This window comes from Solanum lycopersicum, chromosome 5 (genome assembly GCF_036512215.1).
Source record: "Solanum lycopersicum chromosome 5, SLM_r2.1".
NCBI classification, from domain to species: domain Eukaryota; kingdom Viridiplantae; phylum Streptophyta; class Magnoliopsida; order Solanales; family Solanaceae; genus Solanum; species Solanum lycopersicum.
The window spans coordinates 34760265-34832353 of record NC_090804.1 but is presented as its reverse complement, the minus strand read 5'-3'; the positions used below and the strand labels follow the sequence as shown (position 1 = coordinate 34832353).

General features: G+C 35.6%; 1 protein-coding gene across 1 annotated transcript; it reads left to right on the top strand.

The window, feature by feature from the left end:
• Nucleotides 1-18614: 18614 nt before the first annotated feature.
• On the top strand, nt 18615-39917 carry LOC138348779 (uncharacterized). Its single transcript, XM_069298356.1, has 5 exons — nt 18615-19361; nt 38524-38706; nt 38839-38929; nt 38971-39200; nt 39744-39917. Exons 1-5 carry the CDS (start codon nt 18615-18617, stop codon nt 39915-39917), a joined length of 1425 nt encoding a protein of 474 aa, XP_069154457.1.
• Nucleotides 39918-72089: the final 32172 nt, after the last annotated feature.

Genomic DNA, 72089 nt, shown 5'->3' with positions numbered 1-72089 from the left:
GCACGAACGTAATTATCCGACCCATGATTTGGAATTGGCTGCGGTAGTGTTTGCCTTAAAGCAATGGAGACACTATCTATATGGGGTTAAGTGTGAAGTATACACGGATCATCGTAGCCTACAGTATGTCTTTACTCAAAAAATTTGAATTTGAGACAGAGGAGATGGATGGAACTACTGAAGGACTACGATATCACTATCTGGTATCATCCGGGAAAGGCTAATGTTGTGGCAGGCGCCTTAAGTAGAAAGGCAGGGAGCATGGGAAGTCTAGCTCACTTGCAAGTTTCTAGACGTCCATTGGCTAGAGAGGTTCAGACTCTGGCTAACGACTTGATGAGGTTAGAAGTAAATGAGAAGGGAGGATTGTTGGCTTGTGTGGAGGCAAGATCTTCTTTTCTTGACAAGATTAAGGGAAAACAGTTTGACGATGAGAAACTAAGCAGAATCCAAGATAAAGTATTGCGAGGAGAGGCTAAGGAAGCACAAATCTATGAGGAAGGTATTTTGAGAATCAAGGAAAGGGTATGTGTACCCCGCATCGATGATTTGATCAACACTATTCTGACAAAGGCTCATAGTTCAAGGTATTCTATACATCCTTGTGCAACCAAGATGTATCGTGACCTAAAGCAACACTTTTGGTGGAGTAGAATGAAGCGTGATATTGCTGATTTTATTGCCAAATGTCCAAACTGTCAGCAAGTAAAGTATGATCACCAGAGGCCCGGAGGAACACTTCAGAGAATGCCCATTCCTGAATGGAAGTGGGAAAGGATTGCAATGGATTTCGTGGTTGGTCTTCCAAAGACAATGGGTAAGTATGACTCTATTTGGGTGATTGTTGATAGGTTAACTAAGTCTGCTCATTTCATTTCGGTCAAGGTGACTTACAATGTAGAGAAGTTAGCCAAAATCTATATCTCAGAAATTGTTCGGTTGCATGGGGTTCCACTCTCCATCATATCAGATAGAGGTACGCAGTTTACTTCTAAGTTTTGGAAAACATTGCATGCAGAATTGGGTACTAGGTTGGACCTTAGTACTGCGTTCCATCCTCAGACCGATGGTCAGTCTGAGCGAACGATTCAAGTGTTGGAGGATATGATTCGTGCATGTGTGATAGAATTTGACGGTCATTGGGATAACTTCTTACCCTTAGCAGAGTTCTCATACAACAATAGTTATCACTCAAGTATTGATATGGCTCCATTCGAAGCATTGTATGGGAGGAGATGTAGGTCTCCCATTGGTTGGTTTGATGCATTTGAGGTTAGACCTTGGGGTACTGACCTTCTGAGAGAATCGTTAGATAAAGTGAAATCTATACAAGAAAAGTTGTTGGCGGCGCAAAGTAGGCAAAAGGAATATGCATATCGAAAGGTTAGAGACTTGGAGTTCATGGAGGGTGAACAAGTCTTGCTGAAGGTTTCACCCATGAAAGGGGTGATGCGGTTTGGTAAGCGAGGTAAACTTAGTCCGAGGTATATTGGACAATTTGAAGTACTTAGGCGAGTAGGGGAGGTGACTTATGAATTAGCCTTGCCTCCAGGGCTGTCCGGAGTACATCCGGTATTTCATGTGTCTATGTTGAAAAGATACCATGGGGATGGAAACTACATCATTCGTTGGGATTCAGTTCTGCTTGATGAGAATTTGTCTTATGAGGAAGAGCCTGTTGCTGTTTTAGATAGAGAAGTTCGCAAGTTGAGGTCAAGGGAGATTGCATCCATCAAAGTTCAATGGAAGAATCGACCCGTTGAAGAAGCCACTTGGGAGAAAGAGGCTGACATGCAAGACAGATACCCATACCTGTTTACAGATTCAGGTACTCCTTTTCGCCCTTGTTTTTCCTCTTGTGATCGTTCGGGGATGAACAATGGGTAAACTGGTATCTATTGTAACGACCTGTTTCGTCATTTTGAGCAACAGACGTTATTTCTTGAAAACTGGCTGAGATGACGGATCCCACGACGGACCGTCATGGGCACGACGGACCGTCGAGGGGGTCTCGTTTCAAAACACTTAGAAATTCTGAAAAATGAGTACTGAAATCGACTCTCTAAACTTCGTAACGGAATGGCAGGACGGACCGTCACAGGCGTAACGGACCGTCACAGACTCTTCAGAGAATTGAGTCTCTGAACTCTGTGACAGAGCAGCAGGACGGACCGTCGCAGGCACGACGGCCCATCACAGGCTGCGTAATCCCAGGCGAGGTCGGATTTCTGTAAAAAATTTTAAGGGACGTTTTGGACTATTCTTGCTATAATTATAAATTTAGTGGGTTAATGTTAATAATTTAACTACTTGAGGGTTGAAAGAGATAACCTTGAATTGATTAATGGGTTAATTCACCATCTTTTATACTTAATTATATGCTAATTAGGGTAAAAGAAAGAGGGTTTGAATAAGAAAAAGAGAAAAGAACAGAGAGAGGGAGAAACGTACGATCAAGAGAGAGAGAAACAAAGAGGATAGCAAAGCTTTAGGGAAATTGCTTGCTTGCTCATGAGTCTTCGGTGGAGGTAGGTTATGGTTTTTATACTATACGTAGTAAACTCTTAATAGCGAATGATATGTATGGGTAGTATTGTAAACCCTTCTATATGCTTAATTGTATGCTTGCATGAATGTGATTATATAATTGTGATAAAATAAGCATGATGAAGCTATTGAATCCTAAATCTTGAAAAAGAAACCCTAATCTACTTTGTTAATGATGATGCCTTGGTATAAAAGAAGGCTTGATTTACGAAAGTAGTGAGATTAGGGGATCGAGTGCCACGTTCCGGTACCAGGATAGTATATGAGGATCGGAGTGTCACGTTCTGACACCAGGATAGTATATGGATCGGGTGCCACGTTCTGGTACCAGGATAGTATATGGATCGGGTGTCACGTTCCGACACCAGGATAGTATATGGATCGGGTGCCACGTTCCGGTACCAGGATAGAATATGGATCGGGTGTCACGTTCCGACACCAGGATAGTATATGAAGAGCGGAGTATCACGTACCGACACGAGAGGAATAAAGATAATGAATCTTGAAAGATGTCAATATATTCAATCTAATGAAACTAATTCGCAAATGAGTATGATGAGGAGGCGTGAGTCCTCATTGATGTGCTTGGTGTTGTAACCAAGGGTTATGGTAATTGTAAATGCTGCATGCTAAGGATATTAGTTGATTTTATGATGTTATCTGATATATACTGTATTCTATTTTGAGTTAGCCGATGATACCTACTCAGTACTTGTGTTTGTACTGACCCCTACTTGTATTTGTTTTCTTTGTAAATTGTGGAGTGCAGCAAACGTACCGTCGTCTTCAACTCAACCGCAACTCTAGTCTGTCTTCATTACTCCGGATATCAGGGTGAGCTAATGCTTCTAGCTTGGACTGGATCCTCCTCTTCATGTCTTGATGCCTTGAAGTTCCGGCATGGACTAGCTTTTTATGTATTTTAGCTTCTTAGATACTCTTACATTAGTAATTTGAGGATAGATGTTCTTGTGATGATGACTTCCAGATTTTGGGGATAATAAATGTTGTTGAGTTTTTTAGAAGTTATTTAATTGATTTTCATTAATGAGTTTAAGTCTTCCGCATTATTTTTTGTTAAAATTGGTAAACGATTGGGGTTAGATTGGTTGGTTCGCTCACATAGTAGGATAAGTGTGGGTGGCAGTCGCGGCCCGATTTTGGTCGTGACAACCTTCTCAATGTACAACTCCTGAGATAGATTTAAAGTGCTAGCAAATCTATCCCGAGAAATCTTCATCCCCAAAATCAGCTTCGCTGGACCTAAATCTTTCATCTCAAATGTTACAGACAACCTTTTCTTCAGATTGTTAATCTCCCTTATACTAGATCCTGCAATCAACATATCATTCACATACAAGAGTAGAAAGACATATGAATCAGTGAGCTTTGAAGAATCAACTCTTGGTCATGAAGGAGTCAAACTTCTTGTACCACTTTAGTCCATACAAGCTCCTGGTGAGCTTGCACACCATGTGTTCCTTGCCTGGAACCACAAATCCTTCCGGTTGCTGCATATAGATCTCTTTATCCAAATCTCCATGTAAAAATGCTTTTTTTACATCCATCTTCTCTAGATGCATTTTTCCGATGCAACAATACTCAACAGAATTCGAATAGAGGTTAACTTCACAACAGGAGAGAATATTTCAGCATAATCAATACTTTTCCCTTGTGAATATCGTTTAACCACTAAACGAGCCTTGAACTTTCTTTTTCTATCTGGTTAGGTCTTGATTCTGAACACCCACTTGTTCAGCAAAGATCTCTTTCCTGCAGGTAACTCAGTCAACACCCATGTGTCATTCTTCTCAAGTGACTCCATCTCATCATCCATGGCTTGCTTCCACTTAATCGGATCCTCCACCTATAGGGCTTCATCAAAAGACTCTGGTTTCCCCTCATCAGTCATCAATAGATAGTGTAATGAAGGTGAATACCTATCTGGTGCCCTGATGGATCTGGATGATCTCCTTAACACCTGCTCAGGTGTAACTTCCTCCACTTCAGATTCTTCAGTAGGAGTTGGTTGAGTATCTGCTTCGACATCTCTTGGGTTACTCTTCTCCATCTCAACCTCAACTCCCACTTGCTTTGTAATCTCTAGAACCTTCTGCTCTCTGTGCTTGTACAGTACAGACTCATCAAATGTCACGTCACAGTATCTCAGGATCTTTCTGTTCTTGTCATCTCAAAATCTGTAACCAAACAAATCAGAACCATAGCTTTTGAAGTAACACTTCACAGCCTTGGCATTAAGCTTGTCTCTCTTTTCTGGATCAACGTGAACATAAGAAGTGAACCAAAAGTCTTCAAGTGTGAGTACTTGAGTTCTTTTCCTGTCCGCACCTCCTCTGGAATCTTGAACCCTAAAGGAACTGATGGTCCCCTGTTGATCAAGTATGCAGCTGTGCTCACAGCATCCGCCCAAAGTGTTTTGGGAAGCCTACAATGTATCATCATACTCCTTGCACGCTTATTCAATATTCTGTTCATCCTCTCAGCAATTCCATTCTGCCTTGCCTTAACAGGAACTGTTCTCATCAATCTGATTCCCTCAGCTGCACAGAATTCCTTGAACTCTGATTTGTCATACTCTCCTCCATTGTCAGACCTTAGGCTTTTGACTTTCATACCGGTCTGATTCTCAACTTCAGCTTTCCACTTCTTGAAAGTTGCAAACACATCTGACTTATGCTTCAAGAAGTAAACACATACCTTCCTGCTGAAATCATCAATGAAGGTAACATAGAATCTGGATCCTCCAAGTGATGATACTGGAGATGCCCCCAAACATCTGTATGGACCATTTCCAACCACACTCTCTTTGGCTCTCTAGGAGTCTTTGTGAAGCTTACTCTTTTCTGTTTGCCCATAACACAACTCTCGCAAAGACCCATATCAACAGACTTCAGACCCTCTAATGCTCCTTTTGCAACCTACATCTTCATTCCTTTAGTACTCATGTTTCCAAGTCTGTTGTGCCACAGACATAAACCGAAAGCACCTTCAGCAACAGAGGCCATGTTTATACACCCTGCAGTGGTGTACAAGGTTCCAGGTTTGGTGCCATGAGCTACTACCATAGCACCTTTTCACGAACCTTTCCCAAACTCTGATGTATATCCCGTGCTATCCAACTGACCAACAGAGATCAGATTTTTCTTGATCCCAGAAATATATCTGACATCCTCCAATGTCCACTGGTTTCCCGAGGTGGTCTTTATGCAAACATCCCCCCTTCCTTCAATCTCTAAGGCTTTATTGTCAGCAAGATATATTGTTCCAAAATTTCAAGATTTGAAATTTTGGACAAATCCTTGCCTGGAGACGAATGAAAAGATGCACCAGAATCCAAAATCCATGATTCAACCTGGCAGTTCACACTAAGGATTAGAGCATCCCTAATGTCCTTTCCGAATTTATAGAATCATTGTCGTCTCCAAGTTTCTAATTTTGTTTCTTCTTTGGCTTTGTACAGTTCGTCGGAAAGTGCCCTTTTTCTCCACAGTTCCAACAAGTCACATTTGATCTGCTCAGGGATTTTCCTTGATTCTTTGATTTTGATCGACCATGTTGATTTTGGCCTTTCATCTTACTTCTCCCTCTTTGATCAACGCTGAGAACACTGCCCGATGAATCTCCCACTTCTCGTTTGCGAATACTTTCGCTAAGAACAACATCACGGATTTCATCAAACTTCAGTTTCTCAGATCCGCGAGAACTGCTAATCGTAGCAACAACAGTATCCCAAGACTCGGCAGAGATGACATCAAAATCAACGCCTTAACTTCATCTTCGAAATTAATATCTACAGAATTTAGTTGACTCACAATCATATTGAACTCGTTTATATGATCAGAAACGGATCCATTCTCAGACATCTGTAAATTGAACAATCTACGCATCAAATATACCTTGTTCATAGCCGATGGCTTTTTATACATGTTTGACAGTGCCTTCAACAGTCTGGACGTAGTCTTCTCCTTCACGATGTTGAACGCCACGTTTCTTGACAAAGTCAACCGGATCAACCCTAGAGCCTGACGATCCTTGAGTTTCCACTTCTCCTCCGTCATGGATTCCGGCTTCACCCCGGTCAACGGTTCTTGAAGATCTTTCTGGTACAGATAATCTTCAATCTGCATCTTCCAAAAACTGAAATCGGATCCATCAAACTTCTCGATTCCAAGCTTCGAACTATCCATCTTCTGTGATCGTATTGAATCTCCTTAGCTCTGATAACAGTTGTTAGGATCGAATTCACGCACACACACTAGATGAATGAAGAACACAAGAGCTTTCAAGAGAAAAGAGATGAGAGATCTAGAGAGAGAAAGAGAAAACCCAATATTTCGTGGTAACACCCCGTAAGTAAACTTCGACGGCGGTGAGGTATAATTATATTAATAAATCAGAATATTTTTTGTTACAGAGAATAAATAGATAATAACTAGGAAAGCCTAAAATTTAAATATTAATCAGAGAATAAACCGCGTAAATAGTTATATATATTAATTAGGCTCCACTACCTAACAATACTTATAATTTGATTCTTGAAAAAAATAGGAAAGATATATATAAGTTGCTAATAAAAGGATAAGAGCCATAAAAATAATCAGATTAATACAGTTCATTCGTGTAAGAATGAAGAGAAATATCAAGGTCATAGTAATTACTTGTCCGCAAATTTGTTTATTAGAAGATATCTACAGCTTATAACAATAACATAGTTAGGAAATTAATTGTCATTGACAAATATATATAAGAAAAATGTAGTCTTAGCATAACTAGAGTTCAAATAATTCTTGATTTGTTTGACGACTATCTTAAATGATTGAGACTATAATATTTAGACAAAAAATAACGAGACAACAATTGTTCAACATGAGAAGAAAACTGAGCGTTAGATAGTATATCAAGTTTAAATTTTCAATGCTACTTAATTGTACAGTAAAGATTGGAGTGTGGTGCGATATAAAAAAATACAAATGTTTGAATTGTTTCTTTGTTTTCCAGATTATTGGTATGTGTTTATAGTGCTTGCTTCATCAATTAAGCCTCATCTTATTTCTAAGTTCAAAAGTTGTCATGATTTGTCAATTGTTTCAATATGTCGAACAATTTGGAGAGTTAATACCTCAGATAGTCACTCAACTATGCACTCTTCTCTCAGAAAGTCAATCAACTTTCAATTTTAACCCAAAAGTCACTCAACTATGCACTTCTTTCTCAAAAAGTCAATCAACTCTGAATTTTAACTCAAAAGTCACTTAACTATCCAATTTTTCCTCAGAAAGTCACTCAATCTATTAAATTTTTTTCAATTAAAATTTATTGATATTAATTATTTATATAACAAACCAAAAATTTTAAAAAATAAATTGAATTATTTAGTGATCCACCCACCTAACCCGACCCATTAAAAAATATGATATGACCCATTTTATTTTATCTTTAATCATAAATTAATCCCTGTCTTTAAACCTTGAATTAGGATTAAAGACAAAATAAAATGGGTCATATCATGTTTTTTAATGGGTCGGGTTACGTGGGTGGATCACTAAATTGTTTAAATGGTATTTTTATTTTTAAAATTTTTTGATTTGTTATATAAATAATTAATATCAACAAATTTTAGTTAAACAAAAGAATTTAATAGATTCAGTGACTTTCTGAGGAAAGAGTGGATAATTGAGTGACTTTTGAGTTAAAATTCAAAGTTGAGTGACTTTCTGAGGAAAAAAAGTGCATAGTCGAGTGACTTTTGAGTGAAAATTGAAAGTTGAGTGACTTTCTGAGAGAAAAGTGCATAATTGATTGACCATATGGGGTATTAACTCACAATTTGGACAAATAATTTGATTACTTCTAGTAGATAAAAAAAAGTGTTGTATGTCATTCCTTATCAATAGCTTATAAGGAATTAAAATTCATAAAATCTCATGTTTCAAAACTTTCTTCCGCATTAATTGCTAGAAGCGTTTTATCCAAAAGATATTTTACTCTTACAATTAAATTCAAGTAAAGATTTAAAAGAATCAACCCTTTTTTCTTCTCCTAAGAAATAGAGTTGACATTCCAGTGAACATACATACTAACGAACTAAATCAAGTTATTCTGATGACATGCTCGAAAATACAAAAATTACTTTGTCTAAGCTATCAACATTTATACTCTACACCTAATTTCTAAATTAAACAATGAAATTAGATTAGTATTATTTGAACAAACACTTATCATCTATTATGATGTTACTTTCACTAATATTCTTTTCAATGTGCATTACATCCAAATTATGTCTCAATAACACACTCTTCCATTATGGAAGCTCAAAGAATATACTTTTCTTCTTCCAATTGTCAGATCTTCCAGCATCTTGTTTTCCTTCCATAAGAATGATCTTTCTCCAACCTACGATGACCCATGTAGCAAAACTTTCGACCATGTTTTAAGTAAGTGGAACAAGTATGTACATGAAAAACCAGACGAGCAAATTTAACATCAGTGCTCCAACCAGACAACATACCATAAGCTGAAAAGTCATCAATTGTCCCAACAAAGAAGCATGCAATTTAAAATTTTGTTTCTTAAAAGCATCATAAGTGTCAATCCCACTCTCCCATAAGATTTTCAAATCATCAATCAGAGAATGGAGATACACATTGATATTCATACCCGGGACCTTTTGGGTCGGAATAAGCAAGGACAACACTACTTCATGCATAGCCATGGAGGAAGATTATATGGAATCAAGACTACAGGCCAAATGTGATAAGAATTTCTCATAGAACCAAATGGATTAAGAACATCTGAAGCAACCCCAAGTCTTACATTACGTGGATCTAAGGAAAATGTTGTATGCTCTTCATCAAAAGTTTTCCACGCTAATGAGTCAGTTTGATGACTTAATAGTCCATCATCAACTCGCTTATTTTTATACTATTTCATATCTTCTGCATCTTGTTTTGTCCAAAAAAATCTTTGTAATGTTGGTACCGAAGGAAAGTATCTAAGAATCTTTCTAGGAATTCCTTTATTTTTCTTATTCAAATTTCTGGTATGTCAATTATAACCTATAAATTCAACTTGCTCAAGTCATTGATATCAAGTCATTGATATGTTTGGTGATGGATAACTACAAATATATATCAAAAGAAAAAAAATTGACTTATAAGTGACTATTATAGGTTAAAATAAGTGGGCTTTTGCCATAATTCATTAAGAATTTTTTTTTAGAAAATAGTTTTTGTTATTAAAGAAATAAATAATTTTTAAATATTGAACAAAAATTAGAGTAATTTGACATTTTATGAGTAATTTTTTGTTTTTTAAATTCTTAAAAATTTTGAAGTGAAGTTGAGTTCTGGAGTTTTATGGAGCAAACCTATTTTACGGAGTAAAGTGAAATTTCATTGTCAAACGTCTCCTTGAATGGTTAAGGCAACTCGTTTAAATGATTTAACCAATAATAATTTGTTAAATATTTTATGATTCACAATCAAGTAATAGAAGGCTAAATGTGTTTGATCATGTTATCACAAGGGTAAATATTAGAATATGGCTTATGTATGTTGGTATGTCAATTATAACCTATAAATTCAACTTGCTCAAATCATAAATATGTTTGGTGATGGATAACTACAAATATATATCAAAAGAAAAAAAATTGACTTATAAGTGACTATTATAGGTTAAAATAAGTGGGCTTTTGCCATATTTCATTAAGAATTTTTTTTTAGAAAATAGTTTTTGTTATTAAAGCAAAAAATAATTTTTAAATATTGAACAAAAATTAGAGTAATTTGACATTTTATGAGTAATTTTTTGTTTTTTAAATTCTTAAAAATTTTGAAGTGAAGTTGAGTTCTGGAGTTTTATGCAGCAAACCTATTTTACGGAGTAAAGTGAAATTTCATCGTCAAACGTCTCCTTGAATGTTTAAGGCAACTCGTTTAAATGATTTAACCAATAATAATTTGTTAAATATTTTATGATTCATAATCAAGTAATAGAAGGCTAAATGTGTTTGATCATGTTATCACAAGGGTAAATATTAGAATATGGCTTATGTATGTTGGTATGTCAATTATAACCTATAAATTCAACTTGCTTAAGTCATTGATATGTTTGGTGATGGATAACTACAAATATATATCAAAAGAAAAAAAATTGACTTATAAATGACTATTATAGGTTAAAATAAGTGGGCTTTTGCCATATTTCATTAAGAATTTTTTTTTAGAAAATAGTTTTTGTTATTAAAGCAAAAAATAATTTTTAAATATTGAACAAAAATTAGAGTAATTTGACATTTTATGAGTAATTTTTTGTTTTTTAAATTCTTAAAAATTTTGAAGTGAAGTTGAGTTCTGGAGTTTTATGCAGCAAACCTATTTTACGGAGTAAAGTGAAATTTCATCGTCAAACGTCTCCTTGAATGTTTAAGGCAACTCGTTTAAATGATTTAACCAATAATAATTTGTTAAATATTTTATGATTCACAATCAAGTAATAGAAGGCTAAATGTGTTTGATCATGTTATCACAAGGGTAAATATTAGAATATGGCTTATGTATGTTGGTATGTCAATTATAACCTATAAATTCAACTTGCTCAAGTCATTGATATGTTTGGTGATGGATAGCTACAAATATATATCAAAAGAAAAAAAAATTGACTTATAAGTGACTATTATAGGTTAAAATAAGTGGGCTTTTGCCATATTTCATTAAGAATTTTTTTTAGAAAATAGTTTTTGTTATTAAAGCGAAAAATAAATTTTAAATATTGAACAAAAATTAGAGTAATTTGACATTTTATGAGTAATTTTTTGTTTTTTAAATTCTTAAAAATTTTGAAGTGAAGTTGAGTTCTGGAGTTTTATGCAGCAAACCTATTTTACGGAGTAAAGTGAAATTTCATCGTCAAACGTCTCCTTGAATGTTTAAGGCAACTCGTTTAAATGATTTAACCAATAATAATTTGTTAAATATTTTATAATTCACAATCAAGTAATAGAAGGCTAAATGTGTTTGATCATGTTATCACAAGGGTAAATATTAGAATATGTCGATATTTCACTAACAAGGAAAGTATCATCACTATCTTTTTCTTTCTTAAAGTCCATTGTTTTTGACCGCATTTAGGACATTGCTCAAGATCAACATATTCCTTTCTATATAAGATGTAATTATTAATACATGCATCTATATTCACATAATTTAGACCCAAATTTTTATAATCTTTTTAACTTCATAGATTGAATTAGGAAGCACATTTTCCTTTGGAAAAGCATCACTTAATAATTTCAACAAAGAGAGAATGTAGTATTACTCCAAACATGTCGACACTTCAGTTAAAACTAAGGCTGGCAGTGGTACCGGTATCAGGAGAACCCGACCGGTAATTATCGAAACTGGTACTGTGCGAATAAGTAACGTTCCGGAACCGGTACCGAACCGGTCCGGGAAACCGGTAAAAATAGTACTGTTCCGTCCCGGTTCGGAAGAGAACCGGTAGTATACCGGATCGGTAACCGGGACGGACCGGTTATTAAAAAAAATTAATTTTTTTAATTGAATATAATTTTTATTATAATAATTAAGCAATTAAAAATTTAATTTTCAAACTTTAAAGTTATAAAATTTAAATTTCAAACTCTTAAATTTTGAAAATTTTAAATTCAAACTTTAAAGTTTTAATTTAAAATTTTCAAATTTTAAAGTTTAAAATTTAAATTTTCAAACTTTAAATTCAAACTCTTAAAGTTTGAAAATATTGAATTCAAGTTTTAAAGTTATAAAATTTAAATTTCAAACTCTTAAAGTTTGAAATTTTTGAATTTAATCGTTAAAGTTATAAAATTAAAAATTGACTATATTAAAAATTAAATTTAATACAACAATATTAAAAAACAAATTAAGGCGAATAGCCTATATTTTTATTAATATTTATTTTATATAACAATTACATTTACAAAAATATTAGTTTGAATTAAATCTCGAATTATCATACGTTTACTAATAGTTGGTGCCACCATATAAATTCCTTCGTAAATCATTCAACATTTCTTTAGTAATATGTTCAGGAATAGGTTGAATAGAAAGATCTTCCATTGCTTCAATCCCCTCGTCACTGTATTCCTGCATTACTTCATCAACATCATCTTGAAATTTGGTCGGTAGTGGTTCACGACTCAAATTTCTTCTCTCGGCATTAATCCAATCTCGAAATAATACCGATATCTCCAAGTTGTCGGCTGCTAGTGAATGCCTATGTTCTCCAAGTTGAAACCTTGCTGCACTAAAGACGTCTTCCGAAGCTACCGATGACGCTTGAATTGCTAATATATCTCGAACCATCGGTACTAGTTTTGGAAATCCTTTGGCGCGGCCTCTCCACCATTTGAGAATATCTTCAATAGGTTCTGTATTTTGATTAATATAGGCATCAAAATCATTTCTATTATCGTGAGAAATTTCAAGATAATCCGCTAAATAATTATCAATATTATTTTCATCAAATCTAACCCTAGAGCTTTCATGTTCATTTTCACTTGATAAATTTATATTAGCATTATATAAATCATACAATTTTCTAGCTTCAATTTTTATGCAATCTTCAACTTGTTGACAGCTAGGAATTTCTTCTAATACATCATTAATATCTAAATTAAAATATATTTTTTCAACCATTCTTGATGAATCGAAATCTTTATACTTAGGGTGTAACAAACATGCAGTTAAATAAATTTGGGGAATAGGAATATAATATTTTTTAAATTTATAATCATTTTTTAAATGATTTGTTGAAATCTTGGTTTATTTTTAAATTTATATAATTTAGAAGAAATCATACTAATTTCAGGCAAAACAGTACAAATTGATGCACTATAAAGTACAGAAATTCTTTTTGTAGTTAAGTAAAAAACTTTTAGGAAATCTATAAGTTCATTTATATCACGCCAATCATTATCATCTAGTCTGTCATATCAGAATTATGAGCATTCCAAACCATTTGTAAGGGTATTCGATATTCATAAGCGACTACAAGCATTTCATATAAAGTATTCCATCTAGTAGCCACTGTTTTTGGAATTTTTCTTTGTGAAAGATTATTTTCAAAACAGCAATTTTGAAAATCTTTACGCCTAGACTTAACTTGACATTTAAATATAAAATGACATGCATTTTCAACTTTCGTACATCCGTTATCATATATATTTACACCATCTCTAACCATCAAATTATATATATGTGCACTACACCTAATATTATAATTATCACCATAGAAAGGACAAAGTGTAGTTTTTAAATATTCAACAACAGAATTATTACTTGAAGCAGTATCTAAGGTTATACTACTTATTTTATCATATATTCCATAACTTTGTAAAATATCTAAAATAGTTTGAGCAATATAACTACCATTTTTTCGCATTTGAAAATATTTATAACCTAAAATTCTTTTTTGCATATACCAATTTTCATCAATCCAATGTGCAATAACAGTCAAATAATCGTTATCATTCCTATCTCAGAACTCAGCTATTTTACAAGTATTATAATAAAATAAACAACGAAGATATTGAAAATGTTGTGCTTGATAATCAAATACAACCTTTTTTATTGTATTTCTAGCAAAACCTTTAAATTTTGGATTATATACAATTTGAATATAATGTATAAAATCGGGATTTTCAGCAAAACTAAATGGCAAACCCATAACATTTTAGCTAGTTTTTCAAGATCTTTTTCTCTACTATATGAAGGTGGTAAACTAGAGCCAGAAACATTAGACGGATTTAATTGTGTTTGTACCATTTTAGAGCCGCCTACTCCTACATTTTCAGGAAGGGGGGTACCTTTTTTTTTAGCTTCCGCTACCGCTTTAGCATGCAAAAATTTATTTTTACAACAAGACATTAAATGACTACTCAAATGTTCTGTCCCGCCAGATTCTCCAACAATTTTATGATTTAATATATGTTTACATTTATTACAAATAGAGTGTGTTTTATCTTCCTTTTGTGTCATAAATTGTCAAACAACTGTTTTTAACATGTTCTACCGTAGGCCTAGGATGTACTGGGGGAACTAGGGCAGGACAACGAAAGGGAGCGGGACTGTGAGTATTAGTAGTCGTAGGTGGCTGAGTTTCATCATCATCATCATCATCAAAAGTAGGCGTATCAGTATAATTATCAATATCATTATCATTATAATTATCACTACGCAAATCCTCATCAAAATTACCAAAGCAACGTTGTAAATGTTCATGATAAAGATCTAATCCTGAATTACTATCAATATTAAAAACTGTATCATCAACATGTGTATAATCATCCGTATTTATTCCTAATATAGTAGATTTTTTAGTTTTTGTTTTAGAACTATCGGTTTTTGCATTATCGGAGAATGTAAAGTTACAAATATTTTTTACACGCTCTAATGCACTTTTTTCCCCTTTCCTTTTTGAACAATATTTTTGCCGAAATCCATTTAAAAAATTAAACGTATGATTAAATATAATACGAAAAATGTTATGCAATTAAACAAATAATAAATCACAAAATAAATAAATAATTATTTAAATATAAATGAAACGTAAAATAAAAGTTAGAACGAATGTAATGAACGTATACTTAAAAAAGTAGACGTTTATGATCGCCGAAAGCCGAACGTGGAAAGTTGAAAATTGAATTTTGAAGCTCCAAATCTAATTTCCAAAGACCAGTAAGGCAACACCGGAATTTAAGATATTATATATTATAGAACTAGAGATTAGAGATAGAGAGTAGAGAGTTGAGAGAGTAGAAGATGAATAGATGATTTTGTGATTTAAAAGAATGAAATTTAGGGGTAATTATAAGTAAAAAAATGGGTTAAAGTGTAATTTTTTAAACTTTAGGGTATTAAAAAAGTTAGGGGTGGGGTAGGGCTCCTATTGGCTGAAATTCTACTCAAATAGGCGTTGGGAGGGCCCACTAGCCGTTACCCAATGGCTAGTAACGGATATATTTTTTTTAAAAAAATTAACCGGACCGGACTGGTAATTACCGGAACCGATAAATTCCGGTATTTACCAATTTTCGTCCCGATACCTATATCGGAACCGGAAATTAATGGTCCTTAACGGTACTAACCGATACTAAATCGGTACCGAATCGGACCGGGACGGACCGGACCGGAATCCGGTAAGTACCGGTTCCGCTACCAGGCTTAGTTGAAACATGCGCACTACAAAGGAGAGTTTAGATAACTTTTCACAATCTAGATATAAATTTTATTTTGCATCCTTTAACAAGTTATAAAATCTCTTGGTTTCTATGTTAGGCTCTTCATATCTAAGTTCAGTGGTCTCATCAAACTCATTATTGTTAATGGGGATTTACCGCGATACATGTCATTTAACATTTCAAAAGTGGAAGTATCATCGTTGTCAAAATTTATATCTGCACCAGAATTCATTTCATCGGTTGAAGATGCCTCTGACTCACCATGAAAAATCAACATATCATATGTTGGATTTATTCCCAATTTATGCAACTACTTCTTCTCTTGTTTTCCAAAGCACATTATTACACTTAGCACATGGACATTGAATTTTTTCACCAAGCACTTAACACTATATCTTAAATTTCTTTTGTTTATAGTAAAAACAAAATAGAATATATATATATATATATATATATATATATATATATATATATATATATATATATATATTCCCATTAATTGGAGGAAAAAACAACTAAAAAGAAAAGTTGAAAAGTAGATATTGACTAGAAAATTTACCTAATTGAGCAAAAGTTTCAGAAATCTTATAAATGTTGGAATTAATGCATCAATATTTAGTCTTCCGAAATTGTCTCTTAGTTTTTCAAGAAGTCTCTTTAGAATTTCGTACTACATGTATCTAGTAAATTGTGATACATGTATTTAGTTATTTGTGCAAGACTTTTTATTTTCTATTTTGAGTAGTATAAATAGTAATGTAGTTGATGATTGTAGTCATCTCAAGTGGTCTTAAGTAGCCTATAATAAACTTGAGCATTCTCTAAAGATATTTTTTTCCTTCCATATTTCCTACAAATTGGTATCAAGAGCAGGTTTTCGTTCTTAATCTGGGGTTATGTGAAGAAAAAAATATGGCATCAAAAAAGTGAAGGTGTTGATTCTTCAGTTATTCTTACTCCATATTTTTATGGAACTGATTTTGAATACTGGAAGATAAGAATGAGAACACATTTGAAAGTTGAAGGTTTGTGGACTATTATTGCAAATGGCTTTGAAGAGCCAGATAACGATGGTGATCTTACAGCGGCATAGATGAAAAATCTTGAGGCTAAGTATCTTCAAGATGTAAAAGCCTTGAGAGAAATCCAAATGGGAGTCTCAATAGCATATTTTGCAAAAAAAATTGCTACTTGTGAGACTGCAATGGAATCTTGGGATTTTCTGAATACTAAGGTGTATGGTTACTGTTGGGAAGTAGGAGAACATATAAAGTAGTTTTGATGAATGATAAAGTGAAGTCATGGTGTCGTATGTGTACAATTATGAGAGATTGCGGCAAAGAAGAAAAAGTATTGAGGCAAAGAAGAAAAAGTGTAGAATTGTAAAGAAGGAAAAAAAGGAAACAAATATGAAAATAAATAAAGAAGGAAAGAAATAAAAAAATAGCAATTCAAGTCAAAGAAGGAAAGAAATAAAAAAGTAGCAATTCAAGTCAAAGAAGGAAAGAAATAAAGAAATTTTAATTCAAGTCAAATAAGGAAAGAAGTAAATATAGACAAGTTCAAGAAGGAAAATGATTTCTAATTCCTTTCCTTGTAGAAGTTGAACGCAAATAAAATCTATAAAAGGATCCAGAAGTTGAAGGAAAAAAGAATCTTTGCATAAACACAAATCGAGAGAATTTATCTGCAAAGCCAAAACAATAGTCATTGCATATTCACGAAATATATCATCTTGAGAGCAGTATTTTCTGGAGAAAAAACGCAGGATTCGTCACAGAAACGCAAGTACTAGGTTCACCTTCATCACAGCAATATAAGGACCAGGTTCACGAAACCTGTTCTACTCAGAACTATTGGATATTGAAGTTTGATCAATTAAAGTCTAGGGTTATTAGTCTTTGTTCATTTGTTCTATGTTTATTATTGAGTTGTAATAATTCCTAGATTTGTAACAAGAAGTGGATTTGATTTCTTTGGAGTTGAGTCCTGAGAGAATTGTAACAAGAAGTGGGTTTGACTTCTTGGGAGAGAGGTTGTGAGTATTGTAAACAATAAGTGGGTTTGACTTCTTGGGTGATTAGAGTTAAGAAGAGTTGAGAGATTTTGTAAACAAGAAGCAAGTTTGACTTCTTGTTGAGTAGAGAGTTTTTGGTTATAGTTTACTGGAAAGGGTAGAAGTTTAGAGTTAGATTTATTGATTAACTGAGTTGTAAATCTTGAATTAATATAAAACTTCGGTGTGATTTTTTCCTTCCTTGAGTTAGGAAGGTTTCCACGATAAATCTTTGTTTTATTGTGTTACGACAAAATTACAAGAACCTGATTCTTGTTCTAGGGGTAAGGTTTCTTGAATTGGTATCAGAGCAGGTCTTTTCATTAAAAGACAAACACTTGAAAAGGATCAATGGCTGCATCACCTCCACCACAAGAAGGAGCTTCTCAAAATCGACCACTACTGTTTAATGGAAAGTATTATGGATGGTGGAAGAATCGCATGATGGATCATTTACTAGGAGAAAATCCAGACCTATGGGAAGTCGTGTTGGACGATCCAACCATACCCATAAAGAATGAAATTGATGGAACCACTCAAGTACCAAAAGATAGGAAAGAATGGAATGCTGCAAATAAACTTGCAATTCAGAACAATTCTAAAGCAAAAAAGATCTTGATATGCGGAATAGGTCCAGATGAATACAATCGAATATCATCATGTCAAGATGCAAAAGCAATATGAGAAACTTTGCAAACTGCACATGAAGGAACAACTCAGGTAAACAAGTCTAAAATAAATAACTTGAACAAATAATACGAACTGTTTCGAATGACAGAAGGTGAAATAATCCAAGAGTTGCATACCAGGTTCACTACTATGATTAATGAAATCTACTCACTAGGTAAAATAATTCCTAATGAAAAAGCAGTCAGAAAACATTTGAGTGTCCTTCCAGAATCTTGGGAAAGCAAAGTAGAAGTCATTACTGAAGCCCATGATCAAGATAAGTTAGCTATGGATGAAATCATTGGAAATCTCATGACCTATGAACTCAAGAAAAAACAAGAAAAGGAAATTGGAGGCAAAAGAAAAGAGAACAACCTGGTTCCTACAGGCACAACACCAGAAAATTTTGAGGACGAAAGCATTGCGTTAATGACCAAAAGGTTCTCAAGAATGTTAAAAAAGGGACAAGTATTCCATCGAAGGAACTCTCAAAAAATCACTGAAAATCCAATAGATCAAGTATGTCACAAGTGTGGAAATCTGGATCACTTTGTCAAGTTTTGTCCATTGAAAGCTCTAGAGAAAAAGAGGAATAGTTTGGAAAAATGGAAGGAAATCAAGAATGATAAGTACATTCCCACAAATAGCAGAATGACCAATCAAGAAGCGGATCTTTCAATGAAAAGAGCCTTTGCCTCTGTGGGGGATTTATCAGAAGAAGAATTTGAGGATGGAAGGTTCGAAAATCAGTCTCTACTTGCAATGCAAAAATCAAATAAATATGATTTTATGGCACTCACTGCTGAAACAGATTCTGAAGATGATGAAGAAGATGACAAACAAAGCAAGGTAAGTTTTCATCACATCAAAGTAAATATTGAATCATATTCTTAAAAAAAACTAGAGTTCATATTGAGTACTCTTATAGATGCATATCAGACAATCAATTCTGAAAGAGGACAAATGATGAAAAATTATGCATCTTTAAGAGAAGTCAATGACAATCTTGAAAAACACAATCACTTTCTTCAAAACAAATTAAAAGAACAGATTAAAATCTCAGAGTTAAGTCACAAGGGCAAAAACTCTGCTAGTGAACTTCAATTAGCTCTAAAAGAAAAAATAAAATTATTAACCATAAATTGTCAAGCTTTAATAGAAAGGAATAGGTTGCTACAAGAAAATCTTGATCATACCAAACTGGATCTGGAACAAAATCTTAGATGGATCAGGTTCCCTGAAATTTTAACTCAGATTCAAGAAAGGCAAACCACTAGTCGAAGTGGGATATGTTTTTAAAAAATAGAATAATCTTGTGTCACACACTATTCACATGTCTAAAAGTTTATGCACTCATTGTGGAAACTCAGGTCATTTAAAGAATCAATGTAAAGCTTTATTAGAGGCTTTTCAGAAAAATGTTAAGTTCACCAAAAAGGAAAAGACTGATACGGCTAAGAACCTGATTCGAAATAAAAATGCTCCAAATAAAAGGTTTTATTATTTTTCTTTGTGATTTAGAAGAAATCTTATTCATCTTTTTACTCACATAAAGGGGACCAAACTAATTTGGGTTCCCAAAACTAATTTGTGACTAGTGTTTCAGGTGAAGGTGAGAGGTAAAAGGCCAACTTGATACATCAATAGTGCATGCTCCAAACAGGTGCTAAAATTGGTAGAAAATTTCCTCTTTCTCTTTGATTTTCAAGGAGGTAGTTTATTCCTCGAAAGGGATGAGAAAAATGAAAGAGACAAGATAAAATTTTTTTTGAAGAAAGTGACATGATATCAAACATCTTTGATGATGCAAATTCAGGAACCACTACATATGAACCTGGTTCACATCTAACAATCATTGATGCACCTGCAACATGAATTACTACTAATATATGGTTCTGGAGATTGGGGAATAAAAGAGCAATCGGGATAGTAAGAGTATGGTACACCTTTAAGGGGAACTTCATTGTGTGAACATGGTCCTTGTTATTCATTGGAAGGTATTGAAAATTGACAAGGGTTGGTTCTCTGTGAATTAGCTTGAGATTCATTTGATCTGGGAGAATATGATGATGTGACATTCTCGTAAAGGCCTTGAATATGAAGAACTTGAGAAAAATCAGGCCAAACATGGTCTTATCGAAACAAGTTGATGCATTATCATGATTTCCTTTAATAATTGACTAGTAAAAGAATAATCTTACGCTTGAGTAATTATACAATGAATATCTTCTAACTAAACCTCGTACTATAATAGGTACACACTCAGTCACATCTCAAACAATGTTTAGAAAGTGTGCGGATATTATCTCTACTCTTTGCTAACACCATTAAGTAAATCATGGAGAAACAAAAAAAAAGGGAACCTGGTTTCTCTGTAATACCCAGGTATGTACCATCATTTTTCAATGCATGAATTTCCTGAGTTTAGGTCAAACATAAGCACTAATGAACCTGGTCGATCATCAAAAATTCAACTTTCTTAAAGGTCACCAAGAACCCTCTTTGACAATAAGCATCGTTCAATTTCAAACTGCTCTAATGATGAAAATCTCAGAATTGAAGTCACTCATGCTTTAATTTAGGGGAAACCTTGCTTTACGACCCACATCTGAACCAGGTTCACAAACTCCAAATTGATATTTCATCCATTTCAAGTGTATAACCTGTCTATCTCTCAGGAGGGAATAATTCTTACAGAAATAAATTGTTGCTTGCTTTCAGTATTGATAAACACATCTCTTTTTGCACCAAAATATGATGAATCTGTTACTGGTAGTTGGTACTCCTTCAAAGTTGTCATCAAGAAAAAGGCTAATAAAAAAATTTCATGGAGGAATGAAAAATTGATGATGTACCTCATGTTTCTCTTGATGAAATTTCACATTCTAAGAAAGCTGATCAAAACGAAGGAGCTGGTGCACAATGGGCATATTGAATTTTTTTTATCAATGGCAGTAAACATCCCTTTCTTCCTCACTTTAGTAATCTTTTTCCCAATCCTCATCCTCAAATTTTAGATTCTTTGACTCTTTGATGTGCTTATGTCTGTCTCATACTCATGATATCATATGTTTTTTATTAAAGGGCATAAACTGGTACATATTTGTTTATTTCGTTTCTCATTGAAGATCTTAATTGTGTATGAGTTTAAGATGACTAATATACTTAGATTAACTAACCATTTTGTTAGAAGAAGTGTACTTGAAAGTGTTGCCCAAGTGGCTATGAGTTAAAAATGATATTACACTCATTGAATCTTATTCGGGTTCTTTGGTTATTGGTTTTCAATGACGCCAAAAGGGGGAAATTATATAATGTGGATAGACATATGCATAGTTTGTCATCATCAAAAAGGGGAAATTGTTGGGGAATGAGAAAGCATGAAGTTTGTAGTTTAGATGGATAACAAAAAGTTGTAGTTCTGATGACTAACAAATAGTCTTGATGTGTAATAAATCATTGGTTATCATCATAAAAAGGGGGAAAATGTTGGGAAGTAGGAGAACAAATAAAGTAGTTTTGATGATTGATAAAGTGAAGGCATGGTGTCGTATCTGTACAATCATGAGAGATTGCGGTAAAGAAGAAAAAGTATTGAGGCAAAGCAGAAAAAGTGCAGAATTGTAAAGAAGGATAAGAAGGAAACAAATATGGAAATAAATAAAGAAGGAAAGAAATAAAAGAAATAGCAATTCAAGTCAAAGAAGGAAAGAAATAAAAAAGTAGCAATTCAAGTCAAAGAAGGAAAGAAACAAAGAAATTACAATTCAAGTCAAATCAGTAAAGAAATAAATATAGACAAGTTCAAGAAGGAAAAGGATTTTTAATTCCTTTCCTTGTAGAAGTTGAAGGCAAATCAAATATATAAAAGGATCAAGAAGTTGAACGAAAAAAACATCTTTGCATAAACACAAATCGAGAGAATTTATCAGCAAAGCCAAACTATAGCCATTACATATTTACGAAATATATCATCTTGAGAGCAGTATTTTATTGAAAAAAACACAGGCCTTCGTCACAAAAACGCAAGGACCAGGTTCACCTTCATCACAACAACATAAGGACCAGGTACACGAAACCTGTTCTACTCAGAACTATTGGACATTGAAGTTTGATCAATTAAAGTCTAGGGTTATTAGTCTTTGTTGATTTGTTCTATGTTTATTATTGAGTTATAATAATTCCTAGATTTGAAACAAGAAGTGGATTTGATTTCTTTGGAGTTGAGTCTTGAGAGAATTATAACAAGAAGTGGGTTTGACTTCTTGGGAGAGAGGTTGTGAGAATTGTAAACAAGAAGTGGGTTTGACGTCTTGGGTGGTTAGAGTTAAGAAGAGTTGAGAGATATTGTAAACAAGAACCGAGTTTGACTTCTTGTTGAGTTGAGAGTTTTCGATTATATTTAATCGAAAAGAGTAGAAGTTTAGAGTTAGATTCATTGATTAACTTAGTTGTATATCTTGAATCAATATAAAACTTCGCTGTGGTTTTTTCCTTCCTTGAGTTAGGAAGGTTTTCACGATAAATCTTTGTTTTATTGTGTTACGAAAAAATTACAATAACCTGGTTCTTTTTCTAGGGGTAAGGTTTCTTCAGTGACGAAAAGGTACGCACTATAAATCTTCAAACTCTTAGAAGAGAATTTCAAAATTTAAAGATGATAAAATCTGAAAAAATTGATGAATATTGCACAAGAGTCATAAATATTGTTAATAAAATGAAAAATCATAGTAATACAATTTCTGACCAACAAGTTGTGGAAAAGATTCTAATTAGTGTCGAAGAAAAGTTTGAGTACATCATTTCTATCACTGAGGAGACAAAATATCTTTCTAAGCTTTCCATCAAAGAGCTAGTTGGATCATTTCGTGCACACGAGAAGCAAAGATTTTTTGTGAAGATCAACCAAAAGAGACGACTTTCTAGTCTAAAACAAATGAGAATTCTCAAAAAAATTCAAAAAATCATCAGAAGAAGATTCCCAAGCGAAAAAAGAAGCGCGATCATGATTAAGACTGGTCAACAGACCGAAAGCGGTTCACAGGACCGAAACAAACCAGTATCGGACTGGAACTGGATGATTTGATCGGTATATTGACCGGTATCGAGATGAATCAGACCAAAATTACCGACACGAATAATCGATTCCGTCTAATTCCACTATATACCAGAATGGAAAGGGACGAGATAAACGGGACGACATTTTTTGGGATTATGAAAATATGATTATTTTTTTATTTTTCTAAGTTTAAATTAATAATTTTTACACTTATATTATAATTTTTTACTTAAATTTATTTTAAAGATATTTTTCAACTTTTTTGGTTATTAAGTTTGCAAGTAAAGTCTAATAAAATTTTCAAAATTTAAATCTTTTGAAGTTTATACTTTATAATTTATTACTTATTATTCATTAATATTTATTTTATAAGTTATATTTATAACTCTGTCTTGTAAATTATAAATAAATAAAATTTATATTTTTTTAAAAAATCAATTAAAATAAGGATAAAATAATTACAAAAATTAAAAAATATCAATTTAATTTATTTAAATTTGTAAAAACTTACAATACTATTAGTAGAGTACATAGTTTACGCAGCAACCTTCTAGGAAAGGTTGTGTTTCAACTAAGTCTCGAATATAATACTAATAGTTGTATAGTCCCGTTAATCCTCTTTCTAACTTAGTTGTAGATTGATTATAATCAACTTCTGGCCTTGGTATTCTTGTTGACGATGTTAAAGTTTGATTAATTCTAATGCTACTATTCATATGAAAAATGTAAAAACAAGCATTATCAATTTTATCACAACTATTTTCAAATAATTTCACACCGTCACTAACAACCAAATTTAATATATGCGCGACACATCTAACATGAATAGCATATTTAATAGGACAAAGTCTAGGTTGTAGCATATTAATAGCATTTAAATTAGCAGAAGCATTATCTAAAGTAGTACTAACGACTTTATCACAAAGACCGAAAAATCTAAAATCCAACACAGTAGTAGCAATATAAATTTCGGTTTTTTTTCTTTTGATAAATTTTATAACCAATAATTCTTTTTTGTAAATTTCAATTAAAATCGATCCAATGCGCAGTAACAGTTAAATAATCAAAACCATTAGGACTACGACCCATATCAGTAGTAATAGCAACTCTACAATCCATTAGTTCAAAATAGGCACGTAAATATTGACAATATTTTTCTTGAAATTCAAAAATATATCCTTCTACCATGCTTCTTGATAAACATTTATAATTAGAATTATATGTTTCACGAATATATGCAATAAAACCCGGATGTTCTCCAAAACTAATAGGTAAACCACAAACAACAATCAATTTAGCGAAGTTTTCACGATCACGATCATTGTTATATGTTAGATGCGTAAAAGGACCACTTGGGTTCGAAGTATTTAATTCACTTTGAATCATATTTGATCCTCTGTGCGATGCTTCAACACTACAATTTTCAATAACTTCAAGAGAAGACATATATGAAAGCCACTCTTTACTATGCTTTTCATCAAAAGTTTTTTTAGTCCTCCCGTTGAACCTCCAGTCCCACCAAAATATATATATTTAAAATGTTTTTTACAAATATTGCATCCTTCATTCAAATAATAAAGTTTCCACACATGTGATTTTAAAGAACGTTGTACCTTGGTCTTACCTCTAGTTGGAATAATAGGGGGACGAGTAGTTCCAACCGGAGGTGGAGCTTCAGTACCTATACTATTGAGGTCGGGGCTAGTCGGTGTATCATCTAAATATACTTATTCATCCTAATTTAATTGTTCATCCATTTCCACTTCTTCATTTTCTTGATTAATACCATAAAGTCTTTCATCGAATTCATGGGGAATCAAAGGAGTATCCGAATTAATATTTAGAGGACCGGGACGGGAAAAACTAGTTTCATTCACATGCGTAAATTCATCCGTATTCATTCTGACAAGAGGAATTTTAGATTTAGAAGAACTAGCACCTTTATTAGTTTTTTTAACTAAATATTTTATTGATTCTACTAGAACTTTTTTACTTCCACTTTTCTTTGAAGACTCCATGATATAAAATTATAAATTACAAAATATGAAACTTAACAAGAATAATAATATAATAAGAACAACTTACAAGTTACAAATGATAAATACAAAAAATAAATATAAGATTATAGAGTTGGAACGAAGTTACCAAACGTTTGTGTAAGAACAAACGATCATAATGAAAATTAAAATATTAATGTCGAAACTTGAAATTTGAAGAAGATTCCTCCTCCAAAATACACCAAATGACCAAATCACCAAATGATATTAAGAATTTAGAACTTGAATTGAATATTGAAAATCTGAATATTTATAATTTATAATCCGTAATAGCTAATACTTAGAAATATGAATGAAATATATATTCTCTCAAGCTAAAGTATGTATATATAGTTTTTAGAAATCACTTCTGATTTATAAAACAAAAAAAGAATCCATTTTAATATTTTCGTTTTAAAACGATCGTTGGAAAAACGGAAGGGGAAATGGGCGGTTGGATTGGAAAGGGGAGGGGGGCTATGATATACCGTGGTTTCACGGTATAATTAATACTTTTTCCTTAAGTTTAGTGTGTCCGAAAGCCCTTTTTGTGCTAATTTTGATATAAGTTTTTCTTTGTTTTGCAGGAAATCTGTCTAAAGCTGAATGCGGAGATTTTGAGCAAAAAATGCAGAAGAGACCACCTACGGAACTTATGACGGTCCGTCGTGCTTGTGACGGTCCGTAGGTGGCAGCGTAGAGAAGCTGCTGAAGGAAGATGGGGAAGTCTGACCAAGTGTGGGATTACGAAGCTTGTGACGGTCCGTCATGGATATGACGGTCCGTCCTGCAGGTTCATCGCGAAGATCAGAGAAGTGATCCCAGTACCCAAATTCCGAAAGTTGAAGTATTTCGTAACGAAGACCCTCGATGGACCGTCGTGCCTGTGACGGTCCGTCACACTTGCCGTCGAGGGGAATGAAGAAAGCAGCAGAAGAATTGCACCCAAGTATGGGGCGACGGAGCCCACGACGGTCCGTCATGGCCACGACGTTCCGTCGCGTGGTCCGTCGACCCAGCCGCGTTTTGGCAGATTTCCAGTTATTAGAATCCTTGTTTAATTAGGTTTTTATTTTTTTTATAAATAGTTCGAAAAACCTCGTTTTTGAGGTTAGACTCTTGGAGATAAAACATCATATTATTAGACTTTGTTTTTCTAAGCTTTTGATTGTTGGAGATTCTTACAAGTAACTCTTGTTGATTAATCAAGCAAATTTTCAGACTTTATTTTTTCTCATCAAAGTAAGTACATGACTTCTTATTTAATATATTTGAATATTGTGTTTATGGATATGAGGAACTAAACTCTATAACTAGGGTTGTGGGAACCGTAGGCAAATAATGAGATAAACCCTAGCTAAAATAACAATTCTAGAATAGTGTCTTGCATGTATTAATAATTCTTTCACTTAGAAATCTTTTTAACGGATGATCAACGTTAGAACTCGCCTTAATGCTACTTGCCGGACCAAGGAGGTAGATAATAGGAAAAGAATTATTAACATAGATTTAGTGTATACTATCTAATAGGCTAGTATTGATTGGTACGAGGTAATAACTGAGTCAAATATCGAATATGATGCTTAATATGAGGTAAGGATAAGGGTTAGGAAAGCAACACACGTAGCCGGACCAAGGTGCGGAGTGAGATTTTCTAGATGCCGGACCAATGATTTAGAAATACATAACTTATCACTTTGCATGCAAGATACTAGGAAAGAATTGTTATAGCTAGAGTTATCAAGTTATGAACCTGTGGGGAACACGTAAACCCTAGTTACTTTGATTACTTGATTAAAACTCAACATTAAAAGCTGTTAAGTGTCTCTGTCAAGTTCGTTAGTTATTTTTATTTTATTAGGAAGTACAAAACCCCCCTTTTATGCTTTTACTTTTTAAGAAAGTCATCAACCAAACAATAGTAAATACAAGTTGGAGTTAAGTCTAGACTATTTTCCTCGTGGGAACGATCCCAACCTCACTAGTTGGGTTATTTACTTGACGCGACCGTTTTACTTCTCATTTGAGAAGTAAGTTTGAGCGTATCAAATTTTGGCAAAATTTGATACGCTCAAACTTACTTCTCAAATGAGAAGTAAAGCGGTCGCGTCAAGTAAATTTTGGCGCCGCTGCCGGGGAATTTAGCTTTTAGATTAACTTTAACTTCTTACTATAGTTTAGTTGATATTTTCTGGATTTTACTTTGTTTTATTGTTTTTGATTCCTTTTCAGAATTATCCTCCTTGTATGCCAAATACACGGAGAGGAAGAGAACAGTTGTTCCCCTACGATCACGAGCTAGAACGTACACTGCGAAACATGAATCGTAACTTGGGAATCAATGATCAGGATCCAAACCAGAACATCCCAGCTCCGGCTGATGTTCATGGTCAGATATTACCCGATGCTCCGGGTGAACATCAACAGAGGGGACAGAATCCCGCTCCACGGCCCCAAGCATACTACAGAGGCTATGATAACATAGCAGATTCGGACGGGCCACTGGTTTTGCCTCCTCTACCTACAGGCCACACTTTTGTGGTAACTAGTAGTCTGATGCAAATGCTCACTGCCAGAGGTTTGTTTTCAGGGCTACCTTCTGAGGATCCACATGCCCATATAGCTAAGGTAAGGGCAGTGTGTAAGAGTTGTGTGGGGAGGCCTGATTTGGATCTAGATGTAATAGGTCTCAGAGTGTTTCCTCTCTCACTGACGGGAGAGGCTGCTATGTGGTTTACTGAGCTCCCATACAACTCTATTTTCACCTGGAACCAACTACGGGATGTCTTCTTAGCACGCTAATATCCAGTCTCCAAGAAATTAAACCACAAAGACAGGGTGAATAACTTTGTGGCACTACCAGGAGAGTCAGTTAGTAGTTCTTGGGATAGATTCACCTCATTCTTGAGAAGTGTCCCAAATCACCGTATTGATGATGAGTCACTAAAGGAATACTTCTATAGGGGACAAGATGATAACAATAAAGCGGTGTTGGACACTATAGCAGGTGGATCTTATGGAGAATGCCCTTATGCTGAGATTGCTGAGAAATTAGAGAAAATCTCCCGTAACAACAAAGCTTGGAGTACTAGGAAGTCCGATACAGGGAGAAACACCTTCGCAGTGCAGTCCACTCACAACCCAGCCACAGATGACATTCGTGAGGAAATGGCTCAGATGAGAACTGAGCTTGGGTTGGTACTAAAACATGTCACTGGGGTGCAGAGAAGATAAATGCAGTCAATTACTTGGCTAAACCACCACCCCCTAACGGTGAATGTTACTATGAGGAGGATTCCTATGCAGTCAATGAACAAATGGCGGGTTTCCGACCAAGCGCCCAAGGCTCAAATCAGGATAATTGGCGCCAAGGTCAAGGTAACCAAGGTCGGAACTATGGTAACTACAACCGTGAGGGTCATTATGTCCGAGATGGTAACTACAACCGCGACAACAACTTCAACAGGAGTAACTATGGTAATAGAAATGACAGGAGTGGACCCTATGTTCCTCCTCAAAATTGTGAAGTTACTCCTAGGGATGGTGGAGATAGTATGGCGCGAGTTGAGGATATGTTGCACAAAATGATGAGGAGGTTCGATGCTAGTGATGAGCACATTAAAGAATTAAGGGGTGAGTTAGATAGTATTGGGCAAAAAGTGGACACACACGCAATTTCGATTAAACAGATCGAATTGCAAGTGCCCCAATTATCTGCGACAGTGAACACACGGCAACCGGGCACTCTTCCTAGCAACACTGTCCAAAATCCAAAGAATGATGCACACTGTATGGCAATTACTACTCGGGGTGGTAGGCAAACCATTGACCCACCCATGCCATCTGCTGAGAAAAATGTAAGAAAGGATAATGATAAGGTGGTAAAGGGTAGTGGTGAAACAGATGAAAGTAATGGAACAGATGCAGAAGTACCTATCAAGGTAATCCCCATGCCTAGGCCACCACCACCCTTCCCTCAGATATTAGTGAAAAAGACTGAGGATGGTAAATACCGGCGCTTCATAACAATGTTGAAGCAGCTCTCTATCAATGTCCCTTTGGTAGAAGCTCTAGAACAAATGCCCAGTTATGCCAAATTTATGAAAGATCTGGTTACCAAGAAAAGATCGGTCACGTTTGAGGATGATGATAGATTGCAACATTGTAGTGCTTTCGCTACAAGATCCCTAGTACAAAAGAAAGAAGATCCGGGTGCGTTCACTATTCCTTGCACAGTTGGGTCATTACATTTTGCGAAAGCATTATGTGATCTGGGGGCAAGCATAAATCTAATGCACCTCTCAATTTACAAGAAGTTGGGTTTGGGGGATCCAAAACCCACTGCGATGCGGCTACTGATGGCCGATCGGACTGTGAAAAAGCCCATAGGGATACTCCATGATGTGCTAGTAAAAGTGGAGTCATTCATCTTTCCAGCAGATTTTGTGATTCTTGATTGCGAAGTCGATTTCGAGGTGCCCATTATTCTTGGGAGGCCATTTCTTGCTACAGGTAGAGCCTTAGTTGACATGGAGAAGGGACAGATGACATTTCGGTTGAATAATGAAGAAGCAACCTTCAACATTTGTAGGACCATGAGGCAGAGTGGTGAGCTCCAATTGGTATCTGCCATATCCCACAAAGAAAAGATGAAGAAGGGGACTGAACAAAAATTTGCAAAACAAGAGTTCGTGGTTGAGGATTTGGTACTTGTAGACAGTTCTGGGGTGCCTTGTCTTCCAGGTAGGCTCAAGTCCAAATGGACTGGCCCTTACTTGATTACCCAAATATTCCCTCATGGGGCAGTTGAGTTAAAAGCCAAGGAGGGAGTGCGGTTTAAGAAGAATAGAGATAGAATAAAACTCTATTTTGGGCATAAAGCATCGGGGAATAAAGTGATAGAGGCATGCCATCTTGATGAAGTCTGAGTAATCAAGTGGCCTCAGTCGTGCCGCGACGTTAAATCTGGCGCTTGTTGGGAGGCAACCCAATACTTGTTGTCTTTTTAATAATGGTAGCATTTTTCTATAAATGGGTTTTAAATTTGCAGGCACATCACCAGGAAATTCTGCAGAAAACTACTCCGCAGTAGCCACTGACGGATACAACGATGGACCGTCGCGTGTGAAACGGACCGTCGTATGCACCGTCACCCAGGTACGTATTTCTGTCATTTTTGAAATTAGGGCACACACGACGGACACCACTACGGGGCGTCGCATGTGCGACGGACCGTCGTCGGGGTACCGTCGCGCGATTAATGAAATTAACCCGACCCGACCCGGCTGGACCCCTTTTCAAAATTTAACCGTTTATACTCCCTATCCCTCCATATTCCACCCCATTACTTCCACTTCCTCTCATCTCCCCTCTCTTTTCCACTTCCACACTTCCCCCACTGATCATTACTTCCACAATCTCCCCAACCTTATTACTATCAGTTACTTGTCGGTGCTGCTGTTTTTGGTATCTACCTTGCAGTGTTTTCTCCATTTCCAAGGTATGTGTCTCTAAATTTGTACTCATTTCTCTTGTATTTTTGTTTATTAGTTATTATTTCGTTCCTAGTCGTCTCTTGTTACCTTGATATGATTATGTCTAGACCTAGGCTCTAAATGTTTGAATTTGCCATGATAATAACCCCAGACATAGGTGATTTCACATTAATAGTTTCCTAGGTAGTTGGGATAGACACATAGAGGTCCACAACACTACACGACCATATGTGTTCATTGGGGTTGCTTAGGGTACCTACAGTTCTGTCTCTGCTATTCAGAACGAGACCCCGATGACGGTCTGTCGTATTCACGACGGACTGTCGTAGGGTCCGTCGCATAAGCCCTAGCACCCTCCCCAACGACGCCTGTAACGGACCGTTGTATTCACGATGGTCCGTCCTGCACGATCGTCATGATGGTCAGAGACCCCTTTGAAAAGGGTCTCCAAAAATTTTCCAAGTGTCCAACGACGGACACTTACGACGGACCGTCACACCCACGACGGTCTGTCCTGCACGACAGTCATGATAGTCAGAGACCCCAATGATAAGGGCCTCCAAAAATTTTCCAAGTGTCCAACGAAGGACACTTATGACGGACCGTCACACCCACGACGATCCGTCCTACACGACCATCATGATGGTCAGAGACCCCTATGATAAGGGCCTCCAAAAATTTTCCAAGTGTCCAACGACGGCCACTTACGACGGACCGTCACACCCACGACGGTCCGTCCTGCACTACCATCATGATAGTCAGAGAACCCTCTTCTGAGGTTCTCCCATCATTTTCTAAGTGTCCAACAACGGACCCTTACGACGGACCGTCATACCCTCGACGGTCCGTCCTGCTTAACCGTCATGATGGTCAGCGACCCCTCCTTCAAGGTTCCTTATATATACATATACCAAGTATAACACGACGGACCTCATGACGGTCCGTCATAGTCACGACGAGCCGTCATAGGTCCCGTCGTGTGGTACAGTTTCAATATTACTAACACATTTTTCTTTAAAGTTTCATGTTATATGGTCTTGCCTGATTTGATTGCCACTACTCATACTAACATTGCCCCTTTACAGGTACTATCGACTATGGCACCCAAGCAAGACCGCACTTATGCACGCGGGTGATCTAAGTCTGTCGCCCCGTCTGCACGCTTGATCATCAGGTCTGATGATGAGCGGGACCCTGAATACATGCCCCCAGGCACCTCCGCTCCTTCCCGTGCTACACGTGCCCTCAGAGCCACAGCCAAGACGGTGGCGTCCGGCGTAGTCACTGCCTCCCAGTCTGATGAGGAGCGCACACTGACCGGCACACCCTCTGGGTCGGCCACAAACGAGGAAGGAGCGTCTGGCTCCTTGGGAGCATCCTTGTCCGAGGAAGCTTCAGGATCTGCTGAGGTTCCCGCACCCGCCACTGCTGCAGCGTCGACCTCGTCTGATGAGGCTGACAGTTCAGACTCCACATCCGGCGCACCAGCCCCGGTCCCCACCCCAGCCTCTGACCAGCCAAACCGGTGGTGCGTTGAAGGCCAGTTTCAGGTTTACTCCGACGCGAAGTTCTTGACCGATAAAGGAGTAATGACTCGAACACTCACCCTGGAGCGGCGGGTACTTACAGGGAGTCTCCCCTCGATGCCGGAGATCCACAACATATTCACCAGGCATCGCCTAGAGTGGACAGCCCGTCCCTTGGGACGATACAGTGAGGAGATGGTCCGAGAGTTCTACGCGTCCTACGTAGCGACTCTCCGATCACAGATCGACAGGCGGGCTACTCCCGCGAAACAGGCCCCATTGGAGAAGGTTCTAGTCCGGGGCGTGCAGGTTGACATTTCCCTGCCCGCCATCCGTCGGTTCCTATACGGCGAGAGTGCAGATGCTACTCGAACCCCCATCACTGCCGAGTTTGACTACCGCTGGCAGGTAGTGAAGGATGGACAGTTCCTGCGAGAGCCAGCACTGAGGGAGACCACCAAGCGGTGGATGGCCCTACACTTATCAGTCGACGAAGAGGGTGCAGATTGGGTCACCGAGCCGAAGGGGGCCATCAAGAAGGCCAACCTCACGTTTGTCGCCAAATTCTTGTGGCTGCTCGTGCGTCACTACCTTTCCCCCACAACTGCTGATAACATAGTCACCTGGGATCGAGCAGTGCTGATGGCGGCGATGATAGCCGGCTTCGAGGTGGACTATGCATGGCTTCTCCAGGCAGTCATGCACGAGAGGGCATTTAAGGTCACCACCACCTACCCATTTCCGTGCATGATCTTTGCCCTTTGCAGGTCTGCAGGTGTGCCCATATGGCACATAGATCAGTTGAGGACCCCGCCGGGTACCGTTGACGTCGGCCTCATCAGAGACGAGGCCAATGAGTTGGCCCCACGTCGAGGGCCCCGTCCAGAGCTGCCACCACTATCTGATGACCTTGCGGATACGGTGGCCCAGGCTCGCACAGCTACACAGGCATCCACGGACACTACCCCGGTCGAGTCTATCCCGGGTAGCAGCACAGCCCCTCTACCGACACCGGCCCCGCTTGCCCGAGTCCAAAAACTGGAGGCACAAATGGCCACTCTTCTGCATCATATCCAGCCGTGGATGCAGAAGTCTATTGCTGAGTCTGAGGCGCGTATGGAGAGGCAGATGCAGCAGAAGATTGCTGAGGTTAACCAGCGCCTCGATGCCTTTGAATTGAGAGTATTAGCTCGACCAGCCCCTCCGGTAGATGTGTCGACTCTCCAGGCTGCAGTCTCCAGTCTTCGTGCAGACATCGACACGATCCTAGCGACAAGAGTGTCAGAGTCTGTCGAGCCTTCTGAGGATACTGTATTGGCGGCTCTGTTTTCTACTCCAGACATTCCCCCATCTTCCCCGAGAGAGAGTGCCAAGAGGCGGAGGGGTCGATCAGAGGATGAGGCGCGAGCAAGAAAGAAGGAGCGCCGAGAGATGGAGGTCGCGAGGAGAGCCTCACTTGCTGAGGCGGAGGCACACCAGATCAGAGCATCACAGATAGCGGCTGGGGCGTCTAGCTCCCGCACTGTAGAGACAGCAGGAGGCACTACTGAGGGTGCAGTTGTTGCTGAGGACATCACTGAGGGTGTCCAGATTGCAGAGGATGTGGGTTCTGGGAAACTAGACCCACCAGCTTGTTGATTGACGGCGCTATGCGCCACAGGTTTGCTTCACCTACCCCTCTAATCTTTAGATTTTTTTTATGCATTGGGGACAATTGCATGCTTTTTTGTTGGGGGTGGGGTAAATGGAAAGTGAGTGTTAGGGTGAAGTCTGAGTATCCCAACTCACTATCCTCTTTTGGGGTTTTCTTGCCTGTGTTCTTTTTCCCCAAAAGACTGATTACTTTTTCTGTTGAACCGGCACGTTATATCTTTTGTACATAGTTTAACTCTGAAGCATGATGGCTGAAATGATATCCCGATAAAACTGGAAAAGGTTGCATGAAAAGGCGTAGTAACTGATAATTGTGTGGATCTAAACATGAAATAGAGTTACACCATTGCACTACCCTAAACCTTCAAGTCGAACTAGGTGTCTGATAATCTGGTATAGTGATGAGATGTCAAGTGAGTGTAAGGAAAGTTGAATAGTCCACTACTGATACTGAGCTAGAACTTGCCTGGTTAGTCCTGCTAAAAGTAAGCTGTAACATACAATTAGGAAAGGATCATAGGCCCTTATTCAATATAGCCCATTTCTAGCCTAAATAAAAGAAACCAAATGAAAGTTATCCTTCGTTGATCCAAATAATTTGAGCTTAAAATTAGACCTTTCTTTTTCACCCCAACTGATCTTTTCTGGGAACAATATGTTGGCCCTGGTCCCTCCTTGGACATGTGCACCTCAGCTTATGCCAAAAGCATAAGTTGAGGGTGGCTAATGTATAAACAACCTTCGTTATGGCCCTGACCCGATTTTGGGTATTGTGTACCTTGACTCATGGCAAAGCCATGAGTTGAGGGTGGCTGTTTTGAGGAATGCTCTGGAAAGTGGGGTTGAAAGAACAAAGAGAGAGAAAGAACAAAAGTAAAGTGACTCAAGAACTCGTTGAAAAAGAAAAAAAAATATATTCAAGAATTACAAACAAGAAAAGAAAAGAGTCACTTACACAAATGAAGAAAGAAGGGAAACAGCAAGGTGAAAGAATAGGAGAAACTGGGCGAGATAAAGTGATATAGAGCGGAAGGTTTAGCCGATATGTCAAGGAGGGCAAATAGTCACTAAAGTATACCTAAATATACCCTACCTGACTCTGAGCCTACGTTACAAGCTAAAAAAGTCCTATCGTGATCCTAAGGGTTGTATAGCGAACTTAAGGCAGTGAAAATAAGGGCAAGCTTATGGCAATAGGTATGAATGAGTGTGACTTTGTTCTGAGAGCGAGTGTTGAAATGTAATCCTTATACTCAAACTGAAATCATTGTGTGAAAAAATGAGGATTTTGTTCTAAAGTGAGGACACTAGTTGCAATACCGGAATTATTAGCACCTCGGTGAGAAATTGAAGAGGATAGTTGTTAGTGCATGGTGAGTCTGTGTCATGTTCGAATCCCACAAAAGTCAAGCCTAATAGTGATAGCATGCATAGATTTGATGGGATTAGTCGGGATTGATAGCCAAATGATTGCAAAGGATAAAACATGGATACTATTGTACAAAGATTGTGTAGTGAGTCATAGTGCGTCGCTTGAGGACAAACAACGAATTTAAGTTGAGGGTGTTGATATACCGTGGTTTCACGGTATAATTAATACTTTTTCCTTAAGTTTAGTGTGTCCGAAATCCCTTTTTGTGCTAATTTTGATATAAGTTTTTCTTTGTTTTGCAGGAAATCTGTCTAAATCTGAATGCGGAGATTTTGAGCGAAAAATGCAGAAGAGACCACCTACGGAGCTTATGACGGTCCGTCGTGCTTGTGACGGTCCGTAGGTGGCAGCGTAGAGAAGCTGCTGAAGAAAGATGGGGAAGTCTGACCAAGTGTGGGATTACGAAGCTTGTGACGGTCCGTCATGGATATGACGGTCCGTCCTGCAGGTTCGTCGCGAAGATCAGAGAAGTGATCCAGTACCCAAATTCCGAAAGTTGAAGTATTTCGTAACGAAGACCCTCGACGGACCGTCGTGCCTGTGACGGTCCGTCACACTTGCCGTCGAGGGGAATGAAGAAAGCAGCAGAAGAATTGCACCCAAGTATGGGGCGACGGAGCCCACGACGGTCCGTCATGGCCACGATGTTCCGTCGCGTGGTCCGTCGACCCAGCCGCGTTTTGGCAGATTTCCAGTTATTAGAATCCTTGTTTAATTATGTTTTTATTTTTTTTATAAATAGTTCGAAAAACCTCGTTTTTGAGGTTAGACTCTTGGAGATAAAACATCATATTATTAGACTTTGTTTTTCTAAGCTTTTGATTGTTGGAGATTCTTACAAGTAACTCTTGTTGATTAATCAAGCAAATTTTCAGACTTTATTCTTTCTCATCAAAATAAGTACATGACTTCTTATTTAATATATTTGAATATTGTGTTTATGGATATGAGGAAGTAAACTCTATAATTAGGGTTGTGGGAACCATAGGCAAATAATGAGATAAACCCTAGCTAAAATAACAATTCTAGAATAGTGTCTTGCATGTATTAATAATTCTTTCGCTTAGAAATCTTTTTAACGGATGATCAACGTTAGAACTCGCCTTAATGCTACTTGCCGGACCAAGGAGGTAGATAATAGGAAAAGAATTATTAACATAGATTTAGTGTATACTATCTAATAGGCTAGTATTGATTGGTACGAGGTAATAACTGAGTCAAATATCGAATATGATGCTTAATATGAGGTAAGGATAAGGGTTAGGAAAGCAACACACGTAGCCGGACCAAGGTGCAGAGTGAGATTTTCTAGATGCCGGACCAAGGATTTAGAAATACATAACTTATCACTTTGCATGCAAGATACTAGGAAAGAATTGTTATAGCTAGAATTATCAAGTTATGAACCTGTGGGGAACACGTAAACCCTAGTTACTTTGATTACTTGATTAAAACTCAACATTAAAAGCTGTTAAGTGTCTCTGTCAAGTTCGTTAGTTATTTTTATTTTATTAGGAAGTACAAAACCCCCCTTTTATGCTTTTACTTTTTAAGAAAGTCATCAACCAAACAATAGTAAATACAAGTTGGAGTTAAGTCTAGACTATTTTCCTCGTGGGAACGATCCCAACCTCACTAGTTGGGTTATTTACTTGACGCGACCGCTTTACTTCTCATTTGAGAAGTAAGTTTGAGCGTATCAGGCTGCAACTTTTGATAAAGGTGCAAGGCAGCAGAGGCATCCGGGCAAGTCAGGGGCTCAGGGGTCAGGCAGGATAGTTTTTAATAAAGTTGTCGCCTGTCAAGTGTCAGGGAAGGGGAGGATGTGGTAGGTAATTAATTTTAATATATAGAAATTATATAAAATATAAAATATAAGATATAATTAATATAAAATATAAAATATAAATTATATAAATATAAAAAATTAATATATATTAAGTAAATCGGACCGGAACCAGAATGGACCGGACCAGAACTAGAACGGATCGGACTGGAATCGGGATGAACCGATATCGGTACATCGGTAAGAAACCACGATTTCATCTCGTTTCGTGTACCGGTTCAGACTATCGTATCCCGTCTTGTATGCAATTAAAACGGGACGAATCGAACAAATCAGAGCGGTAACGGTACGTCCCTTTCATCGTCCAGTCTTAATCATGATGGTTCTTCCAAGAAGGTTGAAAAAAATGTGAGAAAAACACTAGTCTTTTTTGTAAAGTTTGCAAAAAGACTAATCACAATGCAGAAAAATGTTGGCACAAATGCAAGCCCCAATGTAACTTTTTTGCAAAAAGTTTGACCACGTTGAAAAGGATTGCTGGCACAAGAAACGGGAGCAAGAAAATTTTTGTGAAAAAACTGGAGGAAGAAAGGAAAGAAAACCTTTTCTTTGATTCTAAATCTGATGCTTCAACAAAAAGCAATGAATGGTATGTTGATAGTGGTTGTAGTAATCACATTACTAGAGATGAAAAGGCTTTCCTCTCAGTTAATAATATCATCAATACTAAAGTGAAGATGGGGAATAGAACCTTATGTTGATGCAAAAGGTAAAAGTACTATTTCAATCAACATGAAAGGAAGCGGTAAGCAAATTCATGATATTCTTTATGTTCCTGACTTAGAAGAAAATTTGTTTAGTGTTGGTCAACTCATGGAAAATCGTTATTCTCTTGTGTTTAGAGATAATTATTGTAGGATTTATGATAAAATTGAGAAAAATCAAGTCATTGTTGAAGTAAAGATGATAAAAAGAAACTTCCCTTTGCAATTTCATTACAATGCATTAAAAAATGAAATTGTAGATGATTCATGGCTTTGGCACAAAAGATTGTCACTTGAATTTTCATGGTTTAAAGCTTCTCAAGAAAATGGACATGGTGCAAGGCCTTCCTGAGATCCCTACTGAGGTAGATACATGTGAAAGTTGTATAATGGGAAAGCAACACAGGAAGTCTTTTCCAAAAGGGGCATTTTGGAGAGCAAGTGTACTTTTAGAACTAATTCATACCGATATTTGTGCACCAATAAAGACTCAATCTCTTGAAAGTCAAAGGTATTTTCTAATATTTATTGATGATTTCTCAAGAATGACTTGGGTTTATTCCTTGAAAAAAAAGTCAGAAGCATTTGCTACATTCAAGAAATTTAAATCCCTTGTTGAGAAGCAAAAAGGTTGCAGCATCAAAACTATTCGCAGTGATCGAGGAGGTGAGTACAATAGTCGAGAATTTGAAGAATAAAAAATGAAGGCATTCAGAAGCAACTTACAGCAGGGTATACTCATCAACAAAATGGTGTATATGAAAGAAGAAACAGAACAATTGTTGAAATGGACAGAACTATGATGAATGAGAAAGGGCTGCCAAAATATTTTTGGGCAGAACCAGATCATACAACAGTTCACATCCTTAACAGGTGCCCAACAAAGGCACTAAAGGAAAAGACCCCAGTTGAATCTGGGAGTGGAATTAAACCTTTTGTAAGTCATTTTAATTTTTTGAGTGTATTTGTTAAGCTCATGTACCTGCTGAAAAAAGAACAAAATTGGATGAAAAAAAGTCAAAAATATGTCTTTCTTGGTTATAGAGATGTCACAAAAGGATATAGGTTTCTCGATGTCAAAACTTACAAACTTGTTGTTAGTAGAGATTTCATTTTTGATGAAAAACAACATGAAATTGGGAGGATAAAAAGATAGTGAATATTGCTATCATATCTTCAAATCAAGAAGAGGATGAGAAAGATGAAGATGTCTCTCAAGGGGGAGAAATCTCAGATTCAGATAGTGAAGAACTGCCTCCAAGAGGAACAAAAATGTTGAGTGACATTTATCAAAGATGTAATTTTGCAGGTGTTGAGCCAGAAAATTATAAAGAAGCAATAAAACATGATACTTGAAAGAAAGCCATGAAAGAAGAAATTTGAGTGATTGAAAAAAAATAATACCTCGGAGTTGGTGGCTATTCCTAGAGAAAGAGAATTTGTAAGTCTAAAATGGATTTACAAAATCAAACTCAATCAGGAAGGAGATGTTCAAAAGCACAAACCAAGGTTGGTTGCTAGAGGCTTCACACAAAAACCATGTATTGATTTTTATGGAACTTTATCTCCAGTTGCTCGTCTTGAGATAATTAGAACTGTAATTGTTGTTGCTGCACAAAAGATATGGAAGATATTTCAACTTGATGTTAAATAAGCATTTTTGAATGTAAAACTTGATGAAGAGATTTATGTTGAGCAACCTCAAGGATTTTTTGTTCAAGGGGGAGAAGAAAAGGTTTACAGGCTAAAGAAAAGCTCTTTACGGGCTGAAGCACGCTCCAAGAGCCTGGTACAATGAAATTGATACATACTTTCTGAAAAATAATTTTCAGAGAAGTAAAAGTGAAGCCACAATGTATGTGAAGAAAGAACATGAGAACATCATTATTATTTGTCGCTATGTGGATGATTTACTCTTTATAGGAAAAGATGTAATGATGATGCAAAATTTCAAACAAGATATGATGCAAGTTTATGAAAAGAGTGATCTTGGATTGCTATATCATTTCTTGGGCATCGAAGTTTCTCAAGTTAAAGAAGGAATTTTTATTTCTCAAAAGAAGTATACTAAAAGTATTCTTCAAAAATTCAAAATGATGGATTATAGGTCTGGGGTCATACCATTAGTAGCAAATGAGAAGTTTAGAAAAGATGATAGAAAAGAGAAAGTTAATAGCTCAATTTAAAGGAGTTTGACTGAAAGTTTGCTATATCTTACTTCAACAAGGCCATATATTATGTTTGTTGCTAGTTTATTATCCTGATTCATGTAAGAACCAAGTCAAGTGCTTTTTGGAGCTGCAAAGTGTGTTCTACGCAACTTGCAAAGGAACAATGAATTATGGGATAATGTAAAAATTGGGCTGGAAGTATAGATGACATGGAGAGTACTTCTGGTTATCTTTCTTGTTTGGATCAAGTATTTGTTCTTGTTTATCAAAAAAGCAAAGTGCTATTGCTCAATCCACTGCTGAAGCAGAATATGTTTCAGCATCCAAGGCCACTTCTCAAGCTATTTGGCTTAGGAGAATATTTGAAGACATTGATGAAAAACAAAAAAAAAGAGATTGTTCTGTATTGTGATAACAAATCAACAATTACAATTGCCAAGAATCCAGTCAGCCATGAAAGAACAAAGCATATTTCCATCATGTATCATTTTATCCGAGAAGCACAAGAGAAAGACGAAATTCAGTTGCATTATTGTCAGATAGGAGAACAACTTGATGACATCTTCACCAAAACTTCCTAGAGAAATTTGCTATCTTCAAGAACGCATTGGAGTTATCAAGCAAATGCATTAAGGGGGAGTGTTGGAATTAATGCATCAATGTTTAGTCTTTCGAAATTGTCTTTTAGTTTTTCAAGAAGTCTCTTTAGAATTTTGTAGTACATGTATCTAGTAATTTGTGATATATGTATTTAGTTATTTGTGCAAGACTTTTTATTTTCTATTTTGGCTAGTAAAAATAGTGATGTAGTTGATGATTGTAATCATCTCAAGTGGCCTTAAGTAACCTATAATAGTCTTGAGCATTCTCTAAAGATATCATTTTCCTTCCATATTTCCTACAATAAAGTTCTTAACTCCCCTTTACTGAGATTTGTAAAAAAAAAAATAAGCAACTACTATTTTTTATATATGTTTATGTGTCTATCTATTGGAATAGATGATCGTCCTAGTCCATCGCTGGCCCCCTAAAGTCGACACTTTCAGTTAGAAATCTCAACTAGGCTTTGTCCGTTTTAGTCACCTTATATCATGTTTTCGTGTGTCATTTCAACACCTTTTTTTTATAATCAGCTAGATAATTAAGGCGTGTGTAACACACTCGTCGATGACGTGTTAAAAAGACGAATTAATCAAATAAATGTGGCATATATATTGAAAATAATTTTATAGTGATGAATTTTGAGTTGTTTACAAAAAATGCCAATGACGTAATGGCGTGTCTAATTTTTATTCAGATAATTTTAAAAAGAATTAACCACTTACAAGCCCTATGTTGTCTTCTCCACCACCAACACCCCTGATCCTCAACCTCTCCCCCACCGGATTGTTTTTTCCACATTCCACAACCCCCTACCTCAGATTATTTTTCTCCAATATACTTTCATAGTAATTTAACTATTTGAAAGGAATTATTTACTTTTCTTTGCAAAAATTGATTCCTCTTACTTATAACTTCAAATATAAACAAAGAGTTCCCTATACGAATTTTCTAGATTTCTTTTAAGTAAATATATTTTCTTTTAAGAAAATATATTTAGATTTTTTTCAAAACATTTCAAGGTGGAAGAATGACACCAAAATAAGAAAAGTTGTTAAGAATGAAATCTCTTGGTGTTGGAGCACAATTAGATCTATTTCTCCATGGAAGGAGTTTAAGTTTTGAAAAATGATGGCTAAAATGGGGAAGAAGAAGAGAAAGATTGAATAAAAATAGGTTAAATATAAGTTCTCCATGCGCTGGTAAGGAGTGAATCACACTCATTATGTCATGTCAACAAAAAATGTCAAAATGACACAGTCGGACATGATATGAGGTGTCTAAAATGAACAAAGTCTAGTTGAAGTGTCTATGTGAAAATTAGTGTCATCGGGGGTCACGATGAGTTAAGCCAATATGATATATACAACGAGAAAACAAGAAAGAGATAAAACAAATTCAGACACAATGTGCAATTTTACATTATGTCAGACACAAGCAAGATAAAAACAACCCTAATTTTTTTGTGAAGTTTCGTACAAGCAGGTTAGCTGGTAAGATCTCCCAACCAAGAATGATTTATCAGTTTGTCAAGAAAGTCATGTAAAAATTGATCAACTTAAACAAGTAACTGGTGGCATCAATACACAATATGAATATGTTATTAATCAGTACCAGATTGAATTCAAGAATGCTTTCTATAACAATTTGTTTTTGCCAGAATCAGAAAATGAAAAAAACGCAAAAAATTAATAGCGGAGAAAGTCAAAAAATCAAATTGTGCAAATAGTCCAATTTGATAAGAGAAACTGTTTTTTAATAGTCATTTTTTCTTTTTGCATAAGTGCAAATAGTCTCAAAGATAAATGAATTATTTCTAATATACTCTCGACCCATGGAAAATAGTCCAAAGCAATCTAGAAATAACATTTAAATAAGAGCTAATATTGTTTTATGATGTTGCTGTCAAGATCAACTTGCACACACTTCGACTTTTCTGCTTAATATACGGCCCACCAGTGCAGATACTAGATTACTCTAGTGTCATGATCAACTTGCACACACTTCAACTTTTCTGCTGAATATACGGCCCACCAATGCAGATACTAGATAACTCTACCCTCAAGGTTTAGTCAAAAGAAGGAGTATACACGTTTGAATCTGAGATCTCATTATTCACGACCCACTTCATTGACCACTAAGCAAGGGAGGGTGTTTCAACATTTGAACTCAACATCTCATTTCCAGATTTGGAAAAGGATTGTTGGGGGGAGGGGGGGAGGAGATACTCAGTTGACCTGTTTATGGAACACTGGAGTATCAGTTAGTGAAGCAATGAAGCTGAATGATGAGTGTTTTGGTAACATTTTTATTTCTCCCAATGACTTTCCAAAAGCAGGTGGAAAAAACTGACAGTAGATTACCACGAGAACAACAACCAGTAGCGATGGTAGACAGATGGGATGAGGCCAAGAGCATCCGGAAGACATGGCAGCCAGACGGGAAAAGTAGCCAGAAGGGATGGCAGAGACACGAGGGCAATGGAAGCTAAATCAGTAGATATACCGAAGATAACCCCTCACTACTACAAGATTATCCACTCTCCCATCCTCTTAATTACACATCCCTAACGAATTAATAATCGACAATGGCACAAATATGGAGATATTGTGTTGCTTGAGGTCCCAAATGGTGTGGTATGGAAAGTAAAACTGCTAAACATTATTGGCATGAAATGGTTAAATTGGAACGAATTCAAGGAGTACTATTCAATTGGTTGTGATTATTTATTAATCTTCAAATATATAGAAAATTTCCAGTTCTTTGTGTCTATATTTGACTTAAGTGCTTCAAATATATTTAAGACTAGTTTATCTTTTACTTTTAGAGTTGCACGATATCTATTAGTATTTAAGTTATGTACCCTGGAAATGTAAATATCTTTTTTATAAAATTAATGGATTCTAATCTACAACACCAAGTTAGTGACCAAAAACACATGAGATCTCACTATGCTCATCCCACTTTAGTGGTCATATAGATTGAATATCCTTCTGGCTGAAGATATGGCATTAGAGAATTACTATAAGAAAAATGATTATTAGCGGTAATCAATTCATAATTGTCGCTAAATATGTATGTTTAGCGGCAATTGACACTTTTTGTATACATTCCTAAAGCCTTAAGCAACATTGGTTTTAATGACACTTAACTGATGCCGGTAAAAACTATAAAACTCTATTAATATCAATATTTAATGTCGCTAAAAGTTGTTTTTATTGTTGTGAATTGATGTGTTTTGTGCATGGTTGCATGCCACCAGAGGAAAACTGGATAAACTTACTGTAATCATTTAAAATTTATTAAATATAAATTTATAAAATGATTCTAATTATATTAAATTCGTAAATTTGTTAATCCAAATAAATATTGTGATTGACATAATTGAGTTAAATATTTAAGTCCAATAAATATGGATTTAATTAAAATCTAAATTAATTAATTTGGACTATAATGGATGAACCTAATTTGTTAAGCCCAATTTCATCTCATTCTAGAGCCCATCTTGGCACACTGTGCAAATGATGTGGCATGCCAAGTCAAATAAAAAACCAATAGAATCATAACATGTGTCAAAGATGACAAGTCCGCTCCATAAAGCACATATTCCATGTCACTTAAATCTGATTGGCCGAACGGAATCATATTCCAATCGCAACTCTTCTATTTTAAAATTATAAATAGGGGTCCTCATAATTCAGAAAAGGGACAGAAAATTCTAATCAAGAAGCTAGAGAAAATTCATGGTACAAATGCTATTTAATTCTCGACAAAGCTACAAGTTTAAGATTTCAAGCATTCAAGTTCAAGAACGATCAAGATCAAGACCATCGAATTCAAGAACAAGCTCGAAACCCTTGAATTCAAATAAAAATCAACATCAATGTAAAGTTCAAGTTCATCAGAGATTTATGAATAAGCTTAAAACCCTTGAATTTATATTTGAAAAGGCGAATTTAGAGGAATTATTGAGATTGTAATACTCAGATTTGAAATAATAAAATTGATTGTTGATAAAATTTTCCGTTCTTGATTACTGTTTTCTCGATGCAAATTTTATTGTCTTCATTTACCCCCACCCAGTGAGCCACATAGGAACAAGAAAAACTTAACATTACCCAATGAGCCACCAGAGCAACTCAAATAGCGAATTTTGACGTTCAAAATAACATAGTATACAAGATCTATACCGAATAATCAAATCGAACAAGAAAAATCACACCAAATAGAAGTCAATTCACTTGATATATATTATCGAAATATTGAAAAATCGAAATCAAAGTACCAATTTAAATTCGTAAAGAATCGAAAGGAAGAATCAAATGCCCACTTAAAAAACTACTATCAATTTGGAGAAGAGATTTCATCCTTCCACACCGAACTAAAATTTGTCTCTAACCCATCTTCATTAAACCCCTATAATAGAAGAGTTATAACCATTGTTGGGGGTAAAGGAGTGATTGTAACTAAGAGGTTGTATGATTCCAATTCAATACAATTAAGAATCATATTCACAAAAGACCATAAAAAAACCCTATTCAATAGTAAATATCCGTCAATAGCAAAAGAACCCAACAAACGAAGAGATAGATGATGCAACAGAGGGAAAGTTCAATATAGCGCAGAGAACAAAAAAACCTAGAAATTTGGCGCATTTTTTTGGTGAAAGGTTAAAAAAATGAGCAATTATTCTAATGCCACAATTAACTTACGTTGTTGGAAAAACAAAATTTATAGTCAACCATTCTAATTTGTTGTTGCTAACTCTATTTGTATTTAAAGTTTATTATATTGCCCAGAAGTATGGTAACAACTAATTCAACATTTTGTAACAATAAAAAAATTGTGATTAATATTTTTAAGGGATGATTTGAGAGACCTCCCTCCAAATTTCGTTTTATAACACTCACATTTCATATGGTTTACAATATTACATCTCCCTATCTTGTTTTCATTTTATTGTAACCAATCTTTAAATATATTTAAAATAAATATAAAATAATTTGGATTTGACAATTTTACCCTCCCTTCTATATATTAATTTCTTCATATTAATAAATATTATATAAATAAAAAATAATTCATTTAACTAATACTTAAAATCAACACAAAATCTGTTTCGAAATTACAAATTCAGTTGCTTTGAAAAACTAACAGTTTCCTCGTTATTAATCATCATGCAAGCTTAGATCTAATTTTCAACAATTTATCTATATTTCTTGGATCATATTTCTTCTTAGATTGTGGAAATATTTAACTAGAACAAAATCGTATCGTTCTATTGAATTTCTCACTTGGAGAGTTCATTTTTATCTTCTATGTTTGAAGAAATTGTTGCCAAAAAATGATGGGTTATGGTGGGAAATAATCATCAGTGAATTGGTAAAGGTGAAATGGAGATGAAAGAGTCAATATATGTATATATATATATATTTGTGATTATTTACTTTTTAAATTATTTGTCAAATTAGTTATTTTGTTATATGATACTTGTTAAAATGAAGAAATTAACATATAGAAGGTAAAAATGTCAAATCAAAATTTATTTATATTTATTTTAAATACGTTAAAAGAATGGTTACAAGAAAATGAAAATAAGGGAGGTAGAAGTAATATCATTAACCGCATAGGAGGGGACTGTTATAGAGCAAAACCTGGAGGGAGATCTTTGAAATTATCCCTAAAAACCTAATTTTTTACAATATATCAACAATTAATTAGGGTTGTTATTTATTCAAATGTGCTAACAATGCTATGGATTGTTGCTAAAATGTTGTTGAAATTTTTTATAATTTAATAGTTATAATATTAAGTATATAATATTGCAACAACGTCAACATATTTGCTAACAACAAAGTAGTCGTGCATAAAAGTTTAATGATATAGCAATAGTTTTATTAAGTTGTTGCTATAAAGCAAACATTTTTACTGTTGTTGCTTAAAAATTATTGTGAATTATGTAATTTCTTGTAGTCTAGTTCGATATAAGTTACTTGATTTCCTCTTCGGAGTTGACAATTCCACGCACTCTCTTTTAGTAGAGCAGGGCCCCCAGAAGTGTTAGATGATACACTTGGCTGACTTGGGTTGTGCGCGTGAAGGGCTAGCTTATTGGGATGTTTGATTAAGTCCATTAAAAGAGATGTATATATCCTTGCGTGACATTATCATGTATGGTAATTTTCCAAAGTTCTTGGTGAGTAGATGGCCCGATGTGGAAGTCAGACTTGTTGACTCGGTTGGAGTTTTTGGTTGTGTTGATCAAGAGTTAGGTTTCCTTTGAGTTACTTAGTTGTGGCTTCTCTGGGTACCTATCGGTCTTATGGGAGTCCATTCAGGTTCGTGTTTGTTTATGAATAAGTTTACCTAGTGAGTCTTATGAAGGTCTAGCAGTATTTAGGTTAAATAACCTTAGACTAGCTCTCTGATTGTTCTATTCTTATTTTTATTGACCTCTATTTGTATTTGATTCTATCTTCTCCATCTAATTTTATCTTTCTTGGTTAGTCAACCTATGATGCCTACTGGGTACCTATTGCTTTGGTACTCATGCTACACTCTACATCTGTTTTCACCATGCAGGTCTTAACTCCAACTATAAGCGTTGAGGTCAACCCTGTAGCGGACTGTTCTCGAGACGAGGATAAGCACATGACCTTTTGGGATTTCCTGTCTCTATTCCATATTTACATTTTGACTTGCCATTTGCTTTTTATAAGCAGTCTTGTTTCTGTGGTCCACTTTTGGAACTTGTACTCTTATAGTTTTATTCATGTGACTTCTAGATTTTAGGAGGTATATTTTGTATACATATTTTTTTCGGTTTACATCCGTCTTCCTCTTATTTGTTCTATTAATTTATGCTACACATAGTTGAGGATAGTTCCCCCCTCAGTCATATTACTCTCAAGTTACAACATAAGGTTTGGCTTAGCTACTTGAAAGGGGGGGGGGGGGGGGGGTTGGTAGGTACCAATCATGGTTCAAGAAATTGGGTCATGACAAAGTTGGTATTGTAACACAATCTTTGTCAATCTAACTTGTACACAACTAACATCTAGTTGAATAAAGAGAATCGACACAGAGACATTTGTGACTTATCTTCGGGGGGATACTTGATGTCCTTTGGGACTTTTCTTATTTTGTTTCATTATTGTTCATTTTTGTCTAGTTGGTTTCATGGAATCTTACTTGTTTTATTTTAATAAAAGATGGCATGCACGTATAATAAAAGTACACCCTGAGGTCAAGTTTAGGTATCAACACCAACCCGAGATAAAGAGGGGACTATGGAGCAGGAGGTGGATCGTCACATAGACCAAATTCCTCCCTAGTCGCTGGAGCCAGAACCTTCAAATCCACCACTTGTACGGGCTACCTCCCCTGATCTTGAGGCTATGCTTACACATATTCTAGCGCCTCTTTGGGGCATTCAGAAGCAGGCCCCAACACAAGTTCCAAAGCAGGTTCTAGTATCACATATTAACCCTGCAACAGTGGCCCTAGAGATTTAGTAGTCATTACCACTAGCCATTGTTCAGCCGGATGTTTTAGACATAGATATGATACCGAGGGAGAAAAAGATACTCGCGGTGTTTCTGAGACTAACGTCATCGTGGTTTACTAAGAAAGTTAGCGAGGATTCCAAGGATTTCCTCACTACTTGTCCGGAGCGACTACACACATAGGGGTTGGTGGAGTCGAAAGAAGCCGTCAAGGTGGTGGTCACAGTCTTTCATGAAGAACAGACTAGTTGGGTCTTCGCCAATGACGTGAATATGATTTTTTTCTGGTGAGATTTATCCCACGGAGCTTCAGAGATACGCATCTTAATGATTTCCCAAGGTCTGATTAGGGCTCCCTGACGGTTCAGAGTATGAGGTCATATTTCATGAGTTATCCTATCATGCCACCATGATCATTCCCACAGAAGAGGAGAGAGTCAAGTGCTTTATTAGAGGGTTGAGGTTGCAGCTGCATATTGAGTCACACTATATGGTTTCAATGAGCTAGTTTTTTCAGGATGTAATGGACCATGCCTACACGAGTGACAAGCTCCGTCGCGATGCCCACGGGGAAGCATCAAGGGGATCAAATAGGAGAACAACTTTATTAGGGCTCATCCTAGGCCTAGGGATACTCGAGACCAAGGTTCAAGAGAGGTTTCAGTCGGGTCAGCCTAGTCGCCCATTTCAGGCATCATTATAGTTATTAGAGGGTGACTAACACTGTAAGGATTATTATAGTACTGGTCTGAGTCAGGGTTGAGGTGGGTTTCAGACATATTCCTCAGTTCAAGGTTGTTGGCCTCCAATAGTGTGTAGTTCATTGTAGGGTTGTTTCACATGTTGGGAGCTTTGAAATTGGACTCAAAAGTTTTATAGCTTAAGATCATCCTTACTATATCCTCAATCAGTGAGACCTGTAACAATATAAGAACTCCAGCTAGAGGAGGACGTCAATGTGAAAGTGTTTAGGGGGTCTCAGGGGAGGTGGGATGAGTAGTAGAGTTGATACGCTGGTAGAGGCACCTTGGACTAATACTATGAAACTCCATCTAGAGTAGAGGTCGAGGCATCAGATGATGTGATCATAAGTACAATTATTTTATGCCATCAGTCCACGTTAAAGTTATTTGATCCTTGTTATACTTATTCATATGTGTGTGCTTATTGTACTCCTCGATTGGGGTGAAACCTGAGCCTTCAATGGTATGTTTGCATGTTTTGACCCTAGTAAGTTCTCTTAAGTGGTGGATCAAGATTATAGGTCATGCGCGGTAACCATTTAGGGGAAACTCCTAGGGTAGATCTTATTGAGCTTTGTATGGTGGATTTTAATTGATCTTGGCCATAAATTGTAATCCCCTCAACAAAGAGTTCTTGATTTATATGCCAAGATTGTCATTTTAGCCATGTCTGGTATTCTTTTCAAGGTGTGGCAAGGTTCTCATAGTCGCACGTCAATCAGGGTGATTTCATATGTATAGGTGGATGTTTAGCATATTTGGCTTATGTTAGATATGTTACTACATAGGGCCCTATCATTGATTCAGCGCCTATGGTCTGAGATTTCGCAACTGTGTTTCCTCCCGACTTTTCTAGCCTACTCCTTGAGCTGAATATTGATTTTGCCATTTATTTGGAGATGCATAATCGTTCCATTTCCATCCCACCATACTATATGGCCTCGCAAAGGTCAAGTAACTCAGTGTTCAGCTTCAGGATCATTAGGGTAAGGGATTCATTAGGCGTAGTGTATCACCTTAGGATTCCCCAGTCCTGTTTGTGAAAAAAAATGATAGTACTATGTAGATGTGTATTGATTATACGCAGTTGAATAAGGTGATATTGAAGAGTCGTTATCATATGCCTCGTATTGATGATCTATTTGACTAGATTCAGGGAGCTGCAGTGTTTTCTAAGATTGACCTGAGATCCTACTCTACCATAAGTTGAGGATTAGAACTATGGACATCCCTAAGACATCATTTAGGACTCATTATGGCCATTATGAGTTCCTGATGATGTCTTTTGGGTGGACTAATGCCTTTGCAGACTTTATGGATTTCATGACTCGTGTATTCAGGCTTTATCTAGTTTCATTTGCTATTGTCTTCATAGTTGATCTTGGTATACTTGCGGAGCCATAGTGATCATGAGCAACATATGTGGATAGTGCTGCAGACTTTGAGGTATCATCGGTTGTATGAAAAGCTAACAAAGTGCGAGTTTTGGCTTCATTTTGTATTATTCTTGAAGCACGTGGTGTCCAATGATTGTATTATGGTGGATGCTGCGAAGATTGAAGCTATTCGTGGATGGTCCAGGCCTATTCTATGACTAAGATACGAAGCTTCGTTTGAATGGTAGGATATTACAAGAGTTTTGTCAAGGGTTTCTTTACAATTGTAGTTTCATTGACTCGGTTGACTCGCTAGGGTGTTCCCTTTGTATGGTTGGAGAAGTGTAAGAGGAGATTTCAGAGGCATAAAAGTTGCTTACAAACACCCCAATATGGACTCTTCCAGTTGAGGGCGAGGGCTTCACGATACATCGTGACACATCAGACATTGGTTTTGGTTGTGTGTTGATGCAACAGAGCCAGATTACTGTTTACGCATTGACGCAGCTTAAGATCCATGACCGCAACTAACCCACTTATGACTTGGATCTGGCAGTTTTAGTTTGGGTGCTTAAGATCTGGATACATTAGATATATGGAGTTCATTGTGAAATCTACACTTATCACATAAACCTTTAGTACATTCACTACTAAGAAAACTAGTGTTTAGTGACGGATATCAATGACAACATATATTCCATCACTAAATGGCAACTGATCAGCAACGAAATAGCCATTTTGATGCAAAAATTACTAACAAAAATTTGAGTTACACTATAGCGACGGATTGGCGACAGAATATTTTTTTGGTCGCTATAAAATAGCGCAAAACTTTGGTGCCCTAATTTTTGCTACGGATTTTGCAACAAAGTGGGTGTGACGAAATTTAACAATTTTTTGCGATGAAATTTGTGACGAAAAATCATTGCTAGATTAATAAATATATTTTATGAATTTTAAATTGTACAATGACGGAATTTTTTATCGCCAAAATTTATTCTAAATAAATATCTTTGTAGTAGCAATGGATGTCATAAACCGTCATTAAGTTTGTTGCAAATATGTTTTAACTTAGTTGGAACTTTATTAACTCATCACAAAGTAAAAAGGAAAGAGTAGAACATTTTCCCTAAAAAATAGGGTTTTCTTCCTCGTGTGAACTCCCGTTCCTCAGGTGAACTCTCATCTCACCTTATGTCTTCTTCATCCTCAGTCTAGAGATGTTCCCACGCTTCTATTACCTCAGCTTAAAGGAAATATCTCTTTGTTCATCTATGTCCATCTCCTTTATGTAAGGCATGGTGGTGTCGTGATTTTCTTGCCGAGATTTGTGGTTATAGGGATGCATACCCCTTGAGAAACCCTTGAAAGGGGGTGGAAGTGGTATTCGTAAGAGAAAATCAAATATTTTTCGTTTTAATTGAAATTCTTACCATTTCAGATGGAGTTTTGTTTAGTGATACTTTCTACAAAATACACTTACATTCATATCCTCTATACATATAAATGTTTCATTTTTTCGGGTGCTTTGTTAGATTTGGATTAATATGGTGTTTATGGTATGACTGTTATTTGCACAAAGTTTAATTTTAGGGATATTTCTTTATTACCCAGGTGGAAAATTGCGGATTTTGTATTTCTTGGATGAAAACTTGTTGTATCTTTGTTGATACTGAAGTTTCAATAGTTTCTATATCATCAGAGCAAACTTTATATGTCCTGTGTTGAGTTGTGGTTTGATGTGTTCTTATTTTGGCTCTTTTGGTTCATGAATCAATTGATAATATCTCAACCCGAATTTTGGAACTAGTTGGTATCAATTATGTGAATCGTTGGTAGTCGTTACAATATTTGTCATTGTTTAACTATAGTAACACTATTTCCAACATGATAATCAACCCACTGCAATCCTCTGCTTTATGCTATGCTTGTATATACAAAGTTTTTTTCTGTTCATTATATTAATTAAACAATGTAGAAGGTGTTGAAAATACAATTTTTAGGTGATTTGGGGTTTATATTATGGTTATGATTGAATTTTTCTTCTGTCTCAGCTTTCAATCTCAGAAGAAAGACATTGTAATTCAGTGTGTGTGAAACTAGAAGAAACACATTGACATCAAGTAAGTGTTCTATTTCTCATATAAGAAATTAATTTATTTTGAAAGAACAAGTTTAATGTTATTTCTTATGAGAAATATCTATAGTTTTATACTACTAGTTGTGTACAACAACTCATTTATATTAAGTGTTTAGTTGTTACTTGTTTTGTTATTGTTTCTTGATAATAAACAAGAAAAGTTGATGTTATTGTTATATGTTCTTGTTAATAACCAAGACAATCTGATGTTTAAATACAGTGATGCTTTAGATGCCTAGGAAATCTCCACATTTATTGAATGTTATACATATGAGGTAACTGAATGTTTCATTTGAATGAAAGGTGTTTTGTGATGCTTTAGATGCCTAGGAAATATCCACATTTACCTTTTCCCCTCTTTGAGCTACCGTCTTTTAATTATCATTGATGGACAATTCAAAGAGAGTTTGTGTTCTCTTCCTTGCTACAAGGAACACTGAAACAATTGTTATGCTTTGTGGTCATTTTACATTAGTGTTTTACATACCATCTTTGATGAAAGAATGTAAGCATTAGGTATAGGTGCCTTATTTGAAACACATAATCTGATGGTATTAAACTTTTAAGACTCTTAAACGACTTCTCCAGTTTCCTAATATTCTTTTTTGTGATTGTATTCAAATTTTTAGAATCTAATATAGATTTCTGAAGTTTATTCTTTGTGTAAATCTTCTAACCAAACACAATTATAATTATTTCACTTTTTTGCTTGCAGACATAAGTTTTTTAACTTGTTCTACAAATTTTTAGTGGTATTTTTAATATTTTGTCACACTTCAGTGAGATAGCTTAATTATATATGTATACTAGCAACAAATCTTTGAGTCTAGTTTTTGTTGTTGTAATATTTTTTTCATCTACTGTAACTAGTATATTCTCTATCCATGTTCTATTTGTTACATGTTTGTCTCTTTGGTGCATTCCATATGCAGTGGATAAATGCTGCAAGCATTGTCAACAAACAATACTATTCTCATCACATTGTGAAAAACATTGGACTTGCTTTTTTTTTGTGATAGTCATTTGTTAGTGTTATTTCATTTTTATACAACATGATATTATGTGGGTTTGCCTTATTTTTTTCATGTTATATAGGTCTGTCAATATTTTGTTTTGACATCGGATAAGAAGCTCCGATGCCTGTTGTGTATGTTGTTCCACATCACTAAACGTTTCTTTGTGTACACATGATAGTACATTTTTCAGGAAGCCAACTACGTTGTTATATTTTCAGGAAGCCAACTACACGCTACACTGTTATATTATTTTATAGGTATGGCTCGAGACAGAGGTCGTGGGAAGTGTTTATATCAGCTCAAAATACCACCCCAACTATCTGCAAGATACCTCTAGCTACACTAAATAAAAGCAATCCCATATTTCAGGGTCTGTCTCTCATAGCATCCCAACAAATTCTAGTAATCTAATTGTTTAAGAGGATCTATCTACTCAAATCAACTCAAGAGGTCATACAAACACAATTATTGATGCTGATTCTAGTAGTAGCCACTCACGGACACTTATAGATAAGTTTTAAAAGTGTATTCAAGGTTATTTTGGAGAATTCAAGGTATTACTTTTCATCATAGATAAGTTTGAAAAGTGTAGTAGTACTAATAAATAGGATATTGATATATTACTTTCAAAGTTTATTTCAAAAAAATTCTATTGTGATGTTTCTATTAGTGAAAGTGAAGTGAAGAGACACTGGTTGGTCAAGACGGTTACAAAATGCAGAAATTTTATTTCTACAATAAAAAGGGGAGGAGTTAGGCCAAGTAATGTACCTGAGATTTTTTTGAAAAAATAGACACAACTTTGGGAAGTGATGAGTCTACTAAAAGTCAGAAACAAATGCAAAGAATCGTTGTGGCGGCCGTGAAGTTGTTGTTGTGACTCACACAGGTGGCTCCATCTCAATTCGAGGACATCGCAAGAAACTTGTAAGTATATATTTCACAAATTATATATGTAACATCTTTAGGTTGTATGATATATATACAATATTTTTGTATCTAAAAAGTATTTTTTTCTTTTGTAAAGGGTATTGAAAAGGGACGAGATTCAACATCGAGCGAGTTACATTTGCATGTCTATATGCATGGTCATGATAACAAATCTTTTTTTTATGAGAAAGCTCTCAAATTGTCCATGTAAGTCCAAAGCTTTGAAACTTATCTGAAGATATACATGTCATTTCTTATTAGAAGGGAAAACTTGTCTTAAAATGTTGTTGAAAGTAGTATATAAAGATATGGTTGGTTTATGATCTTTGGATTTGTGTCCTCTTTTTCCTTGTTCTCAGGTTGTTGATCCTTTTTCTGTTCTGGAAGTGCCTGCTTCGTTTTTGTTTCTTTTCTCAGCTTCATGCTCCTTTCTCCTTCGGTATTCCTCATGTATGTTCTTGATTGTGCATACATCTACCAATTGTCCATGATGCTTGCAATACATACAATAGTCCGATTCATTGCAAGATCATTGACCAACGGTCATTCTTTAGGTGAGGTTTCGAGTACTTCCATTCTTGGTGAAGTCGATAAACAAAATTCAAATTATTTTCTTGGATCAACAAAAAGCAAAAAAATAAATAACTGTAACTTCAAGGTAAAAGGCTTAGAATAGTTTAACATGGCATGAGTAACCTTCTCCACAAGTTGTTGATTATTTTCATGACCAATTTGTTGTTTGCCTTTGTTTTTGTGATCATTGTTTTCATCACCCTTATTTCTTACCTAATCATCTTCCCTGTATGTTTTTATTATGAGAAGTCATCTTTCATGCTTGATTCTCGAAAGCAGAGAAGTTCCAGAATGTCTTCAATGAGTATGGCTAATAAATTTCATGTGTTTGTTCTAGACCATAGTTGTCCAGTGTAATTTTACCCAAAGTCTAATGTATTTAATCTTCTGTTGTAACCTTGTAAATAAATAGTAATTGTTCCCTATTCAAAGTTGATCCCAATTCCATGGGGGTTAATTGCTCAGCTCCACATTTAATTAAGCTAAAACGTTATGTATGTTTTTGACTTTTTCTTCCATTATCATTTTATTCCTTATCTTTAATGTTCTCTTTATCGCAATTTATTATAGGAAAAATTTGAAGAAATATTACGGAAAATAACCCTCTCTATCTGATAGGGATCCTTGTGAAGCATACTATAAAGCTGTTGGGAAGAAAAAAAGAAAAGAATATATAGATTTGGATCAGAAGGCAAAAGTTATTATGGGTAGAATCTTTGTGCCTTATCTGTAGCACCTTCAGTTTCTCAATCAACAATGACAAGAAATATGGATGTGTTTGTAAAGGAAATGATTCTTGCCCTTACTAATAATTTCTTTAGGTTATTATGGATCGGGTACAACAAGTAGTTACTCCTATTGACAATCCATCACTTCTGACACCCATGGTGCCTACTCCTCCTACTACTACTAATTAGGATGTGGTTGATCCCGTAGTTTTCAAGTGAATAGGGTATCCCTTAATTAGTCTCTTGTAGTTTTATTTTTTTGATATTATCTCTCTATTTGAAAAGTACAAATTGTGCATAGCTAATGAATTGGGTTCTCTAAAGAATAATTGATAAATTATTTTGATATTTTGCACCGTGAGTATGTGATTTGTTGCTATCTACAGATTTTGAATCCTCTAAATATTATCTTTTATGAAATATTTGTTATTTAGAGGTATTTAGTAATATTTTAGTGACAAATTTATTGACGATCTGGTGGTTGCAATAATAAAATATTGGCGACGCTTTAGCAACGAAACATTTTAGTGATAAATATGTTGGTTCAAATACTAGAATATATTGTGAAAGATTAGGGACAACAATACTGTCGCAAATTTATTTGGAATGACGAAATTGGCAATGAAAATTTTGTGACGGATCAGTGATGAAAATTTAGTCGCAAATTTATTTGAAATGACGAAATTAATTATGAAATTACTATGAATTATATAAGTATAATGACAGATCAGTCCGTCACTAACAAGTAGCGACAAATATCATTCGTCTCGAATTCATAGCTAAACTTGCGACATAACTCATTTTTCATTGCTAAGCGATTACTAACGAGTGAAATAGGAACAACCAACAATAGTTGCAAATCTATTGCAAATTCGATTTATCAATGGAAAAACAATAATTAGCGACGGATGAATACTGTTTTGTAGTGATTATGACCCAGAGGGATCTTAATTTGAGGCAACACCATTGGATTGAGTTCCCACAGGACTATGACCTTTCAATTCTTTACAATGGGGGAAAGGCGAATGTAGTAGCACATGTCTTGAGCCAAAAGGTGGGGAGTATTAGTAGTCTAGCCTTCCCTTTTTTTTTTGGAGCGACCTTTGGCTTGGACACTCACCTGTGCCAATTAGATAATTAGGCTTGATATTTCACATTCTAGTCGGTTGTTAGCTTAGATGGAGTTCAGTTATCTATGTTTGATCTACTCTGCAGTCGTTAGTTCGAGGATGAGTCTCCGGGGGAATTTAGAGATAAAGTCTTGGCAGGCGATGCAGAGCAGGATACTTTAAGAGTTTTGATGTTTCTTGGTCGGTTGTGTGTACCCCGATTTGGGGATTTAATTCAATAGATCGTTTCTGAGGCCCATGATTCTATGTATTCTATCCATCTGGGCAGTGCTAAAATGTATCATGAGTTGAGGTAAAATTACTGATTGAGCGGTATGAGAAGGAACATCTTAAAATATATGTCGCATTTCTTGTGTTGCCGCAGGTAAAGGCCGGTCATTTGAGGCCTGGTGGTGATTTGAAGAGATCACACATTTCTGAGTGGAAGTGGGAGTGCATCACCATGGATTTCGTGGTGGGTTTACCTAGGACTTCTAAAAGTGTTGACAGTATTTGGGTCAACATGGATCGATTAGTCATGTCAAGACACTTTCTGCTAGTTCATACTTCCTTTAGTTTTGAGACGTTAGCTAGTATTTAAATTCAAGAGGTAGTCTATCTTTATGATGTGCAAGTGTCTATCATTTTAGACTAGGGTCCACAGTTCACCTCCAACTTTTGGGAGGGTATTTCAGGAGGATTTGGTCTCTTGTGTCATTCTTAGAAAAACATTTCACTTGAAGACTTATGGCCAGTCGGAGCATACTATTCAGGTTCTTGAGGATATTTTATTGGTCTTTGTTATGAACTATAGAGGTCAGTGGGACCAGTTCTTGCCTTTGGCAGAGTTTGCGTACAACAACAACTATCATTCCAACATTCATATGGACCAGTTTGAGGCCTTGTACGATAAGCACTATCACACTCTAATTTGTTGGAATGAGTCGATGAAGTCTAGGTTGCAGGGTATAGAATCATTTCAGGAGACCTTAGTTCATATAAGGTTAATTCTGGATAGTCTCATGACTACTAAGAGTATACATTAGACTTATGTCGATCGTAGGAGTCGACAATCGATATTTGTTATTGGAAACTAGATATTCCTCTAACTATCGCCCATGAAGGGTGCGATGATATTAGGAAGGTGGGGAAAGCTTAGCCCCAAGTAAATTAGTCCTTTAGAATTTTTAAGGACAGTTGGTGATGTGGCCTATGAGTTTTCTTTACCCCAGGATTCTTAGTTATTCCCAAGTTTTCGATGTTTTGATGTAGTGTCGGTATGTTCCAAATTAATCTCTGGCTTCAGTATGATGTTGTTGAGTTATATGATTGCATGACCTATATTGAGAAGCCAATTGCTGTTTTTTCCAGACATGTGAGGCAGCTCAGGTGTAGAGTTATTCCTGTGGTGAATGTCCATTGGAGTATCATCTACTCGAGGATGCTACCTGGGAGATCAGGATTAGTTCCCCAGCTTAAATAGCCCTTAATATTCTTGCCTCTTGCTTTTACGGATGGAAGTCCTTTTACTAATGGATGTTGTAATGACCCTCTAGCTCAATTCTTTGTTTATGCCTTTTTTTGTCGTTTAGAGCATTTCTGTAGCGACCACAAGTCATTTATGACTTGCGGACTTTCATTGTTTGGTCTCTTGGTCGCTCTTTTTAGTTTTATTCCCTTTTTCCTGTCTGGGAGCTTAGAACTTTAAAATTTGATTTCAGTCATATCCTCATGTAAACGACCTCACATGGGAATTTTGAAAATTTTAGACCCAGTTTGGTAAAGACTCATATGAGACCTTAAGTTGTGATGGTAAGGTTGTTTGTGAGCAAGAGTTGCTTAATGAGGACCTTCCTTGTTTAGAAGTACCGGTTGGGATCTTAAAATGGCAAGTTAACAAATAGGATGGTAAAGAAGTTCCATCCATGGAAAATGTTGAGGATTTGTATCCTAGTAAGGATTTTAGTAAAAGATGCTACCAAATTACAAAGGAGCTCTTTCGAATGAAGGCACTGGTATGTTGATAATTCCTTGTGGTTGTGCATGTCTTGTTAAGTTTCCTATGTTATTTTCAGGTTAGACTTAGTATGGGTTTACTCCCGTAGGGGAGATGTATTATGAATTGTAAGGTTTCTGAGAGTTCTGATATCCTTATCTCTTTCCATCTATTCATATTCAAGCTTGAGACGAATAGTTCCTTTTTAGCTTTTTCATGTTTTGGAGTTATGTGTGTTACGTGTTTCCACGGTATCGTTATGTTATGCATATTCTTGATGAAATTATGTTTAAAATGATAAAATGAATTTTTATGATTTATGTTCCTCATGTGATTTGCATTTAGTATGAGTTGTCTATATGCTTCATGAGGTGAACTGATGAACAACTCTAAATATTCTTTTGAAAGTAATTGCATATTATGATCAGTATTGTTATTATGAACATGCTTTTATCTCGAGAAAGTAATTCCTCCAATTAAATGAGAAATATTAAATTTTTCATGCGTAATGAGTTTGTACATGTAGTTCCTACTTTATTGTGTTGCATGGATTATATTTTAGACGGAGTTGATGTTTACTCCTAGTTTTGTGCATTGTTTATGATGTTTCATGCATGATGATCTGATAATTTTGAGTATTTATTTCCTTTAAGTGTTTAAAGTGTCATTCGAGCATGAATATCCTAATGGGGAGATAATGTTACGACTCGGAAAACTAGTAGGTGAAACTAGAGCCTAACGAGTGTGTGATTGAGTTTTATATGGGGGTTGAAGTTGTAAAATAAGTTCCTGGTCTTATATTTAGGGGTTTAGGGATCAATAAGGTCCTTGAGGAGGACCCTAGAGCCTAACCCCAAGGCTTCCCCATTTGACAAAACGATGTCAATTTAGGGTCACCTATGGATGGCACCTACGGACAGTAGGTGGACCCAAGCTCTGTAGGTTGGGGTAGTGGGATCAAGCCCCAATATAGGAGTTGTATCCACCATCTACACACTTGCAGGACAGGGCGTAAACGCACCCACGGTCCGTACGTCCATGTGGCGTGGTGGAACCGGGAATGTTGTCCAATTCAGCCATGGTAAGGGCAACATGGTCAATTCCTGAATAGTTGATTATGTGTTGGGGAAAGTTTATTTTGATTAATTAGACTTATTTAAGGCTTTTAAAACTATTGAACTCGCTTTTTCGATTCATTATTTCCTAAACTCATAAATAGAAACTACCCTCGCCAAAATAATCCTCTCTCTAGAAACCACCTTTGGTGAAGAAAGAGTCAAGGTTTGACACTCAAGATTTTATATTTCTCACTCAATTTTTGTGGAGTTTTGACAATCAAGGTATGTTAGTCTTCATCTTTGAATAAGTTTCATTCAAGGAGCTCTTTGATAATAAGATGATCAGTTTCCAAAATTCCCCAGAAAGCTAGGATTCAACCTAAGTATGGTTTCATTCCAAAATCTGTTTAAAGTCTTATATGTGATGAATTATAATAGTATTGATGAATTAATTATCAATTATGATGATCTTCTCCTATGAACCCATGATTTCCCCCAAAATACTAAATTGTGAATTGTGGTGTAGGATTGATTGATTATGAAAGCATATTGAATTGTTTATGTCCATATTAAATTAGTTATTGAGTCATGATATTCCCCTTATGTAATATACTATGGTAGATGTTTGGGTTTAGATTGATTCGTAGCCTTGAAAGGCAAGGTATGAAGGATATATGTATGATCATGATGTGAAGTATATAAGGTGAAAATGCAATTGTATTAATTTTAAAGCATATTATCAATTAACACTTATAAATGATGATGGTAGAATGTGAAAGGTTTCGTCAATATAATGTATCTTGAATTGGTAGGCTTTTGCATCCTCTTCTTGAATAAATGAAAGTGATGTTGATTATTGTGTAGTGAATTGGTAGTCTAGGCATCCTCTTTTTGTGTAATGAATGTGTGTTGATTTAATAAATATGAATCGATAGGCCAATGGAATTCCTTTCATAAATGACTAGTAAATGTGTTTTGAGGATATGTTTTGAATCGATAGGCCAATTATATTTTTTCATAATGAGACAATGCACTAATGTAATGATGACTCTTGAAATTGATAGGCTTATGGCATTCTTTTCCTAAAGAGTCAATGAACCAATGTAATGATAAATCAAGAATCCATAGGGTTATGACATTCCTTTCGTGAGGATTCAATGAGATATGTTAATAATGTACTATAAATCAATAGGCTTATGGCTTTTCGTTCATATGCAATGATGTACCTTGGGTCGATAGACCAATGACATTCCTATCAAGTACAATAATATTAATGTGAATGAACTACTTTATGGGAATGGACGCCAAGTATCAAGTGGATATGGTAAGATGGAAGCTATCTCAATATAAGTTCGAGTTTCAATGAACATATTTCTTATCTCATAATTATGTTCCCCATAGGTTATTAGTTATTGGTTTACCTAAGCAAAAATATTACCGGTCCTATAATAGGCAAGTATACTGGCAAGTATACTGTCACACCCCGAGATTACATGACTTATACTAGAGTCTTATATGTTGAGTAATGGTTATTTTAGAACTAAATAAGTGTGAATTGCCTATTTTATAAGTATTGTTTCCATAGCATTAACGAAATGCCTTAACGTCCGGAAACTGGTAGAATTTAACTAGTTGACGTCTCTATGTTTGGTGAATATTTTGGAAGGTAATATGAAGTCCAAAACTTTTAAAAGACTTTGAATAGTTATAATTTAGTATATAGAGTCAAAAAATACCGTCAGACACCCACATGACCACCGGAAGGGTCCTTGGGGAGGACCCAAACTTGGGCAAGCAGGCTGCCAAAGCAGCCTGGTGCAGCAGGATTTTGCTGGCTTTTGCGCGACGAGCAGCCATCACGGTGAGATTTGAATTTGGACTCATGATGTGGGTCCTAAAAGAATCTCACTTCCTCAATCTGGATTTCAAAAATAAATCATAAAATTAACCCCGCGACCCACAGCCACTTCCCAGATTCGTAAAAATCGAATTTTAAGCATTTTGACTTCACAAAAAGATCCATTTATGTGAGGTGTCTTTTGGGTAATTTATGGAGTGACTACATAAGGTATTAGGGTCAGTTTTAGGTCAATTTTAACACCAAAACAAAGTACCAAAAGTTTAAATAAAAAATGACTCTCATCTCTGTCAAATTCTTTCTTCCTCCAAACCTCCATTGAAGACCAATAGAGCTCCAAGAAGAAGATCAAGCTTTCAAGTTTCCAAACCAATTTCATGGATTTATCAACTCTAAGGTATTTTTTATTTCACTCTTGGGATCCTTTTCCCCAAGAGGTTCCTCCAAAAGATGATTCCTAAATCCCCCAAATCTAGGTTTTTCTTCTACACATGTGTCTACTTAGAAAACGAAATTATTAATTAATTGTGATAAATTATGATGAATTAATGTTGTTTAAGTATATATTTATGGTCAATAGATTATTTCCTATGATATTTACCTAGACCCATGTCTTTCCCACAATCTCATGAATACCTTGAATTGATATGGTGAATTGTGAAGATTATGAACATGTAGATTGACCACATTATTGTTAATATGTAATTTCTTCATGAATTTACATTGTTTATATATTTGGTTATGTATTCTTGGTGATGGAAGTATAAAGTTTCTTGGAAGGGACAAAGAGGTATGGTTATTGGTTCTTCTTGGATTCAATTGTTAATTATGAGTTACTTAGATAGTAATTCTTATGTGTCTAATGTGTGGTTGTGATGTTGATGCTAGAAATTCCTCATCCTTAACCCTAAGGCATTAAATTAGATATGAATTATGCATGTGTGTTATGATATGAATATTATATGATTAACTCATGAATATAATAAAGTGTTAAGTGAAAGGTTTACTCATTTGTATGTGGTTTCTAAAGTGAAAGGGTAGTTCTCACTTATGAATACCTATGATCTATTATGACAAGATGTTCACAAAAGGTTCTAAAGGAGACTAATGTGATCTTGTATAACGAGTATGATGATTACTAAAAGGAATAAATGTTTAGAACCAAAAGGGCATGCAAATGAGATGGAGGTCTTACGTTTAGCAAGTACGGACTCCCACATGGGTTTCTTCACATTAAGAAAGTCTGGATTCCCACGATATGTGTTGTCTCACGATATGGAAACCTCCACACCTAGAAAGTCAAGGTTTCTAGTAACAATCTCCTTGATCCTTAACTATTTTACCACATAGGACTCTAGCTTAGTGGATCCACCTAGGCATGTTTTAACCCTCTCTTTCGGTGTGGGAGTAGAACACCAGATTCCATGTAGATTACATGGTGTCATATTGGTTAGTGCGCTTCTTTCCCTAATGTAAAAGTAATGAATAGTATGCATGTGAAATATCATTAAGGTTGTCTTGAAGGATACTACATAGGGTGAGGGAGAGTATGGGACTTCTCTTACTCATTGCACATGTGGGATACTAAGGAATGGTTCATGTAGTGTTCTTTTATGGTTATGGTTATGTTGATAATCTATGAGTAAGTATTGATGTATAATCATGTTATGAAAATATGTTGTAATTACGAAGTGGGTTGCTTAATGTGATACTTAGCCTAGGCTAGAATAATGGGGTTCTATCTTTGTCAGTACACAAGTATTGTTTGGATGATCTACATGTTGGGTTGCTATTATGTTGAATTGACTTATTATGCTTCTTATATATACATGTTTAGTTAAATTGATCTAAAGAATGGTTTTGAATAAATTGTTATTTTCTCATACATTGATGATTTTGTGCATAGAAGTCATACTTAGTACATATGTTTTATACTAACCCATATTTCTCCCTTTTTCCCGAACATTTTAGGTTCGGGCCATTGAGGAGATTCGTGGTCATTGATAAAGAAGACTTGGCTTTTTCCTAAGTTAATTTGTGAGTCCGCATGAGTTCCAAGGATAAAACCACTTATCAAGCCTTATTATTTTTCTCTATGTTATGAGACAATTATTCCATTCTCATGTTGAGACTTCATTGTAGCCTCTATGGGCATTAGACTAAGGGGTATGCCAAAACTATTATGATTCATTCTTTAGATGGTTAATGTGAGATAAATATTTATAAAAAATTGTAATCTATTATATGTTTTTTAAGCGAGAAGCCTAAGTAAGATTCATATGTGAGAGGTTTATGTATACCTCATTACGTATATGTGCAAAGTCATAAATTTATCTATGTTTATGACCTATGATATGCGATGGCGTATGCTAAGAGGCTTGTCTTAGTCCTCTTAGAGGACGATGACTCCGGTTACGCTTAGAAGTACTTTAGGTCATAACAAAATTGGTATAAGAGAATTAGGTTAAAGTAAATCTTAGGATGAATGTCTCACAAAACCACGTCTCTGTAGTGTCTTATTCATTGTGAAGCGTGCTACACTTATGAATGAGAGACTATTTGGTGCTTAGGAACTTTCACTCTCTTGTTATTCCCTAGTCGTTCCTAAGAGTTCTAGCTCTATTTAGTCTCTTCTTCTAATCATTTCATTGTGCTTATAGGCAATGAATACAAGGAGGAACAGTGCTCAAAGGGCTGGAGAGGAGAATTTGAATGAGGCGTTTCCCCCTTAAGCTCCTCAAAACCCTCAAGTTACTATTGAAGAAGGGGTTATGTCTAATGTTGAGACTAGGTCAGCCATTCATAACTTGACTCAAGTGTTGGCTACCCAAGTTGCTAGGGAGGGAAGAGTGCAAGTGAATCCCAATTCTAACACTACTACTTCAAGGATTAGGGATTTTACACGGATGAATCCCCCTACTTTCTTTTGTTCCAAGGTGGAGGAGGAATTAAAAGGATTCATTGATGAAGTGTTCAAAGTTCTAGATGTTGTGGGGGTGTCTTCTCTAGAAAAGTCAGAACTAGCCGCCTACCAACTCAAAGATGTAGTTCAAGTTTGGTATAAGCAATGGAAGGATGAGAGGCTGGTTATAGAAAGTCGGATTACTTGGGGAGATTTTAAGAAGGCTTTCCTTGATAGGTTATTTCTCATGGAATTAAGAGAGAGAAAAATCCAAGAATTCATCAACCTTCATCAAGGGGGTATGAGAGTGAAGGAGTATAGCCTCAAGTTCACTCAACATCCAAGTATGCTCCGACTATGGTTGTGGATTCTAGGGCAAAGATGAACAAATTTGTCATGGGGATATCCGATCTTGTGGTTAATGACTGTAGTTCAGTTATGTTGATTCCTATCATGGACATCTCTCATCTCATGCTTCATGCCGAACAAATTGAGGAGCAAAAGCTTAAGCAAGTTGGTAAGGAGTTGAAGAAAGTAAGAGTCAAAGATGGGAATTCTTCTAAGACTAAATTTGAGGTTCAAGACAATCTAAGGTTCAAGAAGAGGTTTTCCAATAAAGTCTCTTCTTGTGCTCCAAGGGTCAACAATAGTAAGGTTCCTACTCCCAAGCCATAAGAGGGAAAAGGTGGAAGATCTTATGTTGAGAAGCCTCTTTGTGCAAAATGTGATAAGAGACATGATGGTAAGTGCCTAGTTGGCACGGTTAATTGCTATGTTGTGGGAAAATGGTCACATAAAGAAAGATTGCCCTATGATGAAGGCTCAAGGAAGGGAAAATGCTTAAGCACAAGCTAGTGCCCCAAATCTGGATGCTCCTAAAAAGAATCGCTTTTATGCTCTCCAATCCCTAAGTGATCAAGAGAGCTCACTTGATGTGGTTACCGGTATGTTACAATTATTTTCTTTTGATGTATATGCTTTGTTGGATCCGGGGGCTATATGGGCATATGTTAATAGACTAAGGGCTATGCCCAAATTATTGTGATTCATTCTTTAGATGGTTAGTGTGAGACAAATATTTAGACTAAATTCTTATAGATTATTATGTTGTTTAAGCAAGAATCCTAAGTAAGCTTCCTATGTGAGAGATCTATGTATACCCTATTGCGTATATATGCAAAGTCTTAAATTTATCCGCGTTTTTGACCTGTGATATGTGATTATAAATGCTAAAAGTCTTGTTTTAGTCCTCTTAGAGTACGACGACTCCGGTTACGCCTAGGGGGTACTTTGGGTCGTAACATATACCAACCCTTTACGGCGTAGGAAAGACACCAGATTCTGTGTTAAGCTCACATGGTCTATATTTTTTAATTATCATTCCCATCATGTGAGATATGTTCTATGGTTTCTTAAGAAGTTCTATGAAGTGTGGGTGGTAGTATGAGATGTCATCCATGCATTGCACAAGTTAGCTTTGAGAGGGCTATGGTGTGATTCTCCAATGTCTTATTGTGTAATGAATGTGTATGCATTGCACAAGTAAGCTTTGAGAGGGTTATGGTGTGATTCTCCAATGTCTTATTGTGTAATAAATGTGTGCTCTTAATGAAGAAAACGAAGAATGACAACTTAAATGCTTAATGTAATAAAGCATGCTTTACATGGATTGTATTATGAGTTACTTCCTTGTCATGACTTATGAAACAAATATGTTCCTTATGTAAAAGTATTGACTAAATATGAGTTTGAAAAATGGTAATTTAATCTATGGTGGCCTTAAAGTGGTATTTAGTAGGAATAGTAGTATGGGATGTTATTCTTACATTGCACAAATATAGCTTAGGGTTACTTAAGGTGAATGCTCTAATGTGATGTAATGACTTATGTGGTGATTATAGTTTTATTTTATGCCTTTGTCTAAAGTTCATGATTTTTTCTAAAAATTGGCATATAGCATGGTTTTCAACCAAAATGTCTTTTTTTAGCATATTTTTGCATTGCTATCATACTTAGTATATTTTTGTGTGCTAACTCATATTTCTTCATTTTTATAAAAGTTTAGGGTTTGAAGACTTGATAAGATTAGGTGATTCCTCATAGTTTTGAGAAAGAACCCACTATTTCCCTTATGTCTTTTCTCTCATGTTTAGAGATTTTGTATGGGCTATATCTTAAAGTTTTATTAAAAGTGTGTAGATGGTTTGATACAAAGTATAGAAAGACTTTCACTTGCTTTTATGAAAATGACTTTGATTGTAATGAAAAGTTTTTAATTTCATACTATTTATATTATCTTATGTAATGACATGCTATGAGGCTTGTATGAGACTTTTCGGAGTCTTGGACATCGTGTTACTTATAGGGTATACCCCTGGGTCGTAACACCTTCTATGTGTACCTATCGGGCTTATGAAAGTACGTTTTGGTTCTTGTTTTGTTGTGTATGAGTGTACCCAATGGATCTTATGGGTGGCCAAGCTGTGTTTAAGTTAAAAATCCTTGGACTACCTCTAAAATTGTTTTGCTCTTATTTCTGTTGAACTTTCTTCGTGTTTGACTCTATCTTTTCCTTTTGTTATTTTCTTTCTTGCTCAACCGGCCTATGATGCCTAGTAGGTACCTATTGCATTAGTACTCATTCTACAATGTTATATGTTTTTGTGATGTAGGTACGAACACCAACTATGTCTCTCGTTCTGAGATCCATGGGGGACATATATATCCATGAATTCATCGCGGCATATGAGACATCCCTTGAAGTATAATGTATGTCATTGTGTATAACACGTCCCTTGAAATATATATAAGTTGCGGCATGCAACATGTCCCTCGAAATGGTGCAACCTCTTTAATTTCTTATCCTTTCTCAATTCACTTAACACTTAACACAACTTTGTCTCAATACCAATGCAAATGACATGTTCACAAATAATGAAGAGATAGCTATTCTCATATCAGTACAGAATTCACAAAAACACAATCGTGATACAACATAAAAATGAATCAATAAACCTTTTTATCATTCCCAACACATAACATGTAAATATACAATCAAGTTGTATTTTCTTACCTGTTTTCCTTATTAGGATCATTCAATATGAATAAGTCAATGCAATACCAAGTGTCATTACTGTCGAAAACATACCACAAGGAAATACACAATTATATACATTTAACAAAGGTCGAGGTATCCACTTTCCTCAAACAATCTAACAATAATTCTGGGTCTTGAGCATTCTTATTTCATTGGGATTCTAAATCAATGCAATCTATTCAAATAAATAATCACAATAAGATGTTGAAACTAATGAAATTCGTATTACTATATGTCTAGCCTAGACCTAGATTTATAATCAAATTCCAAATCTTGATGTCAATTAATATATCAACTCTCATATTTTTTCCTAAATTTTAAGTCTAGGATTATGTTCCAACTTCTCCAATATCATAATTGTACTAGTATTCATATAATACAACATATCTAAATTTCAATTACCTATATCAATATATCAAAACATGGGTCATTATACAATTTTATACAAAAAAATAATTACAATTATATTCTAACTCTCAATTTACACCCTAATCATTGGAATATTATTACCACCAATTATAAATAATCATTGTTTTACATTTAATAGTATTGACTACTTAGTATTAGTATAACAGTAGGCTCCAAGGCCCCGACAGATCGTGTTAAACAAAATGGTACATATCTTCAATCAGATGTGTTTCAGTCCTTTTTAAAAAATCAAATACACTAATGGCGACCATTGATTATGATCCACTTTTCAATACATGATTGGTTAAAAGATATTAAAATAATAATTTAAAAGGATGAGCATATCAAACTTTGCATTACCTGGATCTTGTCTTGGTAGTTTCAGTGTCCACCGCAACATGTTGTGACTAAAAATTTGTCAACTCCTATAGAACTTATTTTAATATATATGGTCCAAAAGTTACATGGTAATAATTACATGATGAAGTTGGTCATTATCCACAAACTTAATTTATTATCAAAAAAATTATCATTTATCGATAAACTATTATTAAATGAATAGTTCAAAATTTTCAAATCAACTTTTCCACTAATTTGAAATTACTCGAGGTAACTATTGGGAGCAGTAAAATGGTAACCTTACAAAAATTAGTTTAGATAACCTTTTGGGACATAATACTAGACTTGAGCTTTTCTTTTTTTAGTAATATTCAAAGTCACACAATCTAATTGAACAAATAATCAAAAATAAGATTTCAGAAATAATAACATACATATCACACTTTGAAAAATGGGTCAATTTAACTCAAAAATACAATTTCAAAAATGGAGTTTGAATTCCAAAATCTTGACTTGAAATCTTATCCAAGGCATTTTGAACTCATTCGTGAAAACCATTTCGAAAAAGGAGTTAAACTTAGTTCTCAAATAACATTTTACTTTAAGGGTATGCATGGAAAACATTTTCCTTAAAAATATTTTATTGGAAAATAAGTGCATTTCTAACTTATTTTCCCAAACTAGGACAAGACTTGCTAACCGTTCCAAAATCTCAACCATTGAAAAAAATATCAGAACAAATTTTTTAAGAAAAACAATTTTAATAGGGTCATAGGGTGGGGGAGGGGGTTCGCGTGTGGGGAGTAGGGTACGGTGCCGGGTGGAGATGGCAAAAAAATGAAATACTTTTCAAAAGCAATTTTTTTCAAAAAAAAGAAGAAGAAATAATTGATGGGTATCCTTGGATGGGTGGGGAGAGAGAAGGGGGTAGGGGTAGGTCTGGGGTGGCTTTAAAATGAATGTTTTTATAAAATTTTAAATACGCAAAAATATTTTTTTTTACCGAAATGGCGGGGGTGGGGGGTTAAGGGGATAGCAGTGCATTAATAATGAAACAAAATTAAAATATTTTCCAAAAAAAATTTAAAAAAAATAAATACTAATCGGGGTGGCCTGGGTGGGGGTGCAGGGGGGTAGGGGGAAGGGGTGGGGTGGAGTAAAAGATGAAATTTTTTTGAATTTGATATATTTCCCAATAAAAAAATCTTAAATTGTTTTTGACGGGAATGGCCTGGGGGTAGGAGGTGCCGGGGGCCGGGGTGGCGTGAAGATGAAAAGAATTTTAAATTTGAAGTACTTTCCAAAAAAAGTTTTAAAGAAAATGACAGGGGTGGCCTTGGTGGGGGGAGGCGTTGGAGGGGGTAGGGTGTAGGGGTTGTTTAAAAATGAAATTTAAAAAAAATTGAAAAATTTTCCTAGATTAAATTTTATATTAAAAAATGATGGGGTGGCGGGGGAGTGGGTGTGGCCTTATAGGGGGGGAATCGGGGGGAGTGACATAAACAATATTGAATCCACTTCAAAAGCAGTTTTTTCGTTCCTTTTTTTTTTTGGGGGGGGGGGGGGGGGGGGGGGTAGGGGGTAAGAGTGGTGAAAGTTGGGTGAGTTACAAAAATCTAAAAATTTAAAACATATTTAAAATAAAATAAGAAAAAAGGTTTGAAAAATACTCCGACTTTGGCCTAAATTGTTATTACGATACCAAAATTTATGGAGGACCTTTTACACCCCACCCCCCACCCCCAAAAAAAGCACTATTTAATAGTATATTTTAAAGGTATATATTTGTCCACGTGGATACATTATTATTTATGATGATACAATAGTCATGATGTTCACGTGGATACATATATACCTTTAAAATACATTATTAAATGGTGCAAGTGGTAAAAAGTGTGTTCCAAAGTTAGGTATTATTACAATAATTTTGATCAAAATTCGTATATATTTCAAACCCTTTATCCTAAAAATAACTGTTAATTTTTTTATTATTTTGTTTGATGGGGGAAGGGGGCTGGTTTGGGGGTAGAAATACAAATGTATATGAAAAATTGAATTTTTTTAACAGGGAGGGTTGGATAGTAGGTCTATGTAAGAAAAAAATTAAAGGATGAAGTAGAGTTTTGGAAAAAAAATTTCTTAATTTTGGAAGGGAAGTCATTTTTCTTAAATTGAGGAATATGAATTGATTGAGTAATTATTTTCGAAACATTCAAGCAAATAAAACATGGGAGAATTCAAAAACCAAAAACTCAAGTTCTTGAAAACTTTTCACTTGGCCAATCAAAAATCGAATTTGTGACTTTAAAATCCACAAATGATCAAAGGGAATTGATTTTTTAGGGTTACAAAGACAGACCAAATGATTCACCATAGAAATTCTTTTTTAAATTGCCTCTAAGGGTTTTCCAGAACTCAAAATGAAGAAGAAAAAAGATGTAAACCCCAAAATTTTAGTCAAAACACCCGTATAATATGGCAAAGGTTACTCAGGTTCAGTTTTAAGAATACTGCTAAAGTGAGCACTAGGTTGCAAAAGTAAACCCCGAATAAAATGTGACTCTCGCTTCGTGAACCAACCTTCACTTACGCAAAATTCGCGAAAGCAAGCAAGTTCTCACGAACCCTTTTGTCAGACAACCTGACCCCAGGCAGATATAAGCTAGGCTTTGCTGACGCGAAGGTCACGAATGCGATGACCCTTTGTGAAAGCAAGGCACACTTGACATCAGAAAATTAAACCAAATCTGAAATTTCTAAATGGACCCTCAAGATTCGTTCACAATCCAACACACACAAAACACGTATGTAACTTTAATAAACTTGACATTTCTGACTCAATTAAATAATCAAAACATGAATATGAGGTTTCTTTGAAAAGAAACTCGTGAAAATTGCATTGAACAAACATAACGCCTTAAAAGGCCATAATAAGCTTCATACCTCTAAAAATTCAACCAAAACCTCCTCTAGGCCTAAAATATTCCCTTATCCAACGGTCTATAAGAAATCCAATTCAAGCATATGAACGCCAAATATTGACCAAAGTCTACCTAAAGACTAAAATTTCAAAAATTTCTAACTTAGGACCTCAAATCAATAAAATGACTCTGAATCTGAAACATACAGTTCTCTTGGACAAAATTACCCATTCTAGGACGGTTGGAATTAATGAAAATCCATCTGATATCCAAAACAGCAAAAGACAACGAAAATCACATTTTAAAAAAAAAATTAGCCTTTTGAATTCTAAAAATTTCAAAACCCAAAATTTTTA

Bases quoted from the DNA above. Each gene is read 5' to 3' on its own strand.
- LOC138348779 (XM_069298356.1), top strand. From the start codon at position 18,615: ATGACAGAAGGTGAAATAATCCAAGAGTTGCATACCAGGTTCACTACT. The intron at 38,930-38,970 runs GTGAGTACAATA...TAAAAAATGAAG, and splicing joins TATTCGCAGTGATCGAGGAG to GCATTCAGAAGCAACTTACA. The intron at 39,201-39,743 runs GTAAGTCATTTT...AAACTCAATCAG, and splicing joins GGAGTGGAATTAAACCTTTT to GAAGGAGATGTTCAAAAGCA.